Source organism: Bufo bufo, chromosome 3, assembly GCF_905171765.1.
Source record: "Bufo bufo chromosome 3, aBufBuf1.1, whole genome shotgun sequence".
Classification (NCBI taxonomy): Eukaryota; Metazoa; Chordata; class Amphibia; order Anura; family Bufonidae; genus Bufo; species Bufo bufo.
Window position 1 is genome coordinate 527,341,105 of NC_053391.1, and position 72,089 is coordinate 527,413,193.

Below are 72,089 nucleotides of genomic sequence, written 5' to 3' on the forward strand. Positions count from 1 at the left end.
ATGGCGTTGAGCTGCCAAAACAATAGAAAACCCCCATAATGGACCCCATTTTGAAAACTAGACCCCCTAAGGTATTCACCTAGGGGTGTAGTGAGCATTTAGACCCCCTAGTTTTTTGTAGAAATTAATGCAAAGCAGGCGGAAAAAATGTAATTTTCATTTTTTACACAAAAGTGTCAATTGAAAGACAGATTTTTTTCTACAGAGCACATGAAAATGAAGATGTACACTCCAAAATGTATCACCCCGTTTCTCCTGTCTTCAGAAATACCCCCATTGTGGCCCTAATCTTATGTCTTGACAAACGGCAGGGCCCAAACATAAAGGAACACCCAGTTGTTTTCAGAACACAAAATTTGCTTGAAAATGGTTCAGGCCCCATTGCACACTTGTAATGGCGTTGAGCTGCCAAAACAATAGAAAACCCCCATAATGGACCCCATTTTGAAAACTAGACCCCCTAAGGTATTCACCTAGGGGTGTAGTGAGCATTTAGACCCCCTAGTTTTTTGTAGAAATTAATGCAAAGCAGGCGGAAAAAATGTAATTTTCATTTTTTACACAAAAGTGTCAATTGAAAGACAGATTTTTTTCTACAGAGCACATGAAAATGAAGATGTACACTCCAAAATGTATCACCCCGTTTCTCCTGTCTTCAGAAATACCCCCATTGTGGCCCTAATCTTATGTCTTGACAAACGGCAGGGCCCAAACATAAAGGAACACCCAGTTGTTTTCAGAACACAAAATTTGCTTGAAAATGGTTCAGGCCCCATTGCACACTTGTAATGGCGTTGAGCTGCCAAAACAATAGAAAACCCCCATAATGGACCCCATTTTGAAAACTAGACCCCCTAAGGTATTCACCTAGGGGTGTAGTGAGCATTTAGACCCCCTAGTTTTTTGTAGAAATTAATGCAAAGCAGGCGGAAAAAATGTAATTTTCATTTTTTACACAAAAGTGTCAATTGAAAGACAGATTTTTTTCTACAGAGCACATGAAAATGAAGATGTACACTCCAAAATGTATCACCCCGTTTCTCCTGTCTTCAGAAATACCCCCATTGTGGCCCTAATCTTATGTCTTGACAAACGGCAGGGCCCAAACATAAAGGAACACCCAGTTGTTTTCAGAACACAAAATTTGCTTGAAAATGGTTCAGGCCCCATTGCACACTTGTAATGGCGTTGAGCTGCCAAAACAATAGAAAACCCCCATAATGGACCCCATTTTGAAAACTAGACCCCCTAAGGTATTCACCTAGGGGTGTAGTGAGCATTTAGACCCCCTAGTTTTTTGTAGAAATTAATGCAAAGCAGGCGGAAAAAATGTAATTTTCATTTTTTACACAAAAGTGTCAATTGAAAGACAGATTTTTTTCTACAGAGCACATGAAAATGAAGATGTACACTCCAAAATGTATCACCCCGTTTCTCCTGTCTTCAGAAATACCCCCATTGTGGCCCTAATCTTATGTCTTGACAAACGGCAGGGCCCAAACATAAAGGAACACCCAGTTGTTTTCAGAACACAAAATTTGCTTGAAAATGGTTCAGGCCCCATTGCACACTTGTAATGGCGTTGAGCTGCCAAAACAATAGAAAACCCCCATAATGGACCCCATTTTGAAAACTAGACCCCCTAAGGTATTCACCTAGGGGTGTAGTGAGCATTTAGACCCCCTAGTTTTTTGTAGAAATTAATGCAAAGCAGGCGGAAAAAATGTAATTTTCATTTTTTACACAAAAGTGTCAATTGAAAGACAGATTTTTTTCTACAGAGCACATGAAAATGAAGATGTACACTCCAAAATGTATCACCCCGTTTCTCCTGTCTTCAGAAATACCCCCATTGTGGCCCTAATCTTATGTCTTGACAAACGGCAGGGCCCAAACATAAAGGAACACCCAGTTGTTTTCAGAACACAAAATTTGCTTGAAAATGGTTCAGGCCCCATTGCACACTTGTAATGGCGTTGAGCTGCCAAAACAATAGAAAACCCCCATAATGGACCCCATTTTGAAAACTAGACCCCCTAAGGTATTCACCTAGGGGTGTAGTGAGCATTTAGACCCCCTAGTTTTTTGTAGAAATTAATGCAAAGCAGGCGGAAAAAATGTAATTTTCATTTTTTACACAAAAGTGTCAATTGAAAGACAGATTTTTTTCTACAGAGCACATGAAAATGAAGATGTACACTCCAAAATGTATCACCCCATTTCTCCTGTCTTCAGAAATACCCCCATTGTGGCCCTAATCTTATGTCTTGACAAACGGCAGGGCCCAAACATAAAGGAACACCCAGTTGTTTTCAGAACACAAAATTTGCTTGAAAATGGTTCAGGCCCCATTGCACACTTGTAATGGCGTTGAGCTGCCAAAACAATAGAAAACCCCCATAATGGACCCCATTTTGAAAACTAGACCCCCTAAGGTATTCACCTAGGGGTGTAGTGAGCATTTAGACCCCCTAGTTTTTTGTAGAAATTAATGCAAAGCAGGCGGAAAAAATGTAATTTTCATTTTTTACACAAAAGTGTCAATTGAAAGACAGATTTTTTTCTACAGAGCACATGAAAATGAAGATGTACACTCCAAAATGTATCACCCCGTTTCTCCTGTCTTCAGAAATACCCCCATTGTGGCCCTAATCTTATGTCTTGACAAACGGCAGGGCCCAAACATAAAGGAACACCCAGTTGTTTTCAGAACACAAAATTTGCTTGAAAATGGTTCAGGCCCCATTGCACACTTGTAATGGCGTTGAGCTGCCAAAACAATAGAAAACCCCCATAATGGACCCCATTTTGAAAACTAGACCCCCTAAGGTATTCACCTAGGGGTGTAGTGAGCATTTAGACCCCCTAGTTTTTTGTAGAAATTAATGCAAAGCAGGCGGAAAAAATGTAATTTTCATTTTTTACACAAAAGTGTCAATTGAAAGACAGATTTTTTTCTACAGAGCACATGAAAATGAAGATGTACACTCCAAAATGTATCACCCCGTTTCTCCTGTCTTCAGAAATACCCCCATTGTGGCCCTAATCTTATGTCTTGACAAACGGCAGGGCCCAAACATAAAGGAACACCCAGTTGTTTTCAGAACACAAAATTTGCTTGAAAATGGTTCAGGCCCCATTGCACACTTGTAATGGCGTTGAGCTGCCAAAACAATAGAAAACCCCCATAATGGACCCCATTTTGAAAACTAGACCCCCTAAGGTATTCACCTAGGGGTGTAGTGAGCATTTAGACCCCCTAGTTTTTTGTAGAAATTAATGCAAAGCAGGCGGAAAAAATGTAATTTTCATTTTTTACACAAAAGTGTCAATTGAAAGACAGATTTTTTTCTACAGAGCACATGAAAATGAAGATGTACACTCCAAAATGTATCACCCCGTTTCTCCTGTCTTCAGAAATACCCCCATTGTGGCCCTAATCTTATGTCTTGACAAACGGCAGGGCCCAAACATAAAGGAACACCCAGTTGTTTTCAGAACACAAAATTTGCTTGAAAATGGTTCAGGCCCCATTGCACACTTGTAATGGCGTTGAGCTGCCAAAACAATAGAAAACCCCCATAATGGACCCCATTTTGAAAACTAGACCCCCTAAGGTATTCACCTAGGGGTGTAGTGAGCATTTAGACCCCCTAGTTTTTTGTAGAAATTAATGCAAAGCAGGCGGAAAAAATGTAATTTTCATTTTTTACACAAAAGTGTCAATTGAAAGACAGATTTTTTTCTACAGAGCACATGAAAATGAAGATGTACACTCCAAAATGTATCACCCCGTTTCTCCTGTCTTCAGAAATACCCCCATTGTGGCCCTAATCTTATGTCTTGACAAACGGCAGGGCCCAAACATAAAGGAACACCCAGTTGTTTTCAGAACACAAAATTTGCTTGAAAATGGTTCAGGCCCCATTGCACACTTGTAATGGCGTTGAGCTGCCAAAACAATAGAAAACCCCCATAATGGACCCCATTTTGAAAACTAGACCCCCTAAGGTATTCACCTAGGGGTGTAGTGAGCATTTAGACCCCCTAGTTTTTTGTAGAAATTAATGCAAAGCAGGCGGAAAAAATGTAATTTTCATTTTTTACACAAAAGTGTCAATTGAAAGACAGATTTTTTTCTACAGAGCACATGAAAATGAAGATGTACACTCCAAAATGTATCACCCCGTTTCTCCTGTCTTCAGAAATACCCCCATTGTGGCCCTAATCTTATGTCTTGACAAACGGCAGGGCCCAAACATAAAGGAACACCCAGTTGTTTTCAGAACACAAAATTTGCTTGAAAATGGTTCAGGCCCCATTGCACACTTGTAATGGCGTTGAGCTGCCAAAACAATAGAAAACCCCCATAATGGACCCCATTTTGAAAACTAGACCCCCTAAGGTATTCACCTAGGGGTGTAGTGAGCATTTAGACCCCCTAGTTTTTTGTAGAAATTAATGCAAAGCAGGCGGAAAAAATGTAATTTTCATTTTTTACACAAAAGTGTCAATTGAAAGACAGATTTTTTTCTACAGAGCACATGAAAATGAAGATGTACACTCCAAAATGTATCACCCCGTTTCTCCTGTCTTCAGAAATACCCCCATTGTGGCCCTAATCTTATGTCTTGACAAACGGCAGGGCCCAAACATAAAGGAACACCCAGTTGTTTTCAGAACACAAAATTTGCTTGAAAATGGTTCAGGCCCCATTGCACACTTGTAATGGCGTTGAGCTGCCAAAACAATAGAAAACCCCCATAATGGACCCCATTTTGAAAACTAGACCCCCTAAGGTATTCACCTAGGGGTGTAGTGAGCATTTAGACCCCCTAGTTTTTTGTAGAAATTAATGCAAAGCAGGCGGAAAAAATGTAATTTTCATTTTTTACACAAAAGTGTCAATTGAAAGACAGATTTTTTTCTACAGAGCACATGAAAATGAAGATGTACACTCCAAAATGTATCACCCCGTTTCTCCTGTCTTCAGAAATACCCCCATTGTGGCCCTAATCTTATGTCTTGACAAACGGCAGGGCCCAAACATAAAGGAACACCCAGTTGTTTTCAGAACACAAAATTTGCTTGAAAATGGTTCAGGCCCCATTGCACACTTGTAATGGCGTTGAGCTGCCAAAACAATAGAAAACCCCCATAATGGACCCCATTTTGAAAACTAGACCCCCTAAGGTATTCACCTAGGGGTGTAGTGAGCATTTAGACCCCCTAGTTTTTTGTAGAAATTAATGCAAAGCAGGCGGAAAAAATGTAATTTTCATTTTTTACACAAAAGTGTCAATTGAAAGACAGATTTTTTTCTACAGAGCACATGAAAATGAAGATGTACACTCCAAAATGTATCACCCCGTTTCTCCTGTCTTCAGAAATACCCCCATTGTGGCCCTAATCTTATGTCTTGACAAACGGCAGGGCCCAAACATAAAGGAACACCCAGTTGTTTTCAGAACACAAAATTTGCTTGAAAATGGTTCAGGCCCCATTGCACACTTGTAATGGCGTTGAGCTGCCAAAACAATAGAAAACCCCCATAATGGACCCCATTTTGAAAACTAGACCCCCTAAGGTATTCACCTAGGGGTGTAGTGAGCATTTAGACCCCCTAGTTTTTTGTAGAAATTAATGCAAAGCAGGCGGAAAAAATGTAATTTTCATTTTTTACACAAAAGTGTCAATTGAAAGACAGATTTTTTTCTACAGAGCACATGAAAATGAAGATGTACACTCCAAAATGTATCACCCCGTTTCTCCTGTCTTCAGAAATACCCCCATTGTGGCCCTAATCTTATGTCTTGACAAACGGCAGGGCCCAAACATAAAGGAACACCCAGTTGTTTTCAGAACACAAAATTTGCTTGAAAATGGTTCAGGCCCCATTGCACACTTGTAATGGCGTTGAGCTGCCAAAACAATAGAAAACCCCCATAATGGACCCCATTTTGAAAACTAGACCCCCTAAGGTATTCACCTAGGGGTGTAGTGAGCATTTAGACCCCCTAGTTTTTTGTAGAAATTAATGCAAAGCAGGCGGAAAAAATGTAATTTTCATTTTTTACACAAAAGTGTCAATTGAAAGACAGATTTTTTTCTACAGAGCACATGAAAATGAAGATGTACACTCCAAAATGTATCACCCCGTTTCTCCTGTCTTCAGAAATACCCCCATTGTGGCCCTAATCTTATGTCTTGACAAACGGCAGGGCCCAAACATAAAGGAACACCCAGTTGTTTTCAGAACACAAAATTTGCTTGAAAATGGTTCAGGCCCCATTGCACACTTGTAATGGCGTTGAGCTGCCAAAACAATAGAAAACCCCCATAATGGACCCCATTTTGAAAACTAGACCCCCTAAGGTATTCACCTAGGGGTGTAGTGAGCATTTAGACCCCCTAGTTTTTTGTAGAAATTAATGCAAAGCAGGCGGAAAAAATGTAATTTTCATTTTTTACACAAAAGTGTCAATTGAAAGACAGATTTTTTTCTACAGAGCACATGAAAATGAAGATGTACACTCCAAAATGTATCACCCCGTTTCTCCTGTCTTCAGAAATACCCCCATTGTGGCCCTAATCTTATGTCTTGACAAACGGCAGGGCCCAAACATAAAGGAACACCCAGTTGTTTTCAGAACACAAAATTTGCTTGAAAATGGTTCAGGCCCCATTGCACACTTGTAATGGCGTTGAGCTGCCAAAACAATAGAAAACCCCCATAATGGACCCCATTTTGAAAACTAGACCCCCTAAGGTATTCACCTAGGGGTGTAGTGAGCATTTAGACCCCCTAGTTTTTTGTAGAAATTAATGCAAAGCAGGCGGAAAAAATGTAATTTTCATTTTTTACACAAAAGTGTCAATTGAAAGACAGATTTTTTTCTACAGAGCACATGAAAATGAAGATGTACACTCCAAAATGTATCACCCCGTTTCTCCTGTCTTCAGAAATACCCCCATTGTGGCCCTAATCTTATGTCTTGACAAACGGCAGGGCCCAAACATAAAGGAACACCCAGTTGTTTTCAGAACACAAAATTTGCTTGAAAATGGTTCAGGCCCCATTGCACACTTGTAATGGCGTTGAGCTGCCAAAACAATAGAAAACCCCCATAATGGACCCCATTTTGAAAACTAGACCCCCTAAGGTATTCACCTAGGGGTGTAGTGAGCATTTAGACCCCCTAGTTTTTTGTAGAAATTAATGCAAAGCAGGCGGAAAAAATGTAATTTTCATTTTTTACACAAAAGTGTCAATTGAAAGACAGATTTTTTTCTACAGAGCACATGAAAATGAAGATGTACACTCCAAAATGTATCACCCCGTTTCTCCTGTCTTCAGAAATACCCCCATTGTGGCCCTAATCTTATGTCTTGACAAACGGCAGGGCCCAAACATAAAGGAACACCCAGTTGTTTTCAGAACACAAAATTTGCTTGAAAATGGTTCAGGCCCCATTGCACACTTGTAATGGCGTTGAGCTGCCAAAACAATAGAAAACCCCCATAATGGACCCCATTTTGAAAACTAGACCCCCTAAGGTATTCACCTAGGGGTGTAGTGAGCATTTAGACCCCCTAGTTTTTTGTAGAAATTAATGCAAAGCAGGCGGAAAAAATGTAATTTTCATTTTTTACACAAAAGTGTCAATTGAAAGACAGATTTTTTTCTACAGAGCACATGAAAATGAAGATGTACACTCCAAAATGTATCACCCCGTTTCTCCTGTCTTCAGAAATACCCCCATTGTGGCCCTAATCTTATGTCTTGACAAACGGCAGGGCCCAAACATAAAGGAACACCCAGTTGTTTTCAGAACACAAAATTTGCTTGAAAATGGTTCAGGCCCCATTGCACACTTGTAATGGCGTTGAGCTGCCAAAACAATAGAAAACCCCCATAATGGACCCCATTTTGAAAACTAGACCCCCTAAGGTATTCACCTAGGGGTGTAGTGAGCATTTAGACCCCCTAGTTTTTTGTAGAAATTAATGCAAAGCAGGCGGAAAAAATGTAATTTTCATTTTTTACACAAAAGTGTCAATTGAAAGACAGATTTTTTTCTACAGAGCACATGAAAATGAAGATGTACACTCCAAAATGTATCACCCCGTTTCTCCTGTCTTCAGAAATACCCCCATTGTGGCCCTAATCTTATGTCTTGACAAACGGCAGGGCCCAAACATAAAGGAACACCCAGTTGTTTTCAGAACACAAAATTTGCTTGAAAATGGTTCAGGCCCCATTGCACACTTGTAATGGCGTTGAGCTGCCAAAACAATAGAAAACCCCCATAATGGACCCCATTTTGAAAACTAGACCCCCTAAGGTATTCACCTAGGGGTGTAGTGAGCATTTAGACCCCCTAGTTTTTTGTAGAAATTAATGCAAAGCAGGCGGAAAAAATGTAATTTTCATTTTTTACACAAAAGTGTCAATTGAAAGACAGATTTTTTTCTACAGAGCACATGAAAATGAAGATGTACACTCCAAAATGTATCACCCCGTTTCTCCTGTCTTCAGAAATACCCCCATTGTGGCCCTAATCTTATGTCTTGACAAACGGCAGGGCCCAAACATAAAGGAACACCCAGTTGTTTTCAGAACACAAAATTTGCTTGAAAATGGTTCAGGCCCCATTGCACACTTGTAATGGCGTTGAGCTGCCAAAACAATAGAAAACCCCCATAATGGACCCCATTTTGAAAACTAGACCCCCTAAGGTATTCACCTAGGGGTGTAGTGAGCATTTAGACCCCCTAGTTTTTTGTAGAAATTAATGCAAAGCAGGCGGAAAAAATGTAATTTTCATTTTTTACACAAAAGTGTCAATTGAAAGACAGATTTTTTTCTACAGAGCACATGAAAATGAAGATGTACACTCCAAAATGTATCACCCCGTTTCTCCTGTCTTCAGAAATACCCCCATTGTGGCCCTAATCTTATGTCTTGACAAACGGCAGGGCCCAAACATAAAGGAACACCCAGTTGTTTTCAGAACACAAAATTTGCTTGAAAATGGTTCAGGCCCCATTGCACACTTGTAATGGCGTTGAGCTGCCAAAACAATAGAAAACCCCCATAATGGACCCCATTTTGAAAACTAGACCCCCTAAGGTATTCACCTAGGGGTGTAGTGAGCATTTAGACCCCCTAGTTTTTTGTAGAAATTAATGCAAAGCAGGCGGAAAAAATGTAATTTTCATTTTTTACACAAAAGTGTCAATTGAAAGACAGATTTTTTTCTACAGAGCACATGAAAATGAAGATGTACACTCCAAAATGTATCACCCCGTTTCTCCTGTCTTCAGAAATACCCCCATTGTGGCCCTAATCTTATGTCTTGACAAACGGCAGGGCCCAAACATAAAGGAACACCCAGTTGTTTTCAGAACACAAAATTTGCTTGAAAATGGTTCAGGCCCCATTGCACACTTGTAATGGCGTTGAGCTGCCAAAACAATAGAAAACCCCCATAATGGACCCCATTTTGAAAACTAGACCCCCTAAGGTATTCACCTAGGGGTGTAGTGAGCATTTAGACCCCCTAGTTTTTTGTAGAAATTAATGCAAAGCAGGCGGAAAAAATGTAATTTTCATTTTTTACACAAAAGTGTCAATTGAAAGACAGATTTTTTTCTACAGAGCACATGAAAATGAAGATGTACACTCCAAAATGTATCACCCCGTTTCTCCTGTCTTCAGAAATACCCCCATTGTGGCCCTAATCTTATGTCTTGACAAACGGCAGGGCCCAAACATAAAGGAACACCCAGTTGTTTTCAGAACACAAAATTTGCTTGAAAATGGTTCAGGCCCCATTGCACACTTGTAATGGCGTTGAGCTGCCAAAACAATAGAAAACCCCCATAATGGACCCCATTTTGAAAACTAGACCCCCTAAGGTATTCACCTAGGGGTGTAGTGAGCATTTAGACCCCCTAGTTTTTTGTAGAAATTAATGCAAAGCAGGCGGAAAAAATGTAATTTTCATTTTTTACACAAAAGTGTCAATTGAAAGACAGATTTTTTTCTACAGAGCACATGAAAATGAAGATGTACACTCCAAAATGTATCACCCCGTTTCTCCTGTCTTCAGAAATACCCCCATTGTGGCCCTAATCTTATGTCTTGACAAACGGCAGGGCCCAAACATAAAGGAACACCCAGTTGTTTTCAGAACACAAAATTTGCTTGAAAATGGTTCAGGCCCCATTGCACACTTGTAATGGCGTTGAGCTGCCAAAACAATAGAAAACCCCCATAATGGACCCCATTTTGAAAACTAGACCCCCTAAGGTATTCACCTAGGGGTGTAGTGAGCATTTAGACCCCCTAGTTTTTTGTAGAAATTAATGCAAAGCAGGCGGAAAAAATGTAATTTTCATTTTTTACACAAAAGTGTCAATTGAAAGACAGATTTTTTTCTACAGAGCACATGAAAATGAAGATGTACACTCCAAAATGTATCACCCCGTTTCTCCTGTCTTCAGAAATACCCCCATTGTGGCCCTAATCTTATGTCTTGACAAACGGCAGGGCCCAAACATAAAGGAACACCCAGTTGTTTTCAGAACACAAAATTTGCTTGAAAATGGTTCAGGCCCCATTGCACACTTGTAATGGCGTTGAGCTGCCAAAACAATAGAAAACCCCCATAATGGACCCCATTTTGAAAACTAGACCCCCTAAGGTATTCACCTAGGGGTGTAGTGAGCATTTAGACCCCCTAGTTTTTTGTAGAAATTAATGCAAAGCAGGCGGAAAAAATGTAATTTTCATTTTTTACACAAAAGTGTCAATTGAAAGACAGATTTTTTTCTACAGAGCACATGAAAATGAAGATGTACACTCCAAAATGTATCACCCCGTTTCTCCTGTCTTCAGAAATACCCCCATTGTGGCCCTAATCTTATGTCTTGACAAACGGCAGGGCCCAAACATAAAGGAACACCCAGTTGTTTTCAGAACACAAAATTTGCTTGAAAATGGTTCAGGCCCCATTGCACACTTGTAATGGCGTTGAGCTGCCAAAACAATAGAAAACCCCCATAATGGACCCCATTTTGAAAACTAGACCCCCTAAGGTATTCACCTAGGGGTGTAGTGAGCATTTAGACCCCCTAGTTTTTTGTAGAAATTAATGCAAAGCAGGCGGAAAAAATGTAATTTTCATTTTTTACACAAAAGTGTCAATTGAAAGACAGATTTTTTTCTACAGAGCACATGAAAATGAAGATGTACACTCCAAAATGTATCACCCCGTTTCTCCTGTCTTCAGAAATACCCCCATTGTGGCCCTAATCTTATGTCTTGACAAACGGCAGGGCCCAAACATAAAGGAACACCCAGTTGTTTTCAGAACACAAAATTTGCTTGAAAATGGTTCAGGCCCCATTGCACACTTGTAATGGCGTTGAGCTGCCAAAACAATAGAAAACCCCCATAATGGACCCCATTTTGAAAACTAGACCCCCTAAGGTATTCACCTAGGGGTGTAGTGAGCATTTAGACCCCCTAGTTTTTTGTAGAAATTAATGCAAAGCAGGCGGAAAAAATGTAATTTTCATTTTTTACACAAAAGTGTCAATTGAAAGACAGATTTTTTTCTACAGAGCACATGAAAATGAAGATGTACACTCCAAAATGTATCACCCCGTTTCTCCTGTCTTCAGAAATACCCCCATTGTGGCCCTAATCTTATGTCTTGACAAACGGCAGGGCCCAAACATAAAGGAACACCCAGTTGTTTTCAGAACACAAAATTTGCTTGAAAATGGTTCAGGCCCCATTGCACACTTGTAATGGCGTTGAGCTGCCAAAACAATAGAAAACCCCCATAATGGACCCCATTTTGAAAACTAGACCCCCTAAGGTATTCACCTAGGGGTGTAGTGAGCATTTAGACCCCCTAGTTTTTTGTAGAAATTAATGCAAAGCAGGCGGAAAAAATGTAATTTTCATTTTTTACACAAAAGTGTCAATTGAAAGACAGATTTTTTTCTACAGAGCACATGAAAATGAAGATGTACACTCCAAAATGTATCACCCCGTTTCTCCTGTCTTCAGAAATACCCCCATTGTGGCCCTAATCTTATGTCTTGACAAACGGCAGGGCCCAAACATAAAGGAACACCCAGTTGTTTTCAGAACACAAAATTTGCTTGAAAATGGTTCAGGCCCCATTGCACACTTGTAATGGCGTTGAGCTGCCAAAACAATAGAAAACCCCCATAATGGACCCCATTTTGAAAACTAGACCCCCTAAGGTATTCACCTAGGGGTGTAGTGAGCATTTAGACCCCCTAGTTTTTTGTAGAAATTAATGCAAAGCAGGCGGAAAAAATGTAATTTTCATTTTTTACACAAAAGTGTCAATTGAAAGACAGATTTTTTTCTACAGAGCACATGAAAATGAAGATGTACACTCCAAAATGTATCACCCCGTTTCTCCTGTCTTCAGAAATACCCCCATTGTGGCCCTAATCTTATGTCTTGACAAACGGCAGGGCCCAAACATAAAGGAACACCCAGTTGTTTTCAGAACACAAAATTTGCTTGAAAATGGTTCAGGCCCCATTGCACACTTGTAATGGCGTTGAGCTGCCAAAACAATAGAAAACCCCCATAATGGACCCCATTTTGAAAACTAGACCCCCTAAGGTATTCACCTAGGGGTGTAGTGAGCATTTAGACCCCCTAGTTTTTTGTAGAAATTAATGCAAAGCAGGCGGAAAAAATGTAATTTTCATTTTTTACACAAAAGTGTCAATTGAAAGACAGATTTTTTTCTACAGAGCACATGAAAATGAAGATGTACACTCCAAAATGTATCACCCCGTTTCTCCTGTCTTCAGAAATACCCCCATTGTGGCCCTAATCTTATGTCTTGACAAACGGCAGGGCCCAAACATAAAGGAACACCCAGTTGTTTTCAGAACACAAAATTTGCTTGAAAATGGTTCAGGCCCCATTGCACACTTGTAATGGCGTTGAGCTGCCAAAACAATAGAAAACCCCCATAATGGACCCCATTTTGAAAACTAGACCCCCTAAGGTATTCACCTAGGGGTGTAGTGAGCATTTAGACCCCCTAGTTTTTTGTAGAAATTAATGCAAAGCAGGCGGAAAAAATGTAATTTTCATTTTTTACACAAAAGTGTCAATTGAAAGACAGATTTTTTTCTACAGAGCACATGAAAATGAAGATGTACACTCCAAAATGTATCACCCCGTTTCTCCTGTCTTCAGAAATACCCCCATTGTGGCCCTAATCTTATGTCTTGACAAACGGCAGGGCCCAAACATAAAGGAACACCCAGTTGTTTTCAGAACACAAAATTTGCTTGAAAATGGTTCAGGCCCCATTGCACACTTGTAATGGCGTTGAGCTGCCAAAACAATAGAAAACCCCCATAATGGACCCCATTTTGAAAACTAGACCCCCTAAGGTATTCACCTAGGGGTGTAGTGAGCATTTAGACCCCCTAGTTTTTTGTAGAAATTAATGCAAAGCAGGCGGAAAAAATGTAATTTTCATTTTTTACACAAAAGTGTCAATTGAAAGACAGATTTTTTTCTACAGAGCACATGAAAATGAAGATGTACACTCCAAAATGTATCACCCCGTTTCTCCTGTCTTCAGAAATACCCCCATTGTGGCCCTAATCTTATGTCTTGACAAACGGCAGGGCCCAAACATAAAGGAACACCCAGTTGTTTTCAGAACACAAAATTTGCTTGAAAATGGTTCAGGCCCCATTGCACACTTGTAATGGCGTTGAGCTGCCAAAACAATAGAAAACCCCCATAATGGACCCCATTTTGAAAACTAGACCCCCTAAGGTATTCACCTAGGGGTGTAGTGAGCATTTAGACCCCCTAGTTTTTTGTAGAAATTAATGCAAAGCAGGCGGAAAAAATGTAATTTTCATTTTTTACACAAAAGTGTCAATTGAAAGACAGATTTTTTTCTACAGAGCACATGAAAATGAAGATGTACACTCCAAAATGTATCACCCCGTTTCTCCTGTCTTCAGAAATACCCCCATTGTGGCCCTAATCTTATGTCTTGACAAACGGCAGGGCCCAAACATAAAGGAACACCCAGTTGTTTTCAGAACACAAAATTTGCTTGAAAATGGTTCAGGCCCCATTGCACACTTGTAATGGCGTTGAGCTGCCAAAACAATAGAAAACCCCCATAATGGACCCCATTTTGAAAACTAGACCCCCTAAGGTATTCACCTAGGGGTGTAGTGAGCATTTAGACCCCCTAGTTTTTTGTAGAAATTAATGCAAAGCAGGCGGAAAAAATGTAATTTTCATTTTTTACACAAAAGTGTCAATTGAAAGACAGATTTTTTTCTACAGAGCACATGAAAATGAAGATGTACACTCCAAAATGTATCACCCCGTTTCTCCTGTCTTCAGAAATACCCCCATTGTGGCCCTAATCTTATGTCTTGACAAACGGCAGGGCCCAAACATAAAGGAACACCCAGTTGTTTTCAGAACACAAAATTTGCTTGAAAATGGTTCAGGCCCCATTGCACACTTGTAATGGCGTTGAGCTGCCAAAACAATAGAAAACCCCCATAATGGACCCCATTTTGAAAACTAGACCCCCTAAGGTATTCACCTAGGGGTGTAGTGAGCATTTAGACCCCCTAGTTTTTTGTAGAAATTAATGCAAAGCAGGCGGAAAAAATGTAATTTTCATTTTTTACACAAAAGTGTCAATTGAAAGACAGATTTTTTTCTACAGAGCACATGAAAATGAAGATGTACACTCCAAAATGTATCACCCCGTTTCTCCTGTCTTCAGAAATACCCCCATTGTGGCCCTAATCTTATGTCTTGACAAACGGCAGGGCCCAAACATAAAGGAACACCCAGTTGTTTTCAGAACACAAAATTTGCTTGAAAATGGTTCAGGCCCCATTGCACACTTGTAATGGCGTTGAGCTGCCAAAACAATAGAAAACCCCCATAATGGACCCCATTTTGAAAACTAGACCCCCTAAGGTATTCACCTAGGGGTGTAGTGAGCATTTAGACCCCCTAGTTTTTTGTAGAAATTAATGCAAAGCAGGCGGAAAAAATGTAATTTTCATTTTTTACACAAAAGTGTCAATTGAAAGACAGATTTTTTTCTACAGAGCACATGAAAATGAAGATGTACACTCCAAAATGTATCACCCCGTTTCTCCTGTCTTCAGAAATACCCCCATTGTGGCCCTAATCTTATGTCTTGACAAACGGCAGGGCCCAAACATAAAGGAACACCCAGTTGTTTTCAGAACACAAAATTTGCTTGAAAATGGTTCAGGCCCCATTGCACACTTGTAATGGCGTTGAGCTGCCAAAACAATAGAAAACCCCCATAATGGACCCCATTTTGAAAACTAGACCCCCTAAGGTATTCACCTAGGGGTGTAGTGAGCATTTAGACCCCCTAGTTTTTTGTAGAAATTAATGCAAAGCAGGCGGAAAAAATGTAATTTTCATTTTTTACACAAAAGTGTCAATTGAAAGACAGATTTTTTTCTACAGAGCACATGAAAATGAAGATGTACACTCCAAAATGTATCACCCCGTTTCTCCTGTCTTCAGAAATACCCCCATTGTGGCCCTAATCTTATGTCTTGACAAACGGCAGGGCCCAAACATAAAGGAACACCCAGTTGTTTTCAGAACACAAAATTTGCTTGAAAATGGTTCAGGCCCCATTGCACACTTGTAATGGCGTTGAGCTGCCAAAACAATAGAAAACCCCCATAATGGACCCCATTTTGAAAACTAGACCCCCTAAGGTATTCACCTAGGGGTGTAGTGAGCATTTAGACCCCCTAGTTTTTTGTAGAAATTAATGCAAAGCAGGCGGAAAAAATGTAATTTTCATTTTTTACACAAAAGTGTCAATTGAAAGACAGATTTTTTTCTACAGAGCACATGAAAATGAAGATGTACACTCCAAAATGTATCACCCCGTTTCTCCTGTCTTCAGAAATACCCCCATTGTGGCCCTAATCTTATGTCTTGACAAACGGCAGGGCCCAAACATAAAGGAACACCCAGTTGTTTTCAGAACACAAAATTTGCTTGAAAATGGTTCAGGCCCCATTGCACACTTGTAATGGCGTTGAGCTGCCAAAACAATAGAAAACCCCCATAATGGACCCCATTTTGAAAACTAGACCCCCTAAGGTATTCACCTAGGGGTGTAGTGAGCATTTAGACCCCCTAGTTTTTTGTAGAAATTAATGCAAAGCAGGCGGAAAAAATGTAATTTTCATTTTTTACACAAAAGTGTCAATTGAAAGACAGATTTTTTTCTACAGAGCACATGAAAATGAAGATGTACACTCCAAAATGTATCACCCCGTTTCTCCTGTCTTCAGAAATACCCCCATTGTGGCCCTAATCTTATGTCTTGACAAACGGCAGGGCCCAAACATAAAGGAACACCCAGTTGTTTTCAGAACACAAAATTTGCTTGAAAATGGTTCAGGCCCCATTGCACACTTGTAATGGCGTTGAGCTGCCAAAACAATAGAAAACCCCCATAATGGACCCCATTTTGAAAACTAGACCCCCTAAGGTATTCACCTAGGGGTGTAGTGAGCATTTAGACCCCCTAGTTTTTTGTAGAAATTAATGCAAAGCAGGCGGAAAAAATGTAATTTTCATTTTTTACACAAAAGTGTCAATTGAAAGACAGATTTTTTTCTACAGAGCACATGAAAATGAAGATGTACACTCCAAAATGTATCACCCCGTTTCTCCTGTCTTCAGAAATACCCCCATTGTGGCCCTAATCTTATGTCTTGACAAACGGCAGGGCCCAAACATAAAGGAACACCCAGTTGTTTTCAGAACACAAAATTTGCTTGAAAATGGTTCAGGCCCCATTGCACACTTGTAATGGCGTTGAGCTGCCAAAACAATAGAAAACCCCCATAATGGACCCCATTTTGAAAACTAGACCCCCTAAGGTATTCACCTAGGGGTGTAGTGAGCATTTAGACCCCCTAGTTTTTTGTAGAAATTAATGCAAAGCAGGCGGAAAAAATGTAATTTTCATTTTTTACACAAAAGTGTCAATTGAAAGACAGATTTTTTTCTACAGAGCACATGAAAATGAAGATGTACACTCCAAAATGTATCACCCCGTTTCTCCTGTCTTCAGAAATACCCCCATTGTGGCCCTAATCTTATGTCTTGACAAACGGCAGGGCCCAAACATAAAGGAACACCCAGTTGTTTTCAGAACACAAAATTTGCTTGAAAATGGTTCAGGCCCCATTGCACACTTGTAATGGCGTTGAGCTGCCAAAACAATAGAAAACCCCCATAATGGACCCCATTTTGAAAACTAGACCCCCTAAGGTATTCACCTAGGGGTGTAGTGAGCATTTAGACCCCCTAGTTTTTTGTAGAAATTAATGCAAAGCAGGCGGAAAAAATGTAATTTTCATTTTTTACACAAAAGTGTCAATTGAAAGACAGATTTTTTTCTACAGAGCACATGAAAATGAAGATGTACACTCCAAAATGTATCACCCCGTTTCTCCTGTCTTCAGAAATACCCCCATTGTGGCCCTAATCTTATGTCTTGACAAACGGCAGGGCCCAAACATAAAGGAACACCCAGTTGTTTTCAGAACACAAAATTTGCTTGAAAATGGTTCAGGCCCCATTGCACACTTGTAATGGCGTTGAGCTGCCAAAACAATAGAAAACCCCCATAATGGACCCCATTTTGAAAACTAGACCCCCTAAGGTATTCACCTAGGGGTGTAGTGAGCATTTAGACCCCCTAGTTTTTTGTAGAAATTAATGCAAAGCAGGCGGAAAAAATGTAATTTTCATTTTTTACACAAAAGTGTCAATTGAAAGACAGATTTTTTTCTACAGAGCACATGAAAATGAAGATGTACACTCCAAAATGTATCACCCCGTTTCTCCTGTCTTCAGAAATACCCCCATTGTGGCCCTAATCTTATGTCTTGACAAACGGCAGGGCCCAAACATAAAGGAACACCCAGTTGTTTTCAGAACACAAAATTTGCTTGAAAATGGTTCAGGCCCCATTGCACACTTGTAATGGCGTTGAGCTGCCAAAACAATAGAAAACCCCCATAATGGACCCCATTTTGAAAACTAGACCCCCTAAGGTATTCACCTAGGGGTGTAGTGAGCATTTAGACCCCCTAGTTTTTTGTAGAAATTAATGCAAAGCAGGCGGAAAAAATGTAATTTTCATTTTTTACACAAAAGTGTCAATTGAAAGACAGATTTTTTTCTACAGAGCACATGAAAATGAAGATGTACACTCCAAAATGTATCACCCCGTTTCTCCTGTCTTCAGAAATACCCCCATTGTGGCCCTAATCTTATGTCTTGACAAACGGCAGGGCCCAAACATAAAGGAACACCCAGTTGTTTTCAGAACACAAAATTTGCTTGAAAATGGTTCAGGCCCCATTGCACACTTGTAATGGCGTTGAGCTGCCAAAACAATAGAAAACCCCCATAATGGACCCCATTTTGAAAACTAGACCCCCTAAGGTATTCACCTAGGGGTGTAGTGAGCATTTAGACCCCCTAGTTTTTTGTAGAAATTAATGCAAAGCAGGCGGAAAAAATGTAATTTTCATTTTTTACACAAAAGTGTCAATTGAAAGACAGATTTTTTTCTACAGAGCACATGAAAATGAAGATGTACACTCCAAAATGTATCACCCCGTTTCTCCTGTCTTCAGAAATACCCCCATTGTGGCCCTAATCTTATGTCTTGACAAACGGCAGGGCCCAAACATAAAGGAACACCCAGTTGTTTTCAGAACACAAAATTTGCTTGAAAATGGTTCAGGCCCCATTGCACACTTGTAATGGCGTTGAGCTGCCAAAACAATAGAAAACCCCCATAATGGACCCCATTTTGAAAACTAGACCCCCTAAGGTATTCACCTAGGGGTGTAGTGAGCATTTAGACCCCCTAGTTTTTTGTAGAAATTAATGCAAAGCAGGCGGAAAAAATGTAATTTTCATTTTTTACACAAAAGTGTCAATTGAAAGACAGATTTTTTTCTACAGAGCACATGAAAATGAAGATGTACACTCCAAAATGTATCACCCCGTTTCTCCTGTCTTCAGAAATACCCCCATTGTGGCCCTAATCTTATGTCTTGACAAACGGCAGGGCCCAAACATAAAGGAACACCCAGTTGTTTTCAGAACACAAAATTTGCTTGAAAATGGTTCAGGCCCCATTGCACACTTGTAATGGCGTTGAGCTGCCAAAACAATAGAAAACCCCCATAATGGACCCCATTTTGAAAACTAGACCCCCTAAGGTATTCACCTAGGGGTGTAGTGAGCATTTAGACCCCCTAGTTTTTTGTAGAAATTAATGCAAAGCAGGCGGAAAAAATGTAATTTTCATTTTTTACACAAAAGTGTCAATTGAAAGACAGATTTTTTTCTACAGAGCACATGAAAATGAAGATGTACACTCCAAAATGTATCACCCCGTTTCTCCTGTCTTCAGAAATACCCCCATTGTGGCCCTAATCTTATGTCTTGACAAACGGCAGGGCCCAAACATAAAGGAACACCCAGTTGTTTTCAGAACACAAAATTTGCTTGAAAATGGTTCAGGCCCCATTGCACACTTGTAATGGCGTTGAGCTGCCAAAACAATAGAAAACCCCCATAATGGACCCCATTTTGAAAACTAGACCCCCTAAGGTATTCACCTAGGGGTGTAGTGAGCATTTAGACCCCCTAGTTTTTTGTAGAAATTAATGCAAAGCAGGCGGAAAAAATGTAATTTTCATTTTTTACACAAAAGTGTCAATTGAAAGACAGATTTTTTTCTACAGAGCACATGAAAATGAAGATGTACACTCCAAAATGTATCACCCCGTTTCTCCTGTCTTCAGAAATACCCCCATTGTGGCCCTAATCTTATGTCTTGACAAACGGCAGGGCCCAAACATAAAGGAACACCCAGTTGTTTTCAGAACACAAAATTTGCTTGAAAATGGTTCAGGCCCCATTGCACACTTGTAATGGCGTTGAGCTGCCAAAACAATAGAAAACCCCCATAATGGACCCCATTTTGAAAACTAGACCCCCTAAGGTATTCACCTAGGGGTGTAGTGAGCATTTAGACCCCCTAGTTTTTTGTAGAAATTAATGCAAAGCAGGCGGAAAAAATGTAATTTTCATTTTTTACACAAAAGTGTCAATTGAAAGACAGATTTTTTTCTACAGAGCACATGAAAATGAAGATGTACACTCCAAAATGTATCACCCCGTTTCTCCTGTCTTCAGAAATACCCCCATTGTGGCCCTAATCTTATGTCTTGACAAACGGCAGGGCCCAAACATAAAGGAACACCCAGTTGTTTTCAGAACACAAAATTTGCTTGAAAATGGTTCAGGCCCCATTGCACACTTGTAATGGCGTTGAGCTGCCAAAACAATAGAAAACCCCCATAATGGACCCCATTTTGAAAACTAGACCCCCTAAGGTATTCACCTAGGGGTGTAGTGAGCATTTAGACCCCCTAGTTTTTTGTAGAAATTAATGCAAAGCAGGCGGAAAAAATGTAATTTTCATTTTTTACACAAAAGTGTCAATTGAAAGACAGATTTTTTTCTACAGAGCACATGAAAATGAAGATGTACACTCCAAAATGTATCACCCCGTTTCTCCTGTCTTCAGAAATACCCCCATTGTGGCCCTAATCTTATGTCTTGACAAACGGCAGGGCCCAAACATAAAGGAACACCCAGTTGTTTTCAGAACACAAAATTTGCTTGAAAATGGTTCAGGCCCCATTGCACACTTGTAATGGCGTTGAGCTGCCAAAACAATAGAAAACCCCCATAATGGACCCCATTTTGAAAACTAGACCCCCTAAGGTATTCACCTAGGGGTGTAGTGAGCATTTAGACCCCCTAGTTTTTTGTAGAAATTAATTCAAAGCAAATCAGAAAAGGTAAAATTTATTCCAATGTCTCTATGACCCATCCCAAAGGGATCCCTCCCTCCCTGGAAAGCCCACAAACTAAACAGAAAATGAGAATAAATTGAATTCCTGAACCCCCCCCCCCCCCCCCCCCCTCCGTTCTTTTTGGTATTAATTAAATAAAATTAATAATTCGCAACCGTATGGTACGTTTCAAAGCAGGGGTAATTACAGAGGCCTGGTTGTGATGGGCAACTGGAGCAGTAAATCCGGGTGTCCCTCCTCCTTCCATGTTTGCTACACACCCGGCATCTTTTCTGGGGTATACGTTTTGCTGGTAGTGGCAGGGACGGGGTGAGGGAAATGGTGTTCTGAAAGCCTTCGAACGTCCTCCGATTCGAAGGTTTGCCTAGGGGCGGGGGACTCAAACAGGAGACTCTCAATCACCTTCTCCTGGTACTCTAGGAAGTTGAGGTTTCCCTGGGACTTTTTAAATAAAATAAAACTATTGTAGGTAGCAATCTGGATGAGGTAGACTGCTACCTTTTTATACCAGGCCCTGTTTTTTTGCTTCACCAGGTAGGGGTGAAGCGCCTGGTCCGAGAGGTCTACACCTCCCATAAATTTATTATAGTCTGTCACAGACTGGTTTGTGCTTGTCCGCCGTAGCCCCCCTCTCCCTAACTGCCACTGTGGTGTCTGCATGCAAGGTGGTCAGCATGTAGACATCCCTCCTGTCCTTCCACTTCACAGCAAGCAGCTGGTCACTTGCGAGGGCGAAGGATGTTCCTTTCTCCAAACGTTTGGAGACCAGCGGTTGTGGGTATCCCACTCTATTTTTGCGGACTGTCCCACAAGCCCCTGTGTTTGCAGCATGGAGGGATTTATAAAGGGGTATACTAGTGTAAAAATTATCGGTGTACACGTGGTACCCTTTGTGCAGGAATGGCGCCAATAAATCCCACACAATTTTTCCTGATGTCCCAATATTTTCAGGGCAGCCTGGGGGGTTAAGTTGGGAGTCTCTGCCCTCATAAATAGACAGACCACAGGTGTAGCCGGTTGTGCTCTCGCACACCTTATATAATTTTACACCATATCTGGCACGCTTGGAGGGAATATATTGACGGAAGGAAAGGCGGCCTTTAAAACTAAAAAGGGACTCGTCAACGGATAAATTTTTCTCAGGGGTATATAATTTCAAGAATAAATCTGTAAGGAGGGAAATAATGGGTCTCAATTTATTTAGGCGGTCAAAGGCTGGGTCAGTTCTGGGGGGGACTTGGGAATTGTCTGAAAAATGCATGAACCGCATTAGAACTTCATAGCGGTTATGGGACATAACTGCTGCAAACACAGGGGTTCAGTGGACAGTACTCGCAGCCCAATAGGATCGGACAGAGGTTTTTTTTACAATGCCCATGTTCAGGGTAAGCCCCAAATTTTTTTTTATTTCAGGGACACTTGTGGGGGTCCACCGTCTTACATAAATAGACGTGGGCTTTTGTACAGCAAACTGTGTGGCGTACAAATTAGTTTGCTGCACAATTAACTCAAGGACGTTATCGTCCAAAAATAAATGAAAAAAATCATAAGGGGTACAATTGCCGACATCCACATTAATTTGGGGAGTGGATAAAAATTGGGGTACTTGGGGGGAAAATGAAGTGGCAGGAACCCACGTAGCAGAAGGGACGGGACCGCTGGGTGGAGAATGAGAGGAGGTGGTGACTTCTACCACCATAGGGCTATGGGGTCTGGGGATGGAATCGGAGTCCCCGCTATCTGAAAATATTTCCGCCTCTGAAGCGGTGCCAGATTCAGAGTGGTCAGAGCAGAGAAATTCGTAGGCCTGCTCCGCACTTAACAATCTCCGAGCCATTTTTTTTTTTCTGTACAGCTCAGAAATAACTGACCGTCCCTAAAACTGACTGACACCCACCGACTGACTGACACCCACTGACAGAGTGACACCCACCGACTGACGGAGTGACACCCAACAACTCACTGACACCCACCGACTGACTGACACTGACTGACCGCCAGTAACAGACGGACACAGGGTCCCTAATAAAAATAATTGACCGTAACTAATAGACGTCTAATGACGGACGCCTAATCACGGACACCCACTGACCGCCAGTTACTGACGGACAGTTTATAATTTGATTTTTTTTCTTTTTCTTTACACAGTAAGTATTCACAGAGCCAGGACAGAAGTCCGATCTCTCTCTCCTCACAGAACAACTGCGCTGAGGGGAGAGAGAAGCACAGCCCCTGTCCTGGCCATGTTTTGTAAATATAATGGATCTGATCTCCATGATAGGTTTAACATGGAGACCACATGATCAGGGACCATTATTATTGGTCCCTGATGGTTACTGTGATGAAGGCAGATCTTCAGCACAGTAACCAGTGCGCATGTCTGTGGCATTTTTTTTTTTTTATTATGGGGGGGCGCCCTAATAACTTTATTATTAAATATCTTGGGGCCATATTGCCCCGATCGGGGCCCGCCATCTCACTTGAGGGTAAGGGGGGGTGGGGGGGGGGATCGGGACCCAGCTTAGGACCTGCAGCGCTGGGGGACCCGATCCTAGCACCGGAGACTTTCTCCCTCCTCTCTTACATGAAGTTTAATGCTGCCGGCATTTTCGGTGATCGCCGTGATAAAGTGTATCACGGCGATCACGTGATCAGAGACCGCTTGTCACGGTCTCTGATCACTGCCCCGAGCCCTCAGCTACCTCCGGTAGCTGCGGGAACGGAGCTACAGAGCTTGATTTTAGCGCTAACTTGGGCTAAAGTGCCGCCGTAAAAAGGCGGCGCTCCAGCCCAAGGCCCCTTAGTGACCGCCGTAAAAACACGTATGGGTGGTCACTAAGGGGTTAAAAAATATTGAGCTGTTTTGTCACAAAGGGTTAACTGTGTAGCTGTGTAAATCATACTTTTTACTTTCACTTTGTGCTAGTTGTGCTAATTTACTAAGAGGTCATACACATTTATTTAAGCCACATTCTTATTAGTAAGATAAAAATAGAGCTATAATGAGTGTTTATAATGTTAGAGAGCAAAGATAAGGAGCCAGTCAGGAGCAGAGAGAAAATTCAGATCCCTCTTGTAGAGCATATCAGCCCTGTAAAGAAAAAAAGGTTCCATATTTGTAATAAAGACCAATTAAAAATATTATTGCTAGCTAAAATGAGTACAGTGAAATAATAAAAAAACATTGCCACCAAAGTTGTATGTATCCTTTAAATTCTGTCCCTATATAGTGTAGAACAGCTGTTACAGCCCGCTGCCTTCTGAATCGCAATCACTCACTGCTCATAGTAAATCATGTAGCTGCTCTCTTGTTACACATTTCTCCCAGCATACAGGCTTATATTGGAACAATTCAGAAATAGCAGCCAGGCAGGGAACTATGTATCAGCAGCAGCAGTCAGTGTGGAGTTCATCTCCATAGTTCAGTAAAAAGAAGACGGAGAGCATAAAATGGGCTACTTTAGAGCAATTTTTATAAAAATTTACAATTTGAGTAATTACAGTATATTACAAAAATTGTCAGAATTAGGGATGAGCGAATCCAGACCATAATGTTCAGGTTCGTAGTGAACATTACGGTGTTCAGGCACCCAAAACCGAACATGGACTTTGCCACAAAAGTCTGTGTTCTGGTTCGGTGTTCGGATGAATAATAAAGCTTGTTGAAGCACTTTTTGAAGTGATCACAGTCATGCCTAGTATTGACATGGCTGTGATTGGCTGATGCAGCAGTGACCCTGCCTGCATAAATGCCTGATCACGTGTTGCGCCGCCATTCTCCTCTAACGAGTCTAGGGACAGGACTGCTGCAGTGAGGGACAGTGTTGGGCTTTTGATGTGGCTGATGTTCAAGACTCACTAGAGTCACTCTTTTATGATGCTTTTTGGTGAAAAAACACACTTTGAAACTATAAGAAGTGCTGTGGATCATTTGTGGATTTCAACTTTGGGACCCTTGAGCCAAGGCCCAATACTGCGTGCACCCACATTTCCAGATGAGGATTATCCCCTTTGAGGCTCCTATGGGTGGACTTACACCTCATTAGGTAACACTGTCCTGCTTCAATCAGTTCTTTTGATAACTCTGTTGGTGACCTATAGGCATTTTTTGTGGGTGCAATGCACTTTTCCACCAGTGACACAGAAATATAATACTTAAATTGGGCTGTTAATTCTGTGGGTGACCTATAGCCATTTTTTGGGGTGCAATACACCAGTGACAAAGGAATACAATACTTAATCGGGCTTTTAATTCTGTTGGTGACCTATAGCCATTTGTGGGTTGCAATACACCTCATTTGCACCTGTGATACAAAAGAACAATACTTAATCTGGCTGTTAATTCTGTCGGTGACCTATAGCCATTTTTTGTGGTTCAACTTACCTCCTTTGCATCCTTCACACTGTAATAGAATAGTTAATCAGTCTGTTAATTCTGTCGTGACATAAACCCATTTTTTAGAGGAGCAAACCACCTCCTTTGCATCCATTACACAGAAATAAAATAGTTAATCAGCCTGTTAATTCTGTCTGTGACATAAACTAATTTTTTGCAAAAAAAGAACTAAATATATCAGAGATAGTAGTGTCCTTGGAAACTAGAAAGTAAATCAATTGCAGAAAAAAGGACCCTTAAAACATCAACTTTATTTAGATTATATTAAAATTTTAATCCAAATATACAGGTCACTACTATGGGCAGTGCAAATTAGAGAAGGTGGGATATCCAAAGGGGAACACTTTCCCTATGGAGACCTTAGTAACACCTCAGCCCAGGGACGACCCCTGATGGTGGGGGCTCCCTATTCTCGTACCTGTCCTACAAAAACCTGGAATGCCCTAGATGACTTGAGTTATTAATAACATTATCCTGACGCGTTTCCCCCACATAGGTTCCTCAGGGGGTCGGTACTAGTTAGAAATAGTCCTATCAAACAGAAGATACACTTGATACAGTTAGATAGACACAAAAATGAGTCAGACTAGGTAGAAATGAAAAGGGGCAAAAATTATTATTATACATCACATGTTCCTGATGGGCTTGAGGAAGAGGATACAACCTAAAAGCAAAAAACATAGAGGCCCATAAGGAAAGAGCGAGTAACCCAAAGATCACCAAAGCACAGTAATGGGGGGTCTTACTCACATGTGAAGTGCCCAATAATCACCAGGCTGACTCTTGTGGGGTGCTTGATGATGCAGAGAGGCAAGATGTTATGGAGGGTCATAAATAGGAAGAAGCACTTCCGGCCGGTGGAATGCACGCCGCCCATCACTTCCGGGTCCGTGGAACTTTTGATTTAATGAATAGTGTGCATTTCAACCAACGCCCGGAAGCGGAGGTATGAGTAGGTGTGTGTGGGTTAACCTGCAGATAGCAGCCACTTGGTAGCGCTGCCAACCCGGGTACTTGGATGTAAATAGCATCCACAGCTTTTAATATAATATAAATAAAGTTTGTGTTTTAAGGGTCCTTTTTTCTGCAATTGAAACCCATTTTTTGGGTTGCAAAACACCTCCTTTGCATCCGTCACTGTGTAATAGAATAATCAGTCTGTTAATTTGTAGGTGACTTAAACCCATTTTGGGGTATGCAAAACACCTACTTTGCATCCGTCACACTGTAATAGTATAGTTAATGAGTCTTTTAATTCTGTCGGTCACATAAACCCACTTTTTGGGTTGCAAAACACCTTATTTGCATCCATCACACTGTAATAGAATAGATAATCAGTCTGTTATTTCTGTGGGTGCCCTCAAAGAATGAGTAGAGCATCAAATGAGTGACGTAACCATTGTTGTGGTGCTGCTGATGTTGGTGTAGCTCCAGCTGCAGGGAGAGGACGTTGTCAATCTGTGCCAGTTACGTGTCAAAATGAAACACCTCTGGTGCACGCAGGTTACAGGACTTTGTGAATCATTTTGTAGGCCCGAATACCGTTCTATGAATGGTGAGTCCAGAACAAGTAGAGGAGGTATTAATTTGGATGGCTGACAGTGCCACCAGTTCCCAATAAAGCATACAACTACAGCTCATTTGGTTTGCAATAATGCTGATTCAAGTTTTTATTTAACTTGCAGCAAAATTCATATCATAAACCAATAGCTGTACATCTCATAAAGGAAACAGGTTCTTGGCAATAACCAAAGACAATTACCTTTCCCAACTGGTTCAGGACCCGACTAGAGGGACAGCCATACTGGACTTAGTATTAACCAATAGACCTGACAGAACAACAGATGTGCAGGTTGGGGGACACCTGGGAAATAGTGACCATAAATTAATAACCTTCCAATTATCCTTCAAAAAAGGGTTTCTACAGGGAGGAACAAAAATACCAAACTTGAAAAAAGCTAACTTTAGCCAACTAAGAGAGGCCATAGGCCTAACTAACTGGGACAAAGTCCTCAAAAATAAAAATACAGCCACAAAATGGAATATTTTTAAAAGCATCCTAAAATCTAATTGTAAGAGGTACATACCTTATGGGAATAAAAGGTTAAGAAACAAGAAGAAACCAATGTGGATAAATAGAACTGTAAAGAAAGCAATAAATGACAAAAAGAAAGCATTTAAATCACTAAAACAGGAGGGTAGTGAGGAAGCACTGAAAAACTATAAGGAAAAAAATAGAATATGTAAGAAACAAATAAAAGCAGCCAAACTAGAGATCGCGAGATTGATTGCCAAAGAGAGCAAAACTAACCCTAAAATGTTCTTCAATTATGTAAATGGTAAAAAGTATAAATCTGAAAGTGTCGGCCCTCTACAGAGCAATGAGGGGGGGAGTTGCAGAAAGCGACAAGGAGACAGGAAAGCAATTAAATATTTTTTTTCTCCACTGTATTCACTTAGGAAAATAAACTGTCAGATGAAATGCAGAATGTAAAAGTAAATTCCCCATTAAAATTGCCCTGTCCGACCCAGGAAGAAGTACAACAGCGACTTAAAAATATTAAAATAGACAAATCACCAGGGCCAGATGGCATACACCCCCGTAACCTAAGAGAATTAAGTAATGTCATAGCCAGCCCCTTATTTCTGATATTTACAGACTTTATACTGACAGGGAGTGTTCCACATGATTGGCACATAGCAAATGTGGTGCCAATATTCAAAAATGGTGCAAAAAAAGACCCCGGAAACTATAGGCCGGTAAGTTTAACATCTGTTGTGGGTAAACTGTTTGAAGGTTTTCTAAGAGATGCTATCTTGGAGGATCTCAATGAAAACCAACAAATAACATCATATTAGCATGGCTTCATGAGGGATCGGTCATGTCAAACTAATTTAATCAGTTTCTATGAGAAATAGTGTTGAGCGCGAATATTCGAATAGCAAATTTTTTTAGCGAATATCGGCACTTCGATAATTCGCAAATATTTCAAATATAGCGCTATAAATTCGTTATTTTGAATATTATTTTAATTTTTATTTTAATTGTTATATTTTTTTCTTTCGCACTTCCCAAAAGTAGTTCTTACCTGTTCTGAGGATTCCTGGCTTCCTGGCTGCTCCAGTCAGTGCCCGTTGTCGCTTCTGACGACTTCCGTGCTCATGGGAACACCTCCATACTAAAATGTACTGTCGGATGTGAGAATTAAGTTGAAATCGCAATGCAATTAATATAACTTAAAGTAATCGGATTGCGATTTCAACTTAGAGCTGGGTTTCTAATGGGTCAGCTTGCCAGAATTAACGAAGTTAACGAATATGGAATATAGCAGTGCAAAGTTGAAATCGCAATGCGATTAATATAACTTGAAGTAATCGCATTGCGATTTCAATTTAGACCTGGTTTACTATGGTTGGCTTGGTAGAATTAGCGAAGATGACGAATATGACGAATGTATTCGTCATATTCCTCAAAATGAAGATAACGAAATAATCTCCATCTTCGTTTTAGCTCCATATTCGTCAACTTCGCTAATTCTAGCAATCAAATAGGAAAGTTGACTATAGAGACAGCTGTGTTTATTTCACTATGCGATTATATTACTTTGCTTTTTTTTTTAATAAATAAAATAATTATAATAATTATCAAGTACTATAATCATTCTATTTATTTAAAAAAAGCAAAGTAATATTATTGCATAGCGAATTAAAAACTTAGCTGTCTCTAGTCAACTTTCCTATTTGATTGCTAGAATTAGCGAAGTTGACGAATATAGAGATAAAACGAAGATGGAGAATATTTTGTTATCTTCGTTTTGAGGAATATGACGAATACATTCGTCATATTCGTCATCTTCGCTAATTCTAGATATCAAACCAATAGGAAAGTTGCCTTAAGTTAAAATCGCAATACGCAATTATTTAAATCGCATATTAATCGCGATAACTAGAATAATGCCGAATATTCGATTTAGACGAATATGAGACGAATATTCTAGCGAATATTTGAGAATTTCGTCGAAATCGAATATGGCACCTCCCGCTCATAACTAATGAGGAGGTAAGTTCTAGACTTGACAGCGGCGAATCAATGGATGTCGTATATCTGGGCTTTTCCAAAGCATTTAACACTGTACCACATAAAAGGTTAGTATATAAAATGAGAATGCTCGGACTGGGGGAAAACGTCTGTATGTATGTGGGTAAGTAACTGGCTCAATGATAGAAAACAGAGGGTGGCTATTAATGGTACACACTCAGATTGGGTCACTGTCACTAGCGGAGTACCTCAGGGGTCCAGGTGGATCTGGATAGATTAGAGGCTTGGGCAGAGAAGTGGCAGATGAGGTTTAACACTGACAAATTTAAGGTTATGCACATGGGAAGGAATAATGCAAATCACCCGTACATACTAAATGGTAAAACACTCGGTAACACTGACATGGAAAAGGACCTAGGAATTTTAATAAACAGCAAACTAAGCAGTAAAAAACAGTGTCAGGCAGCTGCTGCCAAGGCCATTAAGTTAATGGGTTGTATCAAAAGGGGCATAGATGCCCATGATGAGAACATAGTCCTACCACTTTACAAATCACTAGTCAAACCACAGATAGAGTACTGTGTACAGTTCTGGGCTCCTGTGAACAAGGCAGACATAGCAGAGCTGGAGAGGGTTCAGAGGAGGGCAACTAAAATAATAACTGGAATGGGGCAACTACAGTACCCTGAAAGATTATCAACATTAGGGCTATTCACTTTAGAAAAAAGACGACTGAGGGGAGATCGAATTACTATGTATAAATATATCAGGGGGCAGTACAGAGATCTCTCCTATTTATCCCCAGGACTGTGACTGTGATGAGGGGACATCCTCTACATCTGGAGGAAAGAAGGTTTGTACACAAACATAGAAAAGGATTCTTTACGGTAAGAGCAGTGAGACTATCGAACTCTGCCTGAGGAGGTGGTGATGGTGAGTACAATGAACGAACTCAAGAGGGGCTTGGATGAATTTCTGTAGTGTAATAATATTACAGGCTATAGCTACTAGAGAGGGGTTGTGGATCCAGGGAGTTATTCTGATTGCCTTATTGGAGTCGGGAAGGAAATTTTCCCCCCTTAAGTGGGGAAAATTGGCTTCTACCTCACAGTTTCTTTTACCTTCCTCTGGATCAACATTTTTTAAGATGTATCTCATGTACAATGACCATGAGTCAGTAAAAATGTATATATTAACAGCATAACAAAGCATGATATCAAGGAGGTAGTCAGATACGATCAGGTATATCAGATTCTACATAGATGTCACATCAGAGCAGTATGTATATAACAGGTGAAGTCATCAACCAGTGAGACAATTATGAGGACCGGACTGGAGGTTTGTAGGGTATACTCCTCTCATAGGTAGGCTGGGGCAAAAATGGACCATATTTGGTGATAGTCAAGACTTGGTAACATAAACTGTTCAGCTGGTATAACGGGTAGGTAGCCTAAGATACTGGCATAAGAAAACAGCAATTACTTATGTAAGGACCCATTGAACTTACCTAAGCCACAGTATTGGAAGAGGGAGAATTGGTAGCAGGAAGGCAGACGCAGAAGGAGACAATGTGTGTAATTCACACTATAGTGAACTGGTGCGGAGTCTGTCATGTCCAGGACATGAAATTATTGATGAAATTTATTGATAAAATTTATGGATGAAATTTATGGATGAACATATACCAATGAAATACGGATAAATACCTACCGGTCAAATTCATTGATGAAATCCATGGATCCATGACATGATCCATCATGTTAATAAGTTTTTTACTACCAATCATGTAAACTGTTGTCAAACATGTTTCTTTAATTGTTGTATACTTACATGTATCTATTTTTCTATTTTTGTACATCAGCCTGACGGAGGGCATCCTATGTGCTCGAAACATTGCTTTGTGTACCACCATGTCCAGCCAATAAAAACCAATTAAGCATCATAAAAAATTGGAGTGCTGTCTGAATTTTTTTTACATGAATTGGAGGTGGAGCCAGGAGCAAACCCCTGACGAGCACCCACACCAGCCAGAATAGACAGAGTGCTGTGATCAACTAGGATTATCATATTGACGTATACTCCAGCACAGATTCACGTGCACCATCTCTGGTTAACCATATATCATCATCTAACGTCAAATATCGTTCTTAAACACAAGCTCACAACGTGACAATAGTGGAGTTTTCTCGTTTTCGGAAGATGACGCGAGAAGAATCACATCGTCTGTTACGGCTTCTAACGAATATTTATCAAATACTAACCAAAGAGTTTCTATTTACTCACTGGAAAACGTTCATAAGAAATCCATATCACTGGAACTGCATAAGGTCACGCCAGCCGAATATTATAAGAAGAAAATTATCCCAAGAGGCCTTCATTCCAACTTACGGCCCACACTGTTCTCAGAAGATTCAGAATTTTGTCTCCAATTTGAAAGGATTCTTAACAAGGAATCTTTGACATCATCCTTCTCACTTTAGAACGCGCCAGGACAGAGCTCAGGAAAACTAAAGAAGAGATTAATTCCCTGGAACAGAACATGCTACAAGAACTATCCGCAGAAGAAGCAGTGACAATCAGGAATAATATCATTACAAAAAGATAACTTCTTTAAGTGAAACTTGGAGGACCGCAAGAGATCCAATTTCTTGGGAGACGTCCAAGATTACGCAACAAATCAAATATATCGTACAGTGGCCCAAAATTATCCACCACCCAGACCTACTACCACACAAACGTCAGGATCATCCAGCCCCAGTGGTGAGATAGATTTTTTAGAAAGACGCCCTTCGAGAACCAGACGAGGAGTCCGTTAAGGAGGGCAGGCATGAAACATAAGAGGAAGGGGACAAGGTTACTATCAACAATTGAGAGAACCAATCGGAACCAGATCTACACACAGGAACTAAACATGAACATCAACACAAGCCAGGTTAGTTCCAACAACTTGGTAATTAACTTATCAAATAAATTACTGACGAATGACGAAATATCCACATTGAATCTGGGCCTAGGATTTGCCCCAACCAATTTCACTAACCCTTCTCTCCTGGACAAAGAAATGTCAACGTTCTTTAGAGCAATCAGACTACGGACATACATCGAAATCGAGAGACCCACCTGGACCATGGACAACCAAGACACCATTACACCTTTCCAGGACCGCACCAAGAACTGCAAACCACCAAACCACTTCGTACCTCCAAAAAGATATGAGGCAGTGGAAAACTACATTTCTCATGTACTACAGGACCTTAAAACACTAGAAAAGAAGGCATCCTCTATGAAGGTAAGACACAATATGTTTTATAGATGAACTTATCCAATTTTCGGTGTAAGCTTGGTTGATCTCTTTAGTCAATATAGTATGGCATCAAAATATATCTGTCGATTATCTGCCGATTATATTTTTCATCACTAAGTGCTTATTCCATTTATAATTGTTTTGTCTACTCACATAACAGGTACACGTAGGCGGCTCCGATCAACAGTCCGCGGCGTCCCGCGTGGTGATCAGAATAAGGTCTTCCGCTATTGCTTGTACGTGTGAGTATCGACTTTGATATGGAGAAAAATTGTGTGATGTATCCAAAGATTTGGAAAACTTTTCGACAGATTGTCCTTTGTTATAGCAATATAAAGTTTGACTTACTGGCGCCAGCAATTTCCTTCTAGTCCACAGCTTTGCAAATGCATACGGTGCAATCTCAATGGATTTCCTCCAAACAGGTTCAAAGCTGCAAAGGTTAGAAAGTTTGATGCTCCTTATGTTGAATCAGGGGGTCCAGTACCAGACGCGTTTCGGGGCTCTTAGTGGCCCCTTCCTCAGTGGTTGACCTCCCCTCCATAATGTCTCTCATTTTATAGTGGATTCCAGTGTTTTACAAAATAGGAAATGGATCAGGTTTTCCTCAAACTCAGTACTGGATTTTAATTATGAGATCTCTTTAAGTAAAACCGTATTATTTTCTACAATGAAGATAGCACATTTCACAGTATTTTTCACTCTGCAGGCTTACTCCATGGTCTACATCATATAGCAACATAAAACGCACCAAAAACAAAAAACAAAAAAAACGCATATGCTGTATTGATGCGTTTTTGTTGCGTTTTCTTTGAAAATCATGTATTTGGTTATATTAATGTATGCATGTCTCAAATAAATATATTCATAAGTATATAACTCTATTTTTTGATACTCCAGAAAAAGCCGCGGACTGGCTCGAACAAAATGATCAGTGACTTAATAGTTGCAGAATTTGGTGGGAACAATAACCGCTACGGGGGGTCTATACCCCCAACTGCCCCCTTTTTCTTTTTCTTTATCTTCTTCTTTCTAATGGGGAGGGCCGAGTGTGGGGAGTGCGGGAGGGATGGTCATAGGAGAGAAATCTACTACAATACGTGGTGGATTACCTATATGGGGGGATGGGGTGTGGGGTTTGGGGTGGGAGATGGGCTGTGGTGCGTCAAGTTTATTTATTTATTTATTTATTTATTTATTTATTTATTTTTTTTTTTTTCTCTCTAACCGCTTTTGATAATGACAACTAGAATCCTTGCCTGGAATATACGTGGATTGGGGGATAGAGGAAAAAGACAAGCGATCTTTGATTTGATACAGGTTCACCTACCAGCAATAGTATGTTTGCTAGAAACTCATCTTACTGAAGAGACCTCTAGGGTGGTCGGCAGGGGATGGGCTGCGCACACGTATCATTCTACCTTTTCCAGCCACTCTAGAGGTGTGACTGTCTTGATACATAGACAGATTGATTTCGCCTGCGAGGCATCCTCTGTCGACCGTCAGGGGAGATTTATCTTTTTGTACTGTAAATTAAGGGGGAAGACATGTATCTTGGCTTTTGTCTATATCCCGCCGCCATTTTCCTTTTTGGTTCTTAATTCTTTGTTATTGTTTATGGATAAATGGCCAGAGTGTCCAACAACGATTATTGGCGACTTCAACTGTGTCATTGATCCTCTGCGTGACAGGGTCTCTACAAGTGTCAGGAGAGATAGCCCGATTCAGGGATCTCCCCTGGCACGGTTTTGTTCTGAGGCGGACTTTGAAGATGTGTGGGGACATCTAGGACAGGGGAAAAGGGCCTTTTCATGCTTCAGTAAATCAGGTAAATCTATGTCTAGAATAGATCTAGCATTGATAAATAGTAAATATGTGAAATTCGCAAAACGAATGAAATATGAAACAAGGTCAATTTCGGACCATTCACCGCTACTCCTTGAACTCTGTTTAACTCAGGAAAGACACACACAAAAACCCCCTTTTAGACTAAACCCTTACTGGTTAACAGTAATTAAGACACACGAAACAATTCAGAAGGAAATTTGTCGATTTTGGGATAACAACTACGGCTCAGTAAAAATCCAAGTGGTATGGGATACATTTAAGGCATACATGAGGGGAATAATGGTCAGTAATATTGCGAACCTTAGAAAGGAGTATGGGAAAAAACAGAAAAATCTGGAAGAAACTCGCATCAATGGCGACACAATCCTTTTATATGAATAAGACGGAGGAGAACAGAGAAAGTATGCAAACGGCCACACAAGCATACTCCAACTTTTTATTGGACAAGGCCCAACAGAGCCTTTTCTTTAAAGGGCAAAAATATTTTGTGGAATCTGGGCGACCTGGTAAACTTTTGGCCAGAATAATCTCAAGCAACAATCCAAAAAATATATAGATAATATTAGATTGGTCAATGGTAAGATGGTCAGCGGGCAGGGCCCTGTAGAGAAGGCTTTTGTGGACTATTTTTGGATTTGTATAAAGCTGATCTAAATATCACAGATGATAAGATGGATGCCTATCTTGATGACATTTCTTTTCCAACTATCTCGGAAGCGCAAAAGAAAGCACTGGAATTGGATGTCTCAATACAGGAACTTGAGGGAGCGATTAAACTATGTTTCGGCCAATTCCACCCCTGGCCCAGACGGACTTCCATTTGAATTCTACAATAAATATGGGGACCTTATTTTCCCCAGACTGCTGGAGGTCCTTTCTGATTCAGTGGAGGACGGGAAGCTACCAGATTCAATGTTGGAAGCCGTAATAACATTAATTCCAAAAAAAGGTAAAGACCCCGTAGATCTAGAAACATATAGACCAATCTCACTGCTCAACGCAGATGTAAAGCTCTTTGCGAGGATTTTTGCCACAAGGCTTTCAGGGGTTATCTCCTCCATTGTCCATCCGGATCAGAATGGCTTTATTCCAAATAAGGGCACACACCACAATCTCCATCGGCTCTTTGCTAATATCCAGGCCCCTGGAGGGACCGCTCGCTCCATCCTGTCACTGGATGCCTCTAAGGCCTTTGACCGGGTGGAGTGGCGATTCCTCTGGAAGATTCTGGTAAGGATGGGCTTTGGGGAAAGATTCATAGGCATTCTGAAATTGCTGTACAGATCCCCCAGCGCAAAATTGAGTCTTAATGGAATCCTGACAACTAGCTTTGATTTAAATAGAGGGACGCGTCAGGGCTGCCCACTATCCCCATTGCTATTTGATATTTATATTGAACCTCTTGCGCTGGCCATCAGGCAGGATTATCAAGTCAAGGGATTTGGTACGCTAGAGCGCAGGACCGTATTTCCTTATACGCGGATGATGTTCTTTTTTTTATAGACCATACGGAAACAACTCTCCCCAGAATTATTCAAATGGTTAAGTCATTCGGTGGAGGTGTCCGGTTTCTTATAAACTGGTCTAAGACCAGTTTGATGCCAATAGACCCCCTGTCACAGAAAGAGGTTCATGTGACGCAGCTGGATATCGTTGACTCTTTTCAGTATCTGGGTTTGATTATCTCATCCAGGGTTCAAAATTTTCTACAACTTAATCTGATCCCCATGGTGACAAAGATTAGAGCTAAAATAGGGATCTGGTTGAGACTCCCCCTGTCTAAGCTGACCGAGTTTCATTGGTCAAAATGGTGATACTACCACAACTCTTTATGTGCTTAGGAATACACCATTTGGATACAGGATAAATATTTTAAACTTATGGAAAGAATAATTAATGATCTAATATGGGGAAGAAAACGAGTGCGAATAAAGTTAGAACATTTGTATAAATCATTGGAGTGCGGGGGTTTAAATCTCCCTTACTTTAAAGGCTATTTCATTGCTACCCAGCTATTGATGTGCTATGAATCAGAAAGTAGTGCATGTTTAGGGAAAATAGTGGGTAGCCACGTTCATGGTAATATATTCACTCTTCTGGAATCTGGGCTATTGAGGAGCCATGAGCAGGGCTATAGCGAGACTATAAAATTACTCCTGAAAGTGTGGGCTACTACTAGGACATGGTTGAAGGTAAAGGGTTCACTTACATTTACGCCTCTTTGGCATAATCTGCACCTCCAAAGGTTAGATGATATTGCAGCTGACACATTTTGGCAAAAAAATAAAATTCTGTATATTTCACAGGTAATTAAGGATAGAGAGATTAAGTCATTTACAGAGATATCACATAATATAGAAAATGTTTCATGGTTTAGATATTTTCAACTGCGTTCAGCATTATCCAGTTTGGATGATAAATCTGTGTTGGATATAGATAGTTCATCTTTTTTGAATGATTGGGTAGGGGGGACACCGCATAGAATGAAGATTTCAAATATATATAAACTATTACTTAAGGCACGATTTAGTGATACACAATCACCAGGACAAAGAGCGTGGGAGATGGACTGTCCGAATATACAAATAGAAGGGTGGGAGAATATTTTTGGGAATCTAGGTTCACTATCCCAGAACTTTAACCATGTGCTAGTACATTTTAATATTTGTCACAGACTATATGTTACCCCTTTATGGATGAATAAATGTGGATTAAGAGACACGTCTAACTGCCCTAAATGTGACACCTTAGGTGCGGATTATTTTCATATGATCTGGACGTGCCCAGAACTTATAAAATACTGGAACAGTATTCACAACTTCATCCGCCACAAATTAAAAATACGAATTCCTCTTGAACCACAAGTGTTTGTGCTTAACGATCTTTCCAAAATAAATAACCATAAGTACCAAAAGATTTTCCTAGGCAGAATACTGATGTTGGCCAGAGTTTTGGTCAGTCGGACCTGTTTGCTCGATATACTCCAGAGATAAATACATGGATAAACCAACTAACAAGGTAAAAAACTATGAGAAAATTATGTACAAACAGAGGGAAGCTGAGGAGAAGTGGATCAAGATATGGGGCGGTTGGAGGACTTGATTAGTTTGGATAAACTCTTTTTTTTTTTTTTTTCTTTTTTTTTTTTTTTTTTTTTCTGACGCACCACAGGTATGGGGAGGGGGGTGGTTACGGGGGCAAGGGGAAAGAAAAAAAGGAAAAAAAAAAAAAAATACTTTTGTACTGTAATTCTCTGTTCTTTTATATACTTCAAGTAATAAAGATATTAAAAAAAAAAAAAAAAAATAAGTATATAATGGTGTAAACATCAAATGCTTAATATCTTCATATTGATCCTCATTATATAGGCTTATACACATCCGTAAATGCTTATGCAGCAAGAAACGCACAATATAGAAAAAATGCAAATGCGGTATTAATGCGTTTCTAATGCATTTTCATTGGTAAACCATTGTTTGAGTTGTGTGGTACATAGATACTTCATAATATGCATGATACATGGGAATATACATATACAAAGAACATCTAAAAATATCTGAATATATAAACAATATATAAATATATAAAAATACTATAAAAAGTTGCATAAACAATGTTTTAAAAGATGTTTTAAAAAACGGCCTTCATGTCAGATATAACGATATGGATCGATCTGTGTTCTCAAAGCATTGGCTTATAAAAATGTCTCAAAACTATTTAAAAATGTCACAAATTTTGCAGACCTCTGTGTTAAAAGACCTAATGTTAGAATACATGTAATATATTGGTCCTCTGCAGCTGGAACTCAGAAGTCATTAATCATTGTTGTAAGTTGTATGTCAAGGGTGGGTGCCAACGGCAGAGGGGGACCGGCCACCTTAAATATGGCACGGTCCCTAGTCGGCCGATGGCATCCACCCCAGGTCCAGTCGACAGAAAGCCAATAATTCATACTCAGAGTTAAACCCCATTGGAAGGAGTGTGTCAAATTCGAAAATCTTTTGTGTCTCCGCTCTTGACATCCTGCTATGTGGTCCCCTCCCCTCCAATCTCTATGTACCTTTCAAGGGCTACAAACTTGAGACCCGAAGGATCTGGTTGTGCATATCTTGAAAGTGACTAGAGAGGGAGTGGTTTCTCAAAGCCCTTTTTAATCTTAGCAATATGCTCCGCTATTCTCTTCTTAATAATCTTTTTGTTCTCCCAATATATTGTAGTCTACAGGGACATTCGATAATGTAAATAACGTCACTTGTATCACAGGATAGGAATTCTTTGATCGTGTGTCTATGCCTTTTTTGGGAAGACGTGGACTTGCAGTTATTGCACTGTCCACAGCTAAAAAAAACTTTGATATCGGCCCATTTTTGTATAGTTTGTACTTTTTCCATTCTCGGTTTGATAGATGGGGCTACCTTAAGGCCCAAATTTGGGGCCATCGTGAAAGAGATCAGTGGTAGAGTTGAGCGAACACCTGGATGTTCGGGTTCGAGAAGTTCGGCCGAACTTCCCGGAAATGTTCGGGTTCGGGATCCGAACCCGACCCGAACTTCGTCCCGAACCCGAACCCCATTGAAGTCAATGGGGACCCGAACTTTTCGGCACTAAAAAGGCTGTAAAACAGCCCAGGAAAGGGCTAGAGGGCTGCAAAAGGCAGCAAAATGTAGTTAAATCCCCTGCAAACAAATGTGGATAGGGAAATGAATTAAAATAAAAATTAAATAAATAAAAATTTACCAATATCAATTGGAGAGAGGTCCCATAGTAGAGAATCAGGCTTCATGTCAGCAGAGAATCAGTCTTCATGTCATAGCAGAGAATCAGGCTTCACGTCACCCAAAACTGGAACAGTCCATTGTCATATATTTAGGCCCCGGCACCCAGACAGAGGAGAGAGGTCCCATAACAGAGATTCAGGCTTCATGTCAGCAGAGAATCAGTCTTCATGTCATAGCAGAGAATCAGGCTTCATGTCACCCACCACTGGAACAGGCCACTGTCAGATATTTTTAGGCCCAGGCACCCAGACAGAGGAGAGAGGTCCCATAACAGAGATTCAGGCTTCATGTTAGCAGAGAATCAGTCTTCATGTCATAGCAGAGAATCAATTGAGGAAATTGTGGAGTCCGCACACCTGAATATAATGGTGGGTGCTCGCAGAGGACTTCAGTCGCAGAGTATATAGAGATAATCCACGGCACACCAATGTCTTTTGCTTTGCAAATTTTATTGGTACAAAAAAGTATTCATAATTTTTTCATAGATTTTGTGAATATGACAAAATCTATGAAAAAATCTATGAAAAAATCTATGAATACTTTTTGTACCAATAATAAATTTGCAAAGCAAAAGACATTGGTGTGCCGTGGATTATCTCTATATAGCAGAGAATCAGGCTTCACGTCACCCACCACTGGAACAGTCATTGTCACATATTTAGGCCCAGGCACCCAGCAGAGGAGAGAGGTCCCATAACAGAGATTCAGGCTTCATGTCAGCAGAGAATCAGTCTTCATGTCATAGCAGAAAATCAGTCTTCATGTCACCCACCACTGGAACAGCCACTGTCAGATATTTTTAGGCCCGGCACCCAGACAGAGGAGAGAGGTCCCATAACAGAGATTCAGGCTTCATGTCAGCAGAGAATCAGTCTTCATGTCATAGCAGAGAATCAGGCTTCATGTCACCCACCACTGAAACAGGCCACTGTCAGATATTTTTAGGCCCCGGCATCCAGACAGAGGAGAGGTTAATTCAACTTTGGTTGCCACCGCAATATAATGGTAAATGAAAATAAAAATAGGATTGAATGAGTAAGTGCCCTGGAGTACAATAATATATTGTTAAGGGAGGTAGTTAATGTCTAATCTGCACAAGGGATAAACAGGTCCTGTGGGATCCATGCCTGGTTCATTTTTATGAACGTCAGCTTGTCCACATTGGCTGTTGACAGGCGGCTGCGTTTGTCTGTAATGACGCCGCCTGTCGTGCTGAATACACGTTCAGAAAAAACGCTGGCCGCCGGGCAGGCCAGCACCTCCAAGGCATAAAAGGCTAGCTCTGGCCACGTGGACAATTTGGAGACCCAGAAGTTGAATGGGGCCGAACCATCAGTCAGTACGTGGAGGGGTGTGCACAGGTACTGTTCCACCATGTTAGTGAAATGTTGCCTCCTGCTAACACGTTCCGTATCAGGGTGGTGGTGCAGTTAGCTGTGGCGTGGTGACAAAACTTTTCCACATCTCTGCCATGCTAACCCTGCCCTCAGAGGAGCTGGCCGTGACACAGCTGCGTTGGCGACCTCTGCTCCTCCTCTGCCTTCGCCTTGGGCTTCCACTTGTTCCCCTGGGACATTTGGGAATGCTCTCAGTAGCGCGTCTACCAACGTGCGCTTGTACTCGCGCATCTTCCTATCACGCTCCAGTGTAGGAAGTAAGGTGGGCACATTGTCTTTGTACCGTGGATCCAGCAGGGTGGCAACCCAGTACTCCGCACACGTTAAAATTTGGGCAACTCTGCTGTCGTTGCGCAGGCACTGCAGCATGTAGTCTCTCATGTGTGCCAGGCTGCCCAGAGGTAAGGGCAAGCTGTCCTCTGTGGGAGGCGTATCGTCATCGTCCTGCGTTTCCCCCCAGCCATGCACCAGTGATGGGCCCGAGCTGCGTTGGGTGCCACCCCGCTGTGAACATGCTTCATCCTCATCAACCTCCACCTCCTCCTCATCTCGTCTTCCTCGTCCTCCAGTAGTGGGCCCTGTCTGGCCACATTTGTACCTGGCCCTGCTGTTGCAAAAAACCTCCCTCTGAGTCACTTCGAAGAGACTGGCCTGAAAGTGCTAAAAATGACCCCTCTTCCTCCTCCTCCTCCTGGGCCACCTCCTCTTCCATCATCGCCCTAAGTGTTTTCTCAAGGAGACATAGAAGTGGTATTGTAACGCTGATAATGGCGTCATCGCCACTGGCCATGTTGGTGGAGTACTCGAAACAGCGCAACAGGGCACACAGGTCTCGCATGGAGGCCCAGTCATTGGTGGTGAAGTGGTGCTGTTCCGCAGTGCGACTGACCCGTGCGTGCTGCAGCTGAAACTCCACTATGGCCTGCTGCTGCTCGCACAGTCTGTCCAGCATGTGCAAGGTGGAGTTCCACCTGGTGGGCACGTCGCGGTGAGCGGGAAGGCCGAAGTTACGCTGTAGCGCAGACAGGTGAACAGCGGCAGGATGTAAACGCTGGAAGCGCGAACAGACGGCCCGCACTTTATGCAGCAGCTCTGACATGTCGGGGTAGTTGCGAATGAACTTCTGCACCACCAAATTCAGCACATGCGCCAGGCAAGGGATGTGCGTCAAATCGGCTAGTCCCAGAGCTGCAACGAGATTTCGCCCATTATCGCACACCACCAGGCCGGGCTTGAGGCTCACCGGCAGCAACCACTCGTCGGTCTGTTGTTCTATACCCCGCCACAACTCCTGTGCGGTGTGGGGCCTGTCCCCAAAAATATGAGTTTCAGAATGGCCTGCTGACGTTTACCCCGGGCTGTGCTGAAGTTGTGGTGAAGGTGTGTGGCTGACTGGATGAGCAGGTGGAAGAAGAGGAGGAGGAAGCTGAGTAGGCGGAGGAGGAGACAGGAGGCAAAGAATGTTGCCCTGCGATCCTTGGCGGCGGAAGGACGTGCGCCAAACCGCTCTCCGCCTGGGCCCCAGCCGCCACTACATTACCCAGTGTGCAGTTGGGGAGATATAGCGTCCCTGGCCGTGCTTACTGGTCCACGTATCTGTGGTTAGGTGGACCTTGCCACAAATGGCGTTGCGCAGTGCACACTTGATTTTATCGAAACTTGGTTGTGCAGGGAAGGCACGGCTCTCTTGCTGGAACAACATACTGTGGGACAGCAAGCGACATGAGCTTTTTGAAGCTGTCTGTGTCCACCAGCCTAAATGACAGCATTTCATAGCCAGTAGTTTAGAAATGCTGGCATTCAGGGCCAGGGATGGAGGGTGGCTAGGTGGGAATTTACGCTTTCTCTCAAATGTTTGTGAGATGGAGAGCTGAAACGCTGCCGTGTGACATGGTTGAGATGCTTGGTGACGCAGGTGGTGGTGTTGGTGGTACATCCCATGTTGCTGGGCGGCAGGTGCCAACGTTCCTCCAGAGGCGGAGGAAGAGGCCGAGGCAGTGGCAGCAGCAGAAGAGGCCGAGGCGGCAGCAGCAGAAGAGGTAGCAGGGGGAGCCTGAGTGACTTCCTTGTTTTTAAGGTGTTTACTCCACTGCAGTCATGCTTTGCATGCAGGTGCCTGGTCATGCAGGTTGTGCTAAGGTTCAGAACGTTAATGCCTCGCTTCAGGCTCTGATGGCACAGCGTGCAAACCACTCGGGTCTTGTCGTCAGCACATTGTTTGAAGAAGTGCCATGCCAGGGAACTCCTTGAAGCTGCCTTTGGGGTGCTCGGTCCCAGATGGCAGCGGTCAGTAGCAGGCGGAGTCTCTTGGCGGCGGGTGTTCTGATTTTGCCCACTGCTCCCTCATTTGCTACGCTGTTGGCTCGGTCTCACCACTGCCTCTTCCTCCGAACTGTGAAAGTCAGTGGCGCGACCTTCATTCCATGTGGGGTCTAGGACCTCATCGTTCCCTGAATCGTCTTCCACCCAGTCTTGATCCCTGACCTCCTGTTCAGTCTGCAAACTGCAGAAAGACGCAGCAGTTGGCACCTGTGTTTCGTCATCATCAGAGACGTGCTGAGGTGGTATTCCCATGTCCTCATCATCAGGAAACATAAGTGGTTGTGCGTTAGTGCATTCTATGTCTTCCACCGCTGGGGAAGGGCTAGGTGGATGCCCTTGGGAAACCCTGCCAGCAGAGTCTTCAACAGCATAAGAGACTGCTGCATAACTTGAGGCTCAGACAGTTTCCTGATATGCATGGGGGGTGATGTGACAGACTGATGGGCTTGGTTTTCATGCGCCATCTGTGCGCTTTCTGCAGAAGACTGGGTGGGAGATAATGTGAACGTGCTGGATGCACTGTCGGGCCACCCAATTGACTAATGCCTGTACCTGCTCAGGCCTTACCATCCTTAGAACGGCATTGGGCCCCACCAAATATGGCTGTAAATTCTGGCGGTTACTGGGACCTGAGGTAGTTGGTACAGCTAGGACGTGTGGCTGTGGCAGAACGGCCACGTCCTCTCCCAGCACCAGAGGGTCCACTAACACCACCACGACCATTTCCGCGTCCCTTACTAGATGTTTTCCTCATTGTTACCGTTCACCACAATAAGAAAAATATTATTCGGGCAATGTATTGAATTCAAATTCAGGCCTTTTTTTACAGACACCTAACACTATCTGGCTATCTATTTAGGTACCGTATTACACTAATACAGGCACACCAGTAATGACAGATTTAGCTGAATATAAATTTGAGGCCTATTATTTAGGCGCTGGGTGACAGGTATACGTTTACGGACAGAATTAGACTTGGATCTGCACTGTAGCGTGTGTGTGAAGTTATTGAGAATGACCCTATCAGCACCTTGAATCTAATATACCCTTTTAGGAATAGATTTAAAGTAGGCCTGATACAGCAGAAACCACTAATTTTGAGAATTGCAAAATTGGGAATTGTATTTCAACCCAGAACAAAAACTGTGCTTTGACGGACACTAAATAACTTGACCAGCTAAAACAGTAATGACAGATTTGGATGAATATAAATGTGAGACCTATTTTTTAGGCGCTGGGTGACAGGTATACGTTTAATCACAGAATTAGACTTGGATCTGCACTGTAGCGTGTGTGTGAAGTTCTTGAGAATTACCCTATCAGCACCTTGAATATAATATACCCTTTTAGGGATAGATTTAAAGTAGGCCTGATACAGTAGAAACCACTAATTTTGAGAATTGCAAAATTGGGAATTGTATTTCAACCCAGAACTAAAACTGTGCTTTGACGGACACTAAATAACTTGACCAGCTAAAGCAGTAATGACAGATTTGGATGAATATAAATGTGAGGCCTATTTTTTAGGCGCTGGGTGACAGGTATACGTTTAATCACAGAATTAGACTTGGATCTGCACTGTAGCGTGTGTGTGAAGTTCTTGAGAATTACCCTATCAGCACCTTGAATCTAATATACCCTTTTAGGGATAGATTTAAAGTAGGCCTGATACAGCAGAAACAACTAATTTTGAGAATTGCAAAATTGGGAATTGTATTTCAACCAGGAACTAAAACTGTGCTTTGACGGACACTAAATAACTTGACCAGCTAAAGCAGTAATGACAGATTTGGATGAATATAAATGTGAGGTCTATTTTTTAGGCGCTGGGTGACAGGTATACGTTTAATCACAGAATTAGACTTGGATCTGCACTGTAGCGTGTGTGTGAAGTTCTTGAGAATTACCCTATCAGCACCTTGAATCTAATATACCCTTTTAGGGATAGATTTAAAGTAAGCCTGATACAGCAGAAACCACTAATTTTGAGAATTGCAAAATTGGGAATTGTATTTCAACCCAGAACAAAAACTGTGCTTTGACGGACACTAAATAACTTGACCAGCTAAAGCAGTAATGACAGATTTGGATGAATATAAATGTGAGGCCTATTTTTTAGGCGCTGGGTGACAGGTATACGTTTAATCACAGAATTAGACTTGGATCTGCACTGTAGCGTGTGTGTGAAGTTCTTGAGAATTACCCTATCAGCACCTTGAATCTAATATACCATTTTAGGGATAGATTTAAAGTAGGCCTGATACAGCAGAAACCACTAATTTTGAGAATTGCAAAATTTGGAATTGTATTTCAACCCAGAACAAAAACAGTGCTTTGACGGACACTAAATAACTTGACCAGCTAAAGCAGTAATGACAGATTTGGATGAATATAAATGTGAGGCCTATTTTTAGGCGCTGGGTGACAGGCTCAACTTGCCCCTGATGTAGTATATGGCCAAAAAATGACCACACTATTGATGGTTAAATGCACTTGATGACAGCTTGACCCTGATGTAGGATATAGCCAAAATATTACCACACTATTGATGGTTAAATGCACTTGGGTGACAGGCTCAGCTTGCCCCTGATGTAGTATATGGCCAAAAAAATAACCACACTATTGATGGTTAAATGCACTTGATGAAAGCTTGACCCTGATGTAGGATATAGCAAAAAATAACCACACTATTGATGGTTAAATGCACTTGGGTGACAGGCTCAGCTTGCCCCTGATGTAGTATATGGCCAAAAAATAACCACACTATTGATGGTTAAATGCACTTGATGAAAGATTGACCCTGATGTAGGATATAGCAAAAAATAACCACACTATTGATGGTTAAATGCACTTGGGTGACAGGCTCAGCTTGCCCCTGATGTAGTATATGGCCAAAAAAATAACCACACTATTGATGGTTAAATGCACTTGATGAAAGCTTGACCCTGATGTAGGATATAGCAAAAAAATAACCACACTATTGATGGTTAAATGTACTTGGTGGCAGCTTGTGCTGGCGCTCCACAAGCCACAAAATGGCCGCCGATCACCCCAGAAAAAAGTGACTGAAAAACGCTCTGGGCAGCCTAAAAACACTGAGCAAATGAATAGCAGCAGTTCAATGATCCACAGCTGTAGATCGATCACTGAATGAAGTCTTTTGGAGGAGTTAATCACTGCCTAATCTCGCCCTAACGTCGCAGCTGCAACCTCTCCTACACTTGTATCAGCAAGTGACGTGCAGCGCTACGTGACCCAAGCTTATATAGAGGCTGGTGATGGCCTCTTGGGGCAAGTAGTATGATGCTTGATGATTGGCTGCTTTGCAGCCTTTCAAAAAGCGCCAAGAAAGCGCCAAACACCGAACTCGAACCCGGACTTTTACAAAAATGTTCGGGTTCGAGTCCGTGTCACGAACACCCCAAAATTCGGACGAACCCGAACTATACAGTTCGGGTTCGCTCATCCCTAATCAGTGGGAATTCTGGCATCATGGCTCCAATAATCTTATCCTTCTGGACCATGTGCCAGTATATCCCAATGATCTTTTGAATTTTCACGTATTGTTCGTTATATGGTAATATCATCCTAACCTGGTCATCAATAGTTCTTTTTTTAGGTACAGTACTATCATCAAAAAAAGAGCTCCTGTCCATATTGCGGACCCTATCAAGGGTTTCATCAATTATTTTTGAGGGATATTGTTTTACTAAAAATTGTTTCTTCATTCTTGTTGCCTCAACCTCAAATTGTTGGTCCGCTGTGCAGTTCCTTTTTATTCTTCTAAACTGCCCTTGAGGTATATTCAGAAGCCATTTTGGGAGATGACAACTGTTATATAGTATAAAACTATTACGGGCCGTAGGTTTAATAAAAGTACTACATTTTATTGCTTTATCTTCAATTTGGATCTGTAAGTCAAAAAATTCAAGTTTCGTTCGACTAATTTTTGAGGTAAATTTTAGGTTAAAATGATTATTATTAATAACAATTAAGAACTGGTCCAAATTTACTTGGCCTGATTGCCAAATAAAAAATACATCATCGATGTATCTCTGCCAGAGCATCAGGTCTGACCCCAGCCTGGGAGTGATGGTGCTCTCCTCCCAGTTGGCCATAAAAAGATTGGCATAACTGGGGGCAAACCTGGTGCCCATGGCAGTGCCTTGAGTCTGCAAATAAAATTGGCCATTAAAATCTAAATAATTATGCTTGAGAATAAAATCAATCCCTTCAATGATAAAATCTATTTGTGCATTAGGTAGAGTCCTATCCTTAAAGAGTGTATCTCTTATTGCATCTTTCCCCTGTTCATGATCGATTACTGTATACAATGACTGTACGTCCAAGGTGCCCATTATCCAATTTGGTTCAACATCTAAATTTTCTACTATCTTTATAATCTGGGTCGTATCTTTCGTATATGATGTTGTTAATTTTACCTTGGGCTGAAGTAATGTATCGATATATTGGGATAAGTTTGCAGTTAGTGACCCAATGCCCGACACTATGGGTCTTCCTGGTGGATCTGCTTTATCCTTATGGATCTTTGGGAGGCAATAAAAAATTGGTGTTCTAGGTTGATCATTCAGGATAAAAAGGTATTCATCGTCTGTTAAAATGCCTTTCTCCAAACCTCTATCACACAACACCTTCAATTATTTTTGGAACATCTCAGTCGGGTTTCCTCTGATAGGTTTATATGTATTTGTGTCTGCTAGTTGGCGTAGGCATTCTATAGTTATTCAGGATAAAGAGAGATACGATGCTGAATGCCTACGCCAACTAGCAGACACAAATACATATAAACCTATCAGAGGAAACCCGACTGAGATGTTCCAAAAAGAATTGAAGGTGTTGTGTGATAGAGGTTTGGAGAAAGGCATTTTAACAGACGATGAATACCTTTTTATCCTGAATGACCAACCTAGAACACCAATTTTTTATTGCCTCCCAAAGATCCATAAGGATAAAGCAGATCCACCAGGAAGACCCATAGTGTCGGGCATTGGGTCACTTACTGCAAACTTATCCCAATATATCGATACATTACTTCAGCCCAAGGTAAATTTAACAACATAATATACGAAAGATACGACCCAGATTATAAAGATAGTAGAAAATTTAGATGTTGAACCAAATTGGATAATGGGAACCTTGGACGTACAGTCATTGTATACAGTAATCGATCATGAACAGGGGAAAGATGCAATAAGAGATACACTTTTAAAGGATAGGATTCTACCTAATGCACAAATAGATTTTATCATTGAAGGAATTGATTTTATTCTCAAGCATAATTATTTAGATTTTAATGGCCAATTTTATTTGCAGACTCAAGGCACTGCCATGGGCACCAGGTTTGCCCCCAGTTATGCCAATCTTTTTATGGCCAACTGGGAGGAGAGCACCATCACTCCCAGGCTGGGGTCAGACCTGGTGCTCTGGCAGAGATACATCGATGATGTATTTTTTATTTGGCAATCAGGCCAAGTAAATTTGGACCAGTTCTTAATTGATATTAATAATAATCATTTTAACCTAAAATCTACCTCAAAAATTAGTCGAACGAAACTTGAATTTTTTGACTTACAGATCCAAATTGACGATTAAGCAATAAAATGTAGTACTTTTATTAAACCTACGGCCCGTAATAGTTTTATACTATATAACAGTTGTCATCTCCCAAAATGGCTTCTGAATATACTTCAAGGGCAGTTTAGAAGAATAAAAAGGAACTGCACAGCGGACCAACAATTTGAGGTTGAGGCAACAAGAATGAAGAAACAATTTTTAGTAAAACAATATCCCTCAAAAATAATTGATGAAACCCTTGATAGGGTCCGCAATATGGACAGGAGCTCTTTTTTTGATGATAGTACTGTACCTAAAAAAAGAACTATTGATGACCAGGTTAGGATGATATTACCATATAACGAACAATACGTGAAAATTCAAAAGATCATTGGGAAATACTGGCACATGGTCCAGAAGGATAAGATTATTGGAGCCATGATGCCAGAATTCCCACTGATCTCTTTCACGAAGGCCCCGAATTTGGGCCTTAAGGTAGCCCCATCTATTAAACCGAGAATGGAAAAAGTACAAACTATACAAAAATGGGCCGATATCAAAGTTTTTTTTAGGTGTGGACAGTGCAATAACTGCAAGTCCACGTCCTTCCCAAAAAAGACAATGGAAATAATATCGACTTCAAATGGACATAGACACACGATCAAAGAATTCCTATCCTGTGATACAAGTGACGTTATTTACATTATCGAATGTCCCTGTAGACTACAATATATTGGGAGAACAAAAAGATTATTAAAAAAGAGAATAGCGGAGCATATTGCTAAGATTAAAAAGGGCTTTGAGAACCACTCCCTCTCTAGTCACTTTAAAGATATGCACAACCAGGATCCTTCGGGTCTCAAGTTTGTAGCCCTTGAAAAGGTACATAGAGATTGGAGGGGAGAGGACCACATAGGCAGGATGTCAAGAGCGGAGACACAAAAGATTTTCAAATTTGACACACTCCTTCCACTGGGGTTTAACTCTGAGTTTGAATTATTTGGCTTTCTGTAGACTGGACCTGGGGTGGATGCCATCGGCCGACTAGGGACCGTGCCATATTTAAGGTGGCCGGTCCCCCTCTGCCGTTGGCACCCACCCTTGACATACAACTTACAACAATGATTAATGACTTCTGAGTTCCAGCTGCAGAGGACCAATATATTACATGTATTCTAACATTAGGTCTTTTAACACAGAGGTCTGCAAAATTTGTGACATTTTTACATAGTTTTGAGACATTTTTATAAGCCAATGCTTTGAGAACACAGATAGCTCCATATCGTTATATCTGACATGAAGGCCGTTTTTTAAAACAACTTTTAAAACATTGTTTATACAACTTTTTATAGTATTTTTATATATTTATATATTGTTTATATATTCTGATATTTTTAGATGTTCTTTGTATATGTATATTGCCATGTATCATGCATATTATGAAGTATCTATGTACCACACAATTCAAACAATGGTTTACCAATGAAAACGCATTAGAAACGCATTAATACCGCATTTGCATTTTTTTCGATATTGTGCGTTTCTTGCTGCATAAGCATTTACGGATGTGTATAAGCCTATATAATGAGGATCAATATGAAGATATTAAGCATTTGATGTTTACACCATTATATACTTATGAATACATTTATTTGAGACACGCGTACATTAATATAACCAAATACATGATTTTCAAAGAAAACGCAACAAAAACGCATCAATACCGCATGTGCGTTTTTTTTTTTTTTGTTTTTTGGTGCGTTTTATGTTGCTATATGATGTAGACCATGGAGTAAGCCTGCAGAGTGAAAAATACTGTGAAATGTGCTATCTTCATTGTAGAAAATAATACGGTTTTACTTAAAGAGATCCCATAATTAAAATCCAGTACTGAGTTTGAGGAAAACGTGATCCATTTCCTATTTTGTAAAACACTGGAATCCACTATAAAATGAGAGACATTATGGAGGGGAGGTCAACCACTGAGGAAGGGGCCACTAAGAGCCCCGAAACGCGTCTGGTACTGGACCCCCCTATTCAACATAAGGAGCATCAACCTTTCTAACCTTTGCAGCTTTGATTCTGTTTGGAGGAAATCCATTGAGATTGCACCGTATGCATTTGCAAAGCTGTGGACTAGAAGGAAATTGCTGGCGCCAGTAAGTCAAACTTTATATTGCTATAACAAAGGACAATCTGTCGAAAAGTTTTCCAAATCTTGGATACATCACACAATTTTGCTCCATATCAAAGTCGATACTCACACGTACAAGCAATAGCGGAAGACCTTATTCTGATTACCACGCGGGACGCCGCGGACTGTTGATCGGAGCCGCCTACGTGTACCTGTTATGTGAGTAGACAAAACAATTATAAATGGAATAAGCACTTAGTGATGAAAAATATAATCGGCAGATAATCGACAGATATATTTTGATGCCATACTATATTGACTCAAGAGATCAACCAAGCTTACAGCGAAAATTGGATAAGTTCATCTATAAAAGGTGTTGGACATTGGATTGAATATTCGGATCGAATATCTGAAATTTTTTCCTTGTGAATATACATCCGAATTTTTTCCTTGTGATTATATATTTAAATCTTTTGTTCATCCGAAATCTCATTTGAAAATTTATATGCAGATTGGTCTACAAGAAAACCATTGTGTTTAGGAACTATGTGGTTGTACAAGTGTTTGTAGGTACTATTTTAGTCTGGCCAGACTTGTGCATTATTTATATATTATTTAATTTAACTTTTAACACTGTGATTACTATATATATTATATTTTATTATTGAATAAAAGTACCATTGACTCCAGATATAGAGAGTGCCCAGCCCTTTCTTTTTAATATTGTTTTTAGCTTATAGATTGGGTGAATCTGTTGGCTGAGAGCACCCATCCTGCGCCACCCCACACAGTAGTGCGACCTAATATTTGACAAATCAAGACACAATATGTCTAAAGGGCAATCACAGGCTTTACAGAAGTTATGTAATGATAAAGACACAATCATCAAGCCGGCTGACAAAGGCTCAGGGATTGTTGTCATGAACAAAACGGACTATAGACAGGAGATCCTCTCACAACTTGCGGATCGAAGGGTCTACTTACCTATAGACTATGACCCCACCAGGGATTGTTCCAAAGAACTAACTGACATTTTAGAGACAGCTCTAATAAAGAATGTCATTAATAAAAAGTAGCCGACTACCTTATCCCCAGACATCCACGTATTTCTGTCATCTACACATTACCTAAAGTTCACAAAAATAGGGAACACCCCCCAGGCAGACCCATTGTCTCTGGGTTTGATTCTATCTTTCAGACAGCCGCCAAGATGCTCGACAACCTCCTTCGCCCATATGCCCAAAAAGGTGGATCCTACATCCAGGATACCACCGATTTCCTGAATAAAATAAAAGGAACTACATATTGACAGTAAGGATTGCCTCCTTGTCACCATGGATGTCACCAGCCTTTATACGAATGTCCCTACGGAGGAAGGTATTGAATGTGTTAGGGAATCTATACATCAACAGGCTGAATTGTCCACTGATGAACAAGAGCTCATCTTGTCCTTGTTATCCTTTATACTGAAACAGAATTATTTCCTTTTTGAAGACCAATTTTACCTACAAATCTCCGGGACAGCCATGGGTTGTAATGTGGCGCCTATATTCGCTGTCCTGTACATGAATCGTTTTGAAGAACAGATAGTATATCCCAATCAGATGTTCCGCCAACATGTCCAATGCTGGTTTAGGTATATTGATGACATCTTTTGTATTTGGCAGGGCACAAAAGAGGATTTGATCACTTTTCACTCCCTGGACTGCAGTGACACCGAAATCTCATTTTTGGATGTTCTTGTCAAGGTAAGGGACAACACCCTGGTAACAGATTTATACACCAAACCCACAGACAAAAATAGCCTTTTAAGATTTAACTTCTTCCACCAATCAGGTTTAATACGTTCCCTCCCCCGCTCACAACTCATGAGGGTGAAACGTATAGTGTCCGACACGAGTGTTATAGACTCTTGACTGTCAGCCATGTCCAACAAACTCCTCATGAGAGCGTTTCCTGATTACGTTCTTCATAAACCTCTTAATAGAACAAAGGATCTCTCCAGATCCGACCTACTGACACCCAGATTCCGCAAACATGACCGCAAGAACACGCGCATTCCATGTGTCACCACATTCTCCCACTTGAGTCAGGATATTTAGAATACTATATATAAACATTGGCGCACCCTGTTGAGTAATTTCCCCAATATATTTTCTGAGAAACCTCTTATGTCTTACAAAAGGGCGAGAAATATCAGGGACAAACTAGTCAGGTCCGACCTTGGCTCCAACTAAAGGAACATTATACAAAGCACGATCACGGGTACCATCAACAAGGGTACATACCCATGCCTATCCTGTGCACATTGTGGCAACATTACCAAATGCTTCACCTTTTCACATCCCACCACCGGTAGAATATATAACATAAATGGACACTTCTCCTGTCATACCAGTTATGTTATTTACCTAATCAAATGTCGATGCGGATAGGATATGTTGGTGAGACTACTCAAAAAATCAAAGATCGTATCTCCCAACACAAATCCAACATACGTACCCATAAAACAAATGCACCTCTGGTTCAACACTTTATTGAATACAAGCATGCCGTTAGTCAATTGCGTTTCCAGGTCATTGACTGGATACCCCCCTTGAGACGGGTGGCAACTGTGAGCTGCAGTTACAGGAGAGAGAGATGTCATGGATCCGTCGTCTGAACACCTTGCAACCTAATGGACTTAACAAAGATTATTGTATTGATTAATGGGAGTTATAATTATGGCTAAAAAAAAAATTTCCTGTATGACCGCCATCTAATATATATTTTTATGTTTTTTCCCACAGGACCTGAGCAGTCTAATAACGGGTGGCGACACCCGTGAAGCACGCCCCACGGTCCATGTATTTCTTTCATACTCTGGTGTCGCTCTGAGAGAATTGTGAATTATTTCGCACTAGTACTAATTCAGTCTGACATATACAATCAGCATCCTAAGTCCGTCACCCTGACATCACTGTCCAGTGATGACATGGTCTATCCCATCCTTTAAGGTCCGTCACCCTTATGCCTTTGACCTGGTTTGATGTGGCTTATTATAGTTTCCCTAGCCCGAGTGCGCTGCGTGCGTCCCATCTCTCACTGTGGGCTTCCTTGCCCTCATCCAATATGGCCCCCACGCACATCCAGTGCCTCAATGCGCAGGCTATACACTCCCGACTGTACCCGCCCACTCCTCTCTTCTGCCAGCCGGCTCTCTGCGCCCTCCCTTCTCCTTCCCTGCCCGACGTACTCACTGTGGGCGGAATTCATAGGGCTACTACATGCGTACGCCGCTATTGGCGGCCCAATGCGCCTGCTCCACTGTCGTGCCAATTAGGATCGCCCTTTGCCTATTTAACATGGTGCCCTATATGCCCCTTTAGCGCCGGCTCTTTCCCTCTGTCCAGTGGACAATTTTCTGGTAAGCCAGTTTTTTTTATCCCCATCACTACAGGCTTTTCTTATGTAGCATCTTACCTCTCTTTTGTGTCTTGAACCTTTTCTAAAATTTGCTTTATCCTTATTACCTTCTTTAAAGCTCTATCCCTCCACTATTGTTTAGTAAATTATGCTTCAGCACCACAGTGCCCCCTGGTGGTCGCTCTTCGCTCTTTACTCTGTTAACTAAATGTACAGGGTGGGCCATTTATATGGATACACCTTAATAAAATGGGAATGGTTGGTGATATTAACTTCCTGTTTGTGGCACATTAGTATTGTGAGGGGGGGAACTTTTCAAGATGGGTGGTGACCATGGTGGCCATTTTGAAGTCGGCCATTTTGAATCCAACTTTTGTTTTTTTAATAGGAAGAGGGTCACATGTGACACATCAAACATATTGGGAATTTCACACGAAAAACAATGGTGTGCTTGGTTTTAACGTAACTTTATTCTTTCATTAGTTATTTACAAGTTTCTCTTTGTTTACAGCCATTGACATGTCGCCAAGGTTAACAAGTGAGGAGCGGATAGAAATTGTGTTGATGTCTGGTGATTGCAGTAACCGGGTCATTGCAGCAGATTTCAATGCAAGACACCCTACGAGACCACCCATCTCCCATGCTACAGTTAGCAAACTGCTTGCTAAGTTTCGTGAAACTGGTTCAGTGTTGGATTTGCCAAAATGTGGACGCATGAAATCTGTCTCTAATGAAGAAACATCAATGGCTGTCCTAGCTTCATTCAGCAAGAGCCCACAGCGTAGCACTCGCCGCATGTCACTGGAGAGTGGCATTAGTCGAACATCCCTTCGGCAGATAATAGCTACTCACAAATGGCACCCTTACAAACTCCAGCTACTGCAGCATCTCAACGAGGATGACCCAGATCGGCGCACTGAATTTGCAGAATGGGCAAAACAAAAATTGGAACAGGACCCTCAGTTTACGCAGAAGATTTTGTTCAGTGATGAGGCAAACTTTTATGTGAATGGTGAAGTTAACAAACAAAACCACCGCTATTGGTCTGACACTAACCCACATTGGATAGATCCCTCCAAGACTGTTGGAACAAAAAAATTGATGGTATGGTGTGGTATATGGGGTACAAAGATAGTGGGGCCATTCTTCATCAATGGAAACCTCAAGGCCACTGGATATGCGAAATTGCTACATGATGATGTGTTTCCCTCTTTATGCACTGAAGCTGGCATGTTCCATGAGTTTTTCCAGCAAGATGGTGCACCACCACAATATGGGTGTCAGGTCCGAGCATTCCTAGATGAACAGTTTCCTGGAAAGTGGATTGGTCGTCGTGGGCCAGTTGAATGGCCCCCAAGGTCTCCCGATCTGACCCCCTTAGACTTTTATCTTTGGGGTCATCTGAAGGCAATTGTCTATGCTGTGAAGATACGAGATGTGCAGCACCTGAAACTACGGATACTGGAAGCCTGTGCTAGCATTTCTCCTGCGGTGTTGCTATCAGTGTGTGAAGAGTGGGAGAAGAGGGTTGCATTGACAATCCAACACAATGGGCAGCACATTGAACACATTTTATAAGTGGTCAGAAACTTGTAAATAACTCATGAAAGAATAAAGTTACGTTAAAACCAAGTACACCATTGTTTTTCCTGTGAAAGTCCCAATAAGTTTGATGTGTCACATGACCCTCTTCCTATGGAAAAAACAAAAGTTGGATTCAAAATGTCCGACTTCAAAATGGCCGCCATGGTCACCACCCATCTTGAAAAGTTTCCCCCCTCACATATACTAATGTGCCACAAACAGGAAGTTAATATCACCAACCATTCCCATTTTATTAAGGTGTATCCATATAAATGGCCCACCCTGTACTATGTGATAGAAGTATTGATAAGATTAACTGATGAGATTTATTGATGAGATTTATTGATGAGAACTACTGATGAGATGTACTGATGAGCACTGATGAGAATTATTGATGAAATTATTGATAAAATTAATTGATGAAATTTATGGATGAACATGTACCAATGAAATACGGATAAATACCTACTGGTGAAATTAATTGATGAAATCCATGGATCCATGACATGATCCATCACGTTGATATGTTTTTTTACTACCAATCATGTAAACTGTTGTCAAACATGTTCCTTTAATTGTCGTATACTTACATGTATCTATTTTTCTATTTTTGTACATCAGCCTGACGAAGGGCATCTAATGTGCCCGAAACGTTGCTTTGTGTACCACCATGTTCGGCCAATAAAAACCAATTAAGCATCATAAAAAATTGGAGTGCTGTCTGAAATGTTTTACACAAATTGCCTTCACCATCTATTCACAATTAAATCAAGCAGCTTCAGTTAGTTGAAAATATTCAAGTGTTTTTATCTGCTCGTCTGCATTAGAGTTCCACAGCACACAAGACATGACAGGAGAGCTTCTGCTTTGGAGTCCAAGTCCAGTTTCTTAAGATCAGGACAGCCATCAGAATCAGAAATATATTCTTGCCCCCTGTGCAAAGCCATAACCATTGAACTCTGTAGGCAAAAGAAAAATATATTCGCTGTTCAGCATTGCACTTATATGTTGAAAAGCCTTGTGTAGTGTAAAAGTGGAAAAAAATAAGGGCCTATTTGCCGTTCAGTGGTGCAGTTATATGTGGTAAAGCCCTTTTTGCTGTATGGGCCGAATTATGTAGAGGTGACATTTTTTATGTGAAACAGGCTTTTTTGGGGAAAATTTATGGCTGATTGTACACCTCCTTTTGCTGTATATGCCAAATTACGTAGTGGTGAAATTTTTTATTTAAAACACTTTTATTTCAGGAAAATTGATGGGTGATTGCTGTATGGGCTGAATTACATAGTGGTGAAATTTGTTATGCGAAACAGGCTTTTTGGGGAAAATTGATGGGTGATTGTACACCTCCTTTTGCTGTATGGGCCAAATTACGTAGTGGTAATTTTTTTTATTTCAAACATGGTTTTTTTGGAAAATTGATGGGTGATTGTACACCTCCTTTTGCAGTATGGACCAAATTACATAGTGGTGACATTTTTTATGTGAAACAGGCTTTTTTGAGAAAATTGATGGGTGACTGCACACCTCCTTTTGCTGTATGGGCCAAATTATGTAGTGGTGAAATTTTTTATTTCAAACATGTTTTTTTTTAGGAAAATTTATGGGTAATTGTACACCTCCTTTTGCTGTATGGGCCAAATTACGTAGTGGTGAAATTTGTTATTTCAAACATGTTTTTTGCGGGAAAATTAATGGGTGATTGTACACCTTTTGCTGTATGGGCTGAATTAAGTAGTGGTGAAATTTTTTATGTGAAACAGGCTTTTTTGGGGAAAATTGATGGGTGATTGTACACCCCCCATTTGCTGTATGGGCCGAATTACGCAGTGGTGAAATTTTTTATTTCAAAGCAAACTCCGCTGCTCTGTATCTCTTGTGAATTCAATGTCTCCAACTATGCTCCTCTCGTGATTTACACCAAATTAATTATTTTCATGTAGAGATCCAAGAATTATGTTGGAGGCATGTAGTGTATGCAAGCCATGTGTGACCCCGCTCATCACTCTCATGCTGTTCTGTACCTGGTTTGCCTGGGTGAACGGAGTTACACAGGGGAGGAACTGCTCCATGTCCTTCAGCAAGAAATTGAATCCTGGCTTTCTCCGCTGAAAATCAGAACCATGGTGACCGACAACGGGAAGAACATGGTGTCGCCGCTGCGTCAAGGAGGGCTGAGCCATGCGCCTTGCATGGCACACATGTTCAATTGGTTGTCAAGTGGTTGCTGAAGTCTTCCACCCATCTGCAAGACATCCTAAAAATGTCCAGGAAACTTTGCATGCACTTCAGCCACTCGTACATCGCAAAGCACACCCTCCTTGAGTTGCAGCGGCAGAACGGCATCCCCCAACATAGGCTGATACGTTTCCACCCGTTGGAATTCCACCCTCCATATGTTGGACCGACTATATGAACAGAGAAAGGCCATCAACGATTTCTTGATGATCCAAGCGGACAGGAGTAGTCCCCTGTGTAACTTCGATGTCAGCCAGTGGCAGCTCATGCGTGACACCTACCGTTTGCTCAAGCCCTTTGAGAAGGCCACATTATTTGTCAGTCGCCAGGACTACGGTATGAATGATCACAAAAAATAAAACGGCTGCACACCATTACACATACAAACACTAGAGCCAAGAAATGGGGGTCATTCCAAATAAAAGTGACCCCCATTTCTTGGCTGTATTGTTTGTATGTGGAATGATGTGCAGCCATTTTATTTTTTGTGGTTATGTTTGCTTCATGGATGTGCACCTGTGATTCTGAAGGTTCTAGTCAAAATTCTCTTGTAGTACGGTATGAATGATGTCATTCCACTGCTTTATGCCCTGGAACAGATGCTGGTAAATCTGGCTGGTCAGGGGACTGGAGACATGGCGCCTAGAAAGATGGCAACAGAGTTTGATACATTTGTCTGTCAATATCTCTGTTTATAGTCAGTGAACGGGAACATCATTCATCGCAAGGATATGCAAACACCAACCGATGGGGTGCACGTCGAAGGTCTGCACTTGCGAAGCTTGTCAAAAAGAAAAATCCTGCAGTGCAGCCCCTTGGAGGAAATTCTTTATCCGGCACAGGCTTCTTTGCTCCTTCAAAAACAATGGACTCTGTACAGCATGACACCAATGTATAATTTCTCATACACCAGACTGAAAGAGTATTCCAAGCACCTGTCAGCCCACATAGCTGCCGAAAAACAGAAGGGGCTTGCAATTGAAGGGGGCTCAGACCTAAAAGCCAAATTTTCCTGTTTATCTGGACACAAAGGAAAGGACAGAGATCCACTGGCTGTGCTCATACAGATTTCATCCAAGCCTCCACTCACCAAGGCAAGCACAGGTGGACGATCTATTGGAGGTGTTACCAAACACATTTACTTGCCTCCCGCTCTTCCCGGCTCCAAGACGCTCACGGCTATCGTGGGGACGTGGTTGCAAATAAACTTTGACTGTTGTTTCGGTAAGCTGGTGATCAGTTCTCAGGACCTTACGTGGCTAGCAGCGATGTGGACTGGGTATGACATGTCTGGATCAGTGTCGCCACAGAGCTAGTTTTCTCTGTGCCCGTCGAACCTTGCATGGACATTTCTTATGCTAGCCACACAGAGGACTTCAAGACTTTATGGAATGATATTCATAAATCAAAGGACGAGGTCACATTGGAGGAAGTGTACAATTTATTCCAAAATCTTTACTCACATTTCTTCAGACACATTAGAATCCACTTATCAGCAACCCAGCTCGTCAAGTTGACGGCATCTGTGGCATCAGCGCATTGTGAAGGAAAAGTGAAGTTTCTCAGTAAGGACTACCAAATCTGAGTGCTGTGATTCATCATGCAGCTGGCCATCAATAACATACAGCATTGAACTGAACACATGGACGACTCTCATCTCGGGCCTTGTCCACAATGTTCGGGACCCCCTGGTGGTCTTGCATGTCTTAGACATGATCCCTGCAGGGCTTACTACATGTTATACTGCTTCTTACCATTCTGTTACAGCGGCTGTGAGATCTGCACATACTAAGTCTTATTTATGAAGATTTTTGGGTGTTGCCTGTACTGACCAGTTACCTTCCAGCTGTGATTGTGTAGCCTGCACTGTAGGAATGAGCTGGAGTCGGCTTGTTTGCTGGACTGTCCTCCAGTTATCAGCCATAAATTCATACATTTCATGATCAATATGCATTACCATCGTGGTCAACCCAACACTGGTCGTCAATCCATTCTTGTTGATGAATAACTTTTTTTTTTCAGTTTCTCTTTTAAATCTTGTGGTTTTGCTCCTTCTGTGTTGTATTTTATGTGTGTTAATGCCTTGTTTGTTAAATAAATTTTATTTTTTCTTCCCCGTAAAAAAAAAGAATTGGCTTGTGATTTGCTAGCCAAAAGCAGGAGTGTGTACAAAACACAGAAGACTAGTGTTGATCACAAATACTCGAATTGTGAATTTTAATCGCGAATATCGGCACTTCGAGAATTCGCAAATATTTAGAATATCGCAAAATATATTCGTAATCGTTCATGCGAATTTTTATGCGAGTATTTTAGGCGAATTTTGGCAATCAAGAAAATAATGCCTGGAGATCATGAATTTGCGAATTCTCGAATATATGGCGAATATTCATCCAAATATTCGCGAAATATCGCGAAATCAAATATTGCCCCTGCCGCTCATCACTACAGAAGACATGCAAATATTCCATTCACGTGTCATCTCTGATTTGGATCCACTCCTGTTTTTTTTTTAGCATTAGCAATACTGATGGATCACTGACCAAATGCTGACCGAGTGAAGGTGGATGCTCCACAGACAGGTTCAATTTTTTGTGGGTTATTGTTCTGACAGATCAGAGGAAGGGCAAAATAATCAGTGACATCAACACAAACTTACTGCTGACACCCTCTCCACTTTGTCAGGGGGCTCTACTTGTATAAGCATTTAATAGAACAGGTTCTGTAGACATCTATGTGGAATCAGCTGATGACGGTGTAAAAGAAGTGCGCGACCTGTAAGGCTGAGTTCATACTTTAGTTATTTGGTCAGTTTTGGCCCCGTGACGGCCCAAATAAGTGAAGTGTGCAGTGATTCTAAGTTCGACGCCTGTCATCTGCATGTCATACGGACTGACAGTATTATTTTACTAACAAAGCAGACTCTCCATGCGTGTTACTGCAAGGCACAGTGTTCTAGACCACTATAAAGGTTCTCTGCAGCCATGAAATAGCCATTTTGTTAACAAAATTCACCGCAAATATGTTAAGGATGCCCCAATCAGGGTCAATCACATTTGCTCTACTGCTCCAAATTGGTAGTAATCCAAGGATTTTACATGCACGGAAGAAATGACACTGACTCTCAGTAGGGTCAAAACAATTTCTCATTTATTCAAGAAAGTAGTTTATAAGGACATCAGAAGGGGCATCTCCCCTGAGGCTCGTGGCATTGTTCTATTGGCTAGAAAACAATAATAAGAAAAGAGATAATACTTGGCATCTGTGCATTGTGAATTGTTTTACCCACTTTGGTATGTGAACTATGTAAATATCTAACAGCAAGCTCCATCTTGTAATGAATTCTTCTTCACTAACAGCAGCACAGCATACACTCACCTAAAGAATTATTAGGAACACCTGTTCTATTTCTCATTAATGCAATTATCTAGTCAACCAATCACATGGCAGTTGTTTCAATACATTTAGGGGTGTGGTCCTGGTCAAGACAATCTCCTGAACTCCAAACTGAATGTCAGAATGGGAAAGAAAGGTGATTTAAGCAATTTTGAGCGTGGCATGGTTGTTGGTCCAGACGGGCCGGGAGTATTTCACAATCTGCTCAGTTACTGGGATTTTGACGCACAACCATTTCTAGGGTTTACAAATAATGGTGTGAAAAGGGAAAAACATCCAGTATGCGGCAGTCCTGTGGGCAAAAATGCCTTGTGGATGGTAGAGGTCAGAGGAGAATGGGCCGACTGATTCAAGCTAATAGAAGAGCAACGTTGACTGAAATAACAACTCGTTACAACCGAGGTATGCAGCAAAGCATTTGTGAAGCCACAACATGCACAACCTTGAGGCGGATGGGCTACAACAGCAGAAGACCCCACCGGGTATCACTCATCTCCACTACAAATAGGAAAAAGAGGCTACAAGTTGCACGAGCTCACCAAAATTGGACTGTTGAAGACTGGAAAAATGTTGCCTGGTCTGATGAGTCTCGATTTCTGTTGAGACATTCAAATGGTAGAGTCCGAATTTGGTGTAAACAGAATGAGAACATGTATCCATCCTCTGATGGCTACTTCCAGCAGGATAATGCACCATGTCACAAAGCTCAAATCATTTCAAATTGGTTTCTTGAACATGATAATGAGTTCACTGTACTAAAATGGCCTCCACAGTCACCAGATCTCAACCCAATAGAGCATCTTTGGGATGTGGTGGAACGGGAGCTTCGTGCCCTGGATGTGCATCCCTCAAATCTCCATCAACTGCAAGATGCTATCCTATCAATATGGGCCAACATTTCTAAAAAATGCTATCAGCACCTTCTTGAATCAATGCCACGTAGAATTAGGCAGTTCTGAAGGCAAAAGGGGGTCCAACACCGTATTAGTATGGTGTTCCTAATAATTATTTAGGTGAGTGTATATTCTAACACAGAGTGGTGGAGATGCTTCAAGTTAGAATATACTAAGAACTGTGTACATGACTGCCCCTGCTGCCTGGCAGCAGCCGATCTCTTACAGGGGGCTGTGATCCGCACAATTAACCCCTCAGGTGCCGCACCTGAGGGGTTAATTGTGCGTATCATAGCCCCCTGTAAGAGATCAGGTGCTGCCAGGCAGGAGGGGGCAGACCCCCTCCCTCCCCAGTTTTAAATTCATTGGTGGCCAGTGCGGCCCCCCCTCCCTCCCTCCCCTGTATTTAACTCATTGGTAGCCAGTGCGGACCCCCCTCCCTCCCCTGTATTTAACTCATTGGTGGCCAGTGCGCCCCCCCCCTCCCTCCGTCCCCTGTATTTAACTCATTGGTGGCCAGTGCGGCCCCCCTCCCTCCCCAGTATTATATCAATTGGTGGCCAGTGCGGCCTCCCCTCTCCACCCCTAATTAAAATCACCCCCCCATCATTGGTGGCCAGTGCGGCCTCGCCTCCCCCCCTAATTAAAATTACCTTCCCCCATCATTGGTGGCAGCGGAGAGTTCCGATCAGAGTCCCAGTTTAATCGCTGGGGCTCCGATCGGTTACCATGGCAGCCAAGACGCTACTGCAGTCCTGGCCGCCATGGTTACTTAGCAATAGAAGCATTATACTTACCTGCGATGTCTGTGACCGGCCGGGCGCTCCTCCTACTGGTAAGTGACAGGTCTGTGCTATAAGCAATGCGCCGCACAGACATGTCACTTACCAGTAGGAGGAGCGCCCGGCCGGTCACAGACATCTCAGAAAACAGTTGTCATATCAGAAGTATAGGAATGAGGATGTGCGATTTAGATTTTCTCTAATACATGAATACAATTTATATACTTAACTCTCTTTTCCCCCCTCTGAATCAGCACTCCTCCCCATTTGGCACAGGTGCTTTTAATTAGCAGAAGTCTGCAAAGGGCCTATAAATTCCTACTGCCTCTCAGTTGGAGTTCCTGAGAGGCTGTGGACAGGTGAGCTCTTTGCACAAGCTCACATGCGGTGCTGGACGGTGGCCGTCGCTGCTTCTGTGCTGTGCTGGTGGAGTGATGGGACCCGGGGCCTAGGTGGCTTTGCCGCACAGTGAGGGCGCTGTGTGGCTCCTGGGTCCCATTGCCTGCTGGAGCGGTGTGGAGGCGCGATGGTCGCCGCACCAAAGTTAGAGTAGGTCCCCACTTGATAGAGGCAACCTTGTCACGGTAAGTGGGCCTATGCTCTTTGATCAAACTGTATACTAATGCCTCCTAATAGTGCACAGCAAATGATTGATAATAGTGCTGTATAGCCATGTTTTATCATGCTGAAAATTGAAAATTGTTGTCATATCAGAAGTATAGGAATGAGGATGTGCGATTTAGATTTTCTCTAATACATGAATAATATTCTAACATAGAGGCGTTCTCATGGTGATGGGGATGCTTCAAGTTAAAATATACCATCGGATTGGAGAAAACTCCGATCAGATGGTATAATAGGGACTCCTGACTTTACCAAAAGAATGTATATATAATATATGATATATTTTTAAAGGACCACCTGTGTTATTATGAAATATCTGGTATGAGTGATCGAATTTTTAGGATATTAAAACTTAACTTTTAATTATAGCTTTTAGAAAAATAGCCCCTTACATAAATGGATATAGATAGAACCTCAAACAAATAGATGTGTAGCTTCAGTCGTGTCACATCACATATGACATTAGAGTATTGGTGACTCCAAACAAAAATTTAAGCGTACACATCATGAACTTAGATAGAACAAAAAAGAGATAAAGTGGTGCACGGCGGCACCCGTATGATGATAACCAGTTTGTCCTACCGCGTAGTTGGGCGACTCCAGTTGTGCCGCAGTTACCTCTCGGATCAATGATAGGTCCTTACTATTGATGGTGCTGCACACGAGAAAGGGTCCGGCCTATGGATCCCTAGTGTTGCTCTAATGGGGTCCTACACTAGCTCTAAAGTTTAACTACGGTACACCCACTAGAACAAGGGTGTCCCGTCCAGAACCTAACCCTAGAATTGGAGACCCTAAATAGCCCTTTCCTGGAAGATCCCTACATGCATGTTTCACTTACGGGGAGCGTAAGACTCATCAGGGGAAACAGCAGGGAGCTGGGCGGTAAAAAATTAAAGGATTCACAAATGATGCGCCATGTGCTTCCTTATTGCACAGGTTGCAGGCTTTGAGGACTGATACTACTCAAAAAGAAGCCTGACAAGCTGTTGCACAAGGTGGAAAAATAGATAGTGTCCACCCTGCTCTGGGCCCGATGTGGTCAGAAATGACATCAGTGCCTGTTCGAGTTTAAATCTAGTACCTGCCCCCAAACCGAGGCTTGGTTTCCGGATATACCTCCATTGTGCGGCGCTTAATTCAACCGCGCATGTGCACAGAGGGTTTCCGGAACTAGCCTTGAGAACGAGGCTTGGCTCCAAAGCCACGCCTCCGGAACGCAGCGCTAGACGTACTTGCGCATGCGCTGTAGGGGGCCGGTTTGTCAACTTGGAGCGCACGGATGTAGGGTGACATCAGTGCGCTGCATCCCGCAAATAGATGCGAGATACTATTCAGACCTGGTTGCCGGGCGACGGGGACGCATCCCGGCTCCGATCGGATGCGCATCTTCGGATATGAAGTTGCGTATGTTTAGTGTGGCATTTATAGCATAGATTCCACACAGGGAAAGGATTTCTTGAATATGGTGCCCCCCATACACATGCAGAGCACATGCCTCGAAAGGAGCTTAAACGGGCACCAGAGAGCTAAGTCTGCTCATTAATAGTTGGTGATCTTGAAATAGAGACATTTTAGGCAATAACAGAAACAAATAGTAGGGGAGTAACAAAAGGATATTAGCAAGTATATTATGGCAGGGTTTAACATTGATTCAAAGGTCCCTTACTGTTCGGGGCGCAGATATAGTGGAGATATTAAATGAAACAACTAAAATTGAGCTGTTCATTAAGGCCCAGAGGTGAGACCGTTCGCAATACAAATGCCAGCGCGCTTCACACTGCAACAAAACTCTATCCCAGTCTCCCCCTCTTGTTGGGGCCCTCACATGTTCAATGCCCATGGCCTTGATACATCTTGGATCACCCCCTTGACATTCTTGAACATGCCTGGACACAGCCGTGTCCCTTTTATTGGCAATGTTACCGAGGTGTTCGCCCAGGCGTCTACGCAATTCGCGTTTTGTCTTCCCAATGTACTCCTTGCCGCACTCACAGGTGATTTTATAAATCACCCCCTTTGTGCGGCAATTGATGAAGTCTTTAATTGGGAATGCACGTTGCAGGTTATTGCTATAGAAAGGCTTCCCTGGTTGGATGATATTACAGGCTACACAGCCACTACATTTAAAGCTGCCAATAGGTCTGCAATCCAACCATGTTCCTGGTTGGGCAGGTGGTACGTAGTGGCTGTGTACCAAAAGATCCTTGAGACTACTGCCCTTCCTAAACGTGATCTGTGGATAATCATGTATGACCTCACTGATATCTGGGTCCATGAGTAAGATAGGCCAGTGTTTCTCAAGGATCTTTCTCGTACGGTCAACAGTACCATCAAAAGTTGCAATTAGACGGATTTTACGGTCTTCCACTTTTTTCTCCATAGGCACCAGTAGTTCTGTACGTACAGTTGAAATGGCCCTACGATACGCCTTCCTCAGGACATCGTCAGGATATCCTCTCTCCGAGAACCTGATCCTGAGGATGTCTGCTTGTTTTTTAAAAATCGCCCAGAGGTTATCTAGAGTCACCAATACGGCAGCAGGCCCTTGCCCCTAATGTTTTAGATGGTCAGATCAGCAGGCCCTTGCTCCAAATGTTTTTGAGGGTCACCAGCAGGCCATCAATTATAATTTTTCATGTCTTTCTCCTTTTCTGTATGTTTAATTAAGAGTCATCTGGTTCAGTGCAGTGTCTGTGTATCGATGATTCTCTGTACTATATATATAACAGGCAAGAAATTGATTAGAGCGCCGGGGGGGGGTGGAGGTGGGGGGGCCGGGGGGGTGGGGGAGGAGGCCTAGGCGATGTGTAAGAGGCGCATGGGAATTTATTGTCCTGTGCACCATGGGAAAGGGGGGGGGGTTGTTTTTCTACTGCGGGGTCCAACCTAGAATTTGGGAGAGGGGCGGGAGGGCCTGGCCATTCGCCGTAATTCTGTAAATGTCACGTATACTAACATGGAATGTCCGCGGATTGGCGGACAAACTTAAACGGAGGGTGGTATATGATATCATTTCTAGACATTTACCTGCTATCGTGGGGTTGATTGAGACGCATTTTACTGCTGAAAAATTGAAATATATGCGAAAACCTTGGACGCAGTACGAATACCACTCCCACTACTCGGCCTATTCACGAGGTGTCAGTGTTTATATACATAGGAATGTGGACTATGAGCGATATGATCAATGGATTGATAAAGAGGGAAGATTTGTATTCCTATATGGCCGGTGGAAGGGACTGGTATGCGTGCTTGTGTTTGTATATATTCCTCCCCCTTTCTCCTCGGAAGTACTTAGGAAACTTGCAGAGTATTTATGTAAGTGGGATCCGTGTCCTATATTAGTGTCGGGAGATTTTAACTCAATTATGGATAATAGGGACAGGGTATCCGAGTATAGTGGAAGGGGGAGTATTAATGATCAACCCACGATCCTCAGCGGGATCTGCCAGGAGATGGGTCTTATAGATGTGTGGCAGTTCTTGTACGGGAAAAAAACGGCCTTTTCCTGCTTTAGTAGATCTTGCAGGGCCATGTCTAGGATAGATCTATTTCTAGCAAGTGCAGAATTTTTGGAATTGATTAAAAAAATGAAGTACGAACCACATGGTATATCTGATCATACTCCGATGTTAATTTCGAGGGCTGACTCTCTACCCTCTGTGGGGAAAAAACCCTTTAGGTTAAACCCACATTGGATACAGGTGGTCGGTGACCAAGAAAAAATTGGGAAAGATATTACAGAATTCTGGGCACTAAATTATGGATCCACACACATACATTATGTGTGGGATTCCTTGAAGGCCATGATAAGAGGGGCATATAGTATGAGGATTACGCGGAAAAGGGCAGAATATGCTAATACTGAAAAGGGATTGGTAGAGAGGGTCGGGGAGCTTGAGGCGGCCTTGGCCAAACAAAATGAGAACGGCACTCGATCATTACTATTGGAGGCAAAGAGGGAATACCAGAATTTTCTTTATGAAAAGGCGCAACATAGACGCTTTTTCGCTGGACAGCAAGATTTTTTGGAGAAAGGCAAGACTGGTAGAATGTTGGCATCAGTGATTTCTAGTCAAAGGGCCCAAATCCCAATAAAGCAAATAAAACTTCCAACGGGTGTACTAACTAATGACAGCTTTAAAATCAAAACTGTAATCGTAGAACACTTCACTAAAGTATATCGGTTGGACCTCGGGGTGGATGACGGGGCCCAGGCTCTTTTCTTTGAAGGTATGGCACTCCCTTGCCTCTCCGGGCAGGATAGTGCCAAACTAAATTTGCCACTCTCTCTTGAAGAGGTGGAGAAAGCTGTTGACAGCATAAAGGGCAATACGGCTCCGGGAAGGGATGGCATACCCTTTGAATTTTACAGAGTATATCGTAAAACCGTATTGCCTCTTCTTTTGCAAATGTTTAATGAATCCTGGAGGAGTGGTTCACTCCCCCCCTCCTTGAGGGAAGCCTCCATTTCCTTAATCCTGAAGAAAGATAAAGATAAGACAGAGGTGGGGGCATATCGCCCTATTTCGCTACTTAACACCGATTACAAAATACTAGCGAAAGTGCTCGCAAATAGACTAAGGGGGGTTGTTCACCGTCTGATCCATCTGGATCAGACGGGTTTTATCCCAAAACGAGACATACAATCTAATATCCGCAGGGCCTTTCTAAATGTACAGTGGGATGCGAAAGTTTGGGCAACCTTGTTAATTGTCATGATTTTCCTGTATAAATCGTTGGTTATTACAATAAAAAATGTCATTTAAATATATCATATAGGAGACACACACAGTGATATTTGAGAAGTGAAATGAAGTTTATTGGATTTACAGAAAGTGTGCTATAATTGTTTAAACAAAATTAGGAAGGTGCATAAATTTGGGCACCACAAAAAAGAAATGAAATCAATATTTAGTAGATCCTCCTTTTGCAGAAATTACAGCCTCTAAACGCTTCCTGTAGGTTCCAATGAGAGTCTGGATTCTGGTTGAAGGTATTTTGGACCATTCCTCTTTACAAAACATCTTTAGTTCATTCAGGTTTGATGGCTTCCGAGCATGGACAGCTCTCTTTAAGTCAAGCCACAGATTTTCTATTATATTCAGGTCTGGGGACTGAGATGGCCATTCCAGAACGTTGTACTTGTTCCTCTGCATAAATGCCTTAGTGGATTTTGAGCAATGTTTAGGGTCGTTGTCTTGTTGAAAGATCCAGCCTCGGCGCAGCTTCAGCTTTGTCACTGATTCCTGGACATTGGTCTCCAGAATCTGCTGACACTGAGTGGAATCCATGCGTCCCTCAACTTTGACAAGATTCCCAGTCCCTGCACTGGCCACACAGCCCCACAGCATGATGGAACCACCACCATATTTTGCTGTAGGTAGCAGGTGTTTTTCTTGGAATGCTGTGTTCTTTTTCCTCCATGCATAACGCCCCTTGTTATGGCCAAATAACTCAATTTTAGTTTCATCAGTCCACAGCACCTTATTCCAAAATGAAGCTGGCTTGTCCAAATGTGCTTTAGCCCACCTCAAGCTGCACTTTATGTGCTGTGGGCGGAGAAAAGGCTTCCTCTGCATCACTCTCGCATACAGCATCTCCTTGTGTAAAGTGCGCCGAATGGTTGAACGATGCACAGTGACTCCATCTGCAGCAAGATGATGTTGTAGGTCTTTGGTGCTGGTCTGTGGGTTGACTCTGACTGTTCTCACCATTCGTCGCTTCTGTCTATCCGAGATTTTTCTTGGTCTGCCACTTCGAGCCTTAACTTGAACTGTGGTCTTCCATTTCCTCAATATGTTCCTAACTGTGGAAACAGACAGCTGAAATCTCTGAGACAGCTTTCTGTATCCTTCCCCTAAACCATGATGGTGAACAATCTTTGTCTGCAGGTCATTTGAGAGTTGTTTTGAGACCCCCATGTTGCTACTCTTCAGAGAAAATTAAAAGAGGAGGGAGACTTACAATTGACCCCCTTAAATACTCTTTCTCATAATTGGAATCACCTGTGTATGTAGGTCAGGGGTCACTGAGCTTACCAATTCAATTTGAGTTCCAATAATTAGTTCTAAAGGTTTTGGAATCAATAAAATGACAACAGTGCCCAAATTTATGCACCTGCCTAATTTTGTTTAAACAATTATAGCACACTTTCTGTAAATCCAATAAACTTCATTTCACTTCTCAAATATCACTGTGTGTGTCTCCTATATGATATATTTAACTGACATTTTTTATCGTAACAAACAACGATTTGTACAGGAAAATCATGACAATTAACAAGGTTGCCCAAACTTTCGCATCCCACTGTATATGTTGGGGAGGGGGAGGATCGCTCTATCCTGTCTTTGGATGCCGAGAAGGCCTTTGACAGGGTGGAGTGGCCCTTCCTGTGGGCGACTTTGGATAAAATGAACTTGGGCGAACATTTCATTAAATGGATACAGTTACTTTATTCAGATTCTAGGGCCAGGGTTAAGATAAATGGGATTGACTCGGAACAGCTCCCCCTACAGCGAGGTACTCGACAGGGTTGTCCCCTTTCACATCTGATATTTGCCCTAGCTCTGGAACCTCTCGCCTGTAAAATCCGGCAGTCTAGTCAGATTGTAGGATTTGGAGGGAGAGGAGAGGAAGATAGGATTAGTCTATACGCGGACGACATTCTCGTATTTCTGAGGCAGGGATGGAAGGCCATTACACCTGTAATGAATATCTTGAGAGAATATGGGGCGATATCGGGGTATAAAGTAAACTGGGATAAATCTGAACTTCTCCCTCTGGTTCGAGTGCCCCCTGATAGGTCCTTAGGCATTAAGGTTCTTGGATTAAATGACTCCATCCATAAGCGCGGACTTGTCCCGATATAACTCCTTAAATATAACTCCCATGATTAATAAGATCAGGGAGAAGATCCGGTCCTGGCAGAAGCTGCCTTTGTCACAGGAGGAAAGGATTGCATTGATTAAGATGGTGGTCCTCCCTATTGCATTATACCCTTTGACAGCATGCCCGATATGGATTGATGACTCCACTTTTGGGTTAGTGGACAAATTGATGAACGACTTAATCTGGGGGAGGGGAAGGGTTAGGATTAAGCAAAAATATCTTTGTATATCGGAGAGAAGGGGTGGCCTTTCCCTTCCATTCCTCCAGGGATATTATATTGCAGCACAGATAAAGTGGTGTTTGGGACGGGGGAAGGCAGAAAGTCAGGCCGCTTTGCTGTTGGGTATCCTTTCAAGGGATTTCCAGGGGCCATATGGGGACATTTTTTCTGTCTTGGAGACTGGCCATTTGGACATGAGGAAAAAACAATGTTTGATTAGTGATACACTAAACAAGGTTTGGAATAAGATAAAAAAATTATTGGGTGAGACATTCCCTACACACTGTACTCCACTTTGGCACAATTATAATTTAAAAGAATTTAAGTCAATTGTAGACTATAAATATTGGAATTCACGCGGAATTAACCGCTTAACTCATATAATATCACATGGTAATATTATTCCTTTAGATGCACTAATAAAAGGTATACTGTCCTTTGTAGATAGATATAGGTATGCACAAATTAGTCATGCATATATGAGCACTCAGGAAAAAAATTTATTGGCCATTAGGACAAGCCCCTTTTTGGACTATTGTTTTAGATTTAAGGATACTCAACTTACACTCTCTCAAATATATCATGAACTCCGGGACTTTTTGGGTGAAATAACCACATTTAAAAGTGAGGGAGGCTGGGAACCTGAATTGGGTGAGGGGAACAGCTTGGAATGGGATATCGTATATCAAAACATAAAAAAAGTATCGATCTCTCAGAAATACAGATTGATACAGTTCAAGATTGTTCACCGCCTATACTACTCCCCCTCCTTCCTCGCCAAGATATACAAGGAAAGGAAGGACCTGTGCTGGAAATGTTCGTCAGAAAATGCGGAGTTAAGTCACCTACTATGGGATTGTCCGGAAGTGTGGGGGTATTGGACTAGCATCTATGAGGAACTATATAAAAGATATAAGATCAAATTGAAGCAAAGTTTTACACAGGCAATATTGGGTCTTTTCCCCCGCTCTGAACTGACCCCCTACCAACTAAGAGTTAGCATGGAAAGTTTTATGGTCGCAAAGGCCTTGATAATTAAATATTTGGGTACGAAGAATAGTCCTAGCTTTAATGAATGGAGGGCTCGGCTAGATACTATTGAGGCCTATAGAAGAATGACAAGGAAATTGGAGTGATTGCTCCTGCGGGGGCAGGCTCCCTTACTCGCTTCAGGCCCCCAGGATCCCTTATATTTGGAATTTCTGGAAACAGAAGT